Genomic DNA, 61,603 nt, shown 5'->3' with positions numbered 1-61,603 from the left:
TATAGCAGTGTGTACTTACAATTGCTCATTTTGCCTTCCAACCTAGATAATTATTCTCTTTTCTCAGCTCCATGTAGAAAGAAAAAGTCTCTTGCCCCTGCATTTATCATTCTCCTCTCTAACTCTTGACCCAGCCGCTCCCTCCTCACCCATGTTGGGAACTTTTGCAGTGACTCATGACTCATGCAGGGAAAATTAACCTCCTGTCTTTACATAGAGCTTAGAAGGATTCAGCTTGTGAGTTTTTAATCATGTGATATCATAGACCTAAGGGAAAAGAGACAAATTAGCTGGGTAGGAAGGCAAAATGAGCAATTGTAAGTAGACAGTGCTATATAATATGATGACTGCCATGTATTAAGAGGATACAAACTTTGATGGGAGGAGGAGAAGGAAGAGGAAGAGGAGGAGGAAGATGAGGAAGAGGAGGAGGAGGAGGAAGAGGAGGAGTAGTGCTTATTTAATGTCTGCATCCTTGCCTGTATTCCGTGAAGTGCAGGCATTATAGGACCTGGCTTACTGCTTATGCAAGTGAGTGTTAATTATTTATTAACTGCTGGATTCTGAATGCAGCTCTGGAATATAATGCAATTTACAACCCAGGATCAGTATCAGATAAGTAATCTTATGCATTTATGAAATTACCAATTGACCCAGATTCCTCTTTGTATATTGTAAACTGTGGATTATTTCTGCTAAATATACTTCTCATTAGATCATGCTTTATATAATTTGCATTTAATGTACAGAAAAATAACAAAAAATTACTGAAATCATCTGGAAAATGGGACATGTGGATGACAAAATATAAGCCTTAGGAATTCTGCCCCTGATTTTTTTTTAAGACCCTGTGGGGTCCCGTATGTGAGACCCCATCTATCAGGTGAACGGGAGTCCCCTCCTTTTTGCCAATGTAAAGTGCATGCCAGTGATTGGTCCTTTCTGTAACTTCCATAGACTAAGATGCAAAGCAGATGAGGTTGACAACTTTGTTGAATTGTCAGAAAGTGGTCGAACTTGTGAAACATAGGGATCTCATTTCACCACTGAGCTGAAAAGCAGAAATCGATTCCTTGGGGATCTATTCCTTTTGATGCATAGAGGTTTAAATGGGGTGTCCATTTTCAGGAACTGTGTAAAGTACCTAAAATAGCAAACTCAGTAGGTGATCACCGTCCCTAGGTCCAGTCAAGCCGCTCACCACTGCTTTGATACTGGTGTTTTGGCTGCAGAGCTGACATCGTGTCCACAGAGTGTGTCACCGATCTAGAAAGTCTGTGAGCTTAACAGCTCATGCACTGAGCTCAGAGATGTGCACCCTCAACACCTGCTAAGCGGTGGTGCATGTTGTTGACGTGACGCCAGTGATGTAGCCAAAACCTTGGGAACAGAGTGGCGGTGGGCAGCCATCGTTGGACTTAAAGAGGGTAATTACCTGCTGAATTTGTCATTTTAGCACAAATACCAAAATACCAAAAAACGATGGCTCTACCACCACACCCTATCAAAAAGAAAGATGGGATCAAACAAAAAATATCTGGGTTATAATCGCCATATCTTGTGGTGCTCAGCTTTATATATGTATTAAATCATGAGTTTCAGAAGAAAGCAGAGAAGCGGCACTCACCACCAACAATTTCAGTAAAGGATCCCTTTGCTCAGCTTGATACAAGTATTAAATCATGAGTTTCAGAAGAAAGAAAAAGAAGCGACACTTACCTCCAACAATTTCAGTAAAGGAACCTTTTGCTTATCTTGATAGATGTATTAAATCATGGGTTTCAGAAAAAAGCCAGAGAAGCATCACTCACACCAACAATTTCAGTAAAGGACCCCTTTGCTCAGCTTGATACATATACAGTATACATTAAATCATGAGTTTCAGAAGAAAGAAAAAAAAGCGACACCTCCAACAATTTCAGTAAAGTACCCTTTTGCTTAGCTTGATAGATGTATTAAATCATAGGTTTCAGAAGAAAGCAAGAGAAGCGGCACTTACCTCCAACAATTTCAGTAAAGGACCACTTAGCTCTCCTTGATACATATATTAAATCATGAGTTCCAGTAGAAAGCAAGAAAAGTGGCACTCACCACCAACAATTTCAGTGAAGGACCCCTTTGCTCAGCATGATTCATGTATTAAATCATGGGTTTCAGAAGAAAGCAAGAGAAGTGGCACTCACCACCAACAATTTCAGTAAACCTTCACTGAAATTTCTGGTGGTGAGTGCCGCTTCTCATGCTTTCTTCTGAAAATCATGGTTTGTTATTTTAGGTATTTTACACAGTTTGTAGCTCACTTTCCAGACAGTGGATCACCTCATTTTTATTACGTAGTATAACTCATGTAAGATGTTTAGGTTCTCATGGTATAGAGTAATACTCTTGTAATAATTAAATTTTATGCTCTTGTGAAGCCCTAGAAAACAGCTGATGTCCTACAAGTTGTCACCCAATAGCATTTCATGCATACTCAGTTCTAATTTTTAGGTAAGGATTAGTGATGAGCGAATATGCTCGTTACTCGAGTTTTCCGAGAATGATCGGGTGGTCTCCGAGTATTTTGGGCGTGCTCGTAGATTAATGTTTGTGTCCCCACAGCTGCATGATGTGCGGCTGTTAGACAACCTGAAACCTGAACACATGCAGGGAGTGCCTGTTTTTTTAGGGAATCCCCACATATATTCAGGCTGTCTAGCAGCCGCACATCATGCAGCTGTAGGGACTCAAACATAATATACGAGCACGCCCAAAATACTCAGAGATCACCCGAGCATGCTCGGAAAACTCGAGTAACGAGCACACTCGCTCATCACTACTAAGGATACCATCCTGTTCATGGCACTAGATATACACCTGAATGTTGAATATTCCCTGTCCACCCCAGGTAGAAGCCCTGTTACCTGAAGAGCATATTTAGAGCCCAGTCTGATATAATACAAGCTTCATAGAAATAGAACGAATAGCGTAGTCACTTTGCTTGTTGGCCGCTTTGTTGTTGTGAACGTCCCCATTAATCTTAACCTGTGGTTTTGGCTTTTGTGCCGAGTGTAAAACCTCAGACAAGACTCAGCTATCCTTCTCAGGTGAGACGTAATGCTCATACTTATGCTTCTTTGTTATGTGATATCCTGTTGTAGCCACTGCACTCGCTATAATAAGTATGTCATGCCGCATACAGTACACGGACACTGAGGAGCAGGTACTTGGCTGAGCCAGAAAACGTGTGAACTAATTGCCTCCGGATTGAATGTCTATTTAATACACTGATTATTACTTACATTTTTAATAACTCGAGAGCTGAACCATCAACAGCTACTTCAATCCCGAGGGGCCCAATAGAAAATCTGGAAGGAAACTCCCAACTACCATAATTTACATATAGAACGAACTTCATCTAGGACAGAGGGGTCTTTGGGGCCTCCATAGGCTCTAGGGCTCCAATGTGACTGCGCCTTCTTCAACTCCTGTAATTATATCTCTGTATTTGCCTGAAGAACTAAATTTTTCCAAACCTATTCAATGATGAGATATTTAGAACAGTGCCTAATCTTTATAATGTTTTGTGTATACATCTCATATGGAGAACTATGTATCTCCATGGTAACAGACTACAACACTCCCCTGTGTAGTCTAATCCATTAAACTCCCTCTACGCTTCACTTACTAATCTACCAAATGCCATGTGTACTAATTTATTTTTATGTTCTAGATGAAAATCGAGTTTACAATTCACAAGTAGTTAAAAAATGTTTTTTTAGGCATGAGTGAGTTAAAAATAACAAACGGAGGCTTGGTCACTTTTTGTTAACCCCGTGGATCAGGGCTGCCACCAGGAACTTCAGGGCCCCAAACAGGCAAAATTTTCAGGCCCCCTTGAGACTCCGCCCAGGCTCCACCTCCACCCCTCGAACCTTCTGTAGTCCCACCGCCCACTCTTGGAAAAACTCCACTTCTGCACCATACCCTCACCAATCACACATTAATAGTTCCCATCGAATATCATATCACATACATTGCCATCATCAGCTTTTGTTTTGGCCAAAATATTTTTTTAAGCTGCCACCATGACAAGATAGACTTTTTGAGCCAGGCCGCACTATACTCTAAGGCTACTTTCACATTAGCGTCATGCACTGCACGTCGCAATGCGACGTTGCGGCTCTCCGAACCATACTGTGGAAGTGCCGCACAACGGGGGCAGCTGATGCTGTTTTTCAACGCATCCGCTGCCCCATTGTGAGGTGTAGGGAGGCGGGAGCGGAGTTCCGGCCGTGCATGCGTGGTCGGAAATGCTGCAGACGACGCACCAAAAAACGTTATATGTAACGTTTTTTGGTGGTGACGGTCCGACGTAACATGACGCAACCGTTGCATGACGGTTGCAACGTGTGGCAATGCGTCGCACTGCGTCGCTAATAAAAGTCTATGGAGAAAAAACGAATCCTGCAAGCACTTTTGCAGGATGCGTTTTTTCTCCAAAACGACGCATAGCGACGTGCAGTGCACGACGCTAGTGTGAAAGTAGCCTAACCTATTAAACATTTCTTAAAATATCCAATACTCTTTTTAGGTACATTTTTATTTATTTTTCCTTAAGGGAATGTGTCACATACATTTTTTTTTTTTAAATGGCCAATACTACCACATACAAGGAACAAATACCGCCACACCATGATCATACCACATATTACTACCACATAGTGACCAAATACCACATACAAGGAGCAAATACCGTCACACCATAACCAGACCACATATTACCACCACATAGTGACCAAATAATACCACATACTAGGAACAAATACCGTCACACTATGGAGAGACTGCATATTACCACCACACAGTGACTGAATACTACAATACTGATTAGTAATAGAAAAAACACACAATACTAATATTACCATAAGTGCCATTATACACAGAAGCTCTGTGCATAGTATACAGTGTATAGTGTCAGTGTACAGGTAATACAGTGATCACCAGTGACATGATGCACAGGAGCTCTGTATATAGTGTACAGGTAATACAGGGATCACCAGTGACATTATGTATAGGAGCTCTGTATATAGTGTTAGTGTACAGGTAATACAGCGATCACCTGTTAGGGCTGACAGAATGCACCGAGTAAATATAGAGATGTTATTTGGCGCGTTCGCAGCCCGGGGTCTACCGTGCAGGAAAAGAACCTGCTTCTGGCAAATGGCGGCACTATATGGCGGTAGAAGTGAACTCTGTTGCTTCACAGATTCGCTATAAAGAAAGGTCTGTGTCCTGAGAAACTTCACAGGAATACACAGTAACTGCTGAGCAGATAGCAGCTTGTGGTCATGGGGTCAAGGAGGCAATCATACAATCTCCTCACTCGAGGAGCTGGTATTCTAAGTGGCTTATTTCAGGCAGGGCCCAGAAACCATACACACAATCTACTCACCGGACGTGCCGGTATTCTAAGTGGCTTATTTCAGCCGGGTCCTTGAATACACACAAGAGTGACCACATTGGCGCAAAACTCATGACATGAATTGATACTAGCGCATGGCCATGCGGCCATGTGAACCTTTTATAGCTGTGGCAAGTGCAGGGCCTTCCAGTCCAGGACCAATGAGAGGCTGCCACAGAGCCTGAGGAACTTCAGGACCTTCCTGGAGAACCAATGGGTTTTGCTGCAGTATCTAAGCATGTGACCCTCAATCTCCAATGAGAGATCTTACCCTGGGCATGCTCAGAAGGGAAAAAGCAGGACTTAGTCCCAAAAGCGTCTGCTTGCCACTGCCCAGCAATGGCAGAAGCTGGAAAAGCAGCAGTAACCCTTTGCACAGAGTCAGATTCAGCGAGACGCTAGGACCGACGTCTCCGCTGAGCAGGCTCCACTGCGGCAGGAGAAGAATGGGAGACCGCAGCGGAGATGGCCCGAGATTCCCCCTGTGCAGAGTGCAGAGGTGGGAACTCGACCCCTAACAATCACCAGCAACATTATACACAGGAGCTCTGTATATAGTGTCAGTGTACAGATAATACAGTGATCACCAGTGATATACCCAGGAGCTCTGCATATAGTGTCAGTGTACAGGTAATACAGTGATCACCAGTGACATTATACCCAGGAGCTATATATATAGTATCAGTGTACAGGTAATACAGTGATCACCAGTGACATTACACACAAGAGCTCTGTATATAGTATATAATGTACAGGTAATACAGTGATCACCAGTGACACTATACACAGGAGCTCTGCATATAGTGTATAGTATGCAGGAAATACAGGGATTACCAGTGACATTATACATGGGAGCTCTGTATATAGTGTCATTTACAGGTATTACAGTGATCACCAGTGACATTATATACAGGAGCTCTGTATATGGTGTCAGTGTACAGATAATACAAGGATCACCAGCAACATTATACACAGGAGCTCTGTATATAGTGTCAATGTACAGGTAATACAATGATCACCAGTGACATTATATATACGAGCTCTGTATATAGTGTCAGTGTAGAGGTAATACAGTGATCACCAGTGATATTATACACAGGAGCTCTGTATATAGTGTCAGTGTACAGGTAATACAGTGATCACCAGTGACATTATATATACGAGCTCTGTATATAGTGTAGAGGTAATACAGTGATCACCAGTGACATTTTACACAGGAGCTCTGTATATAGTGTACAGGTAATATAGTGATCACCAGTGATATTATACACAGGAGCTCTGTATATAGTGTCAGTGTACAAGTAATATAGTGATCACCAGTGACATTATACACAGGAGCTCTGTATATAGTGTCAGTGTACAGGTAATACAGGGATCACCAGCAACATTATACACAGGAGCTCTGTATATAGTGTCAGTCTACAGGTAATACAGAGATTACCATTGATCAGCTCATGTTGTAGCATTATTGAGTAGGGGTCTCAGGAGCTTAAAGTTGAAAAAGGTTAAAGTTGTACATTCTCCTCATGTTTGGTGTATTTCCAATAAAAAAAAAGTCTTTCTATAAAGAATTTGTACCTACCTGTGTTTATGTGTTTGAGATATTTGGACATGGACTAATTGTGGTGCCGAAGACCAGTCACTTCCATGAATGTCATTTTTACCTGGTGTAAATGAAGTGATGCACCTGAATCTGGCATCATTTTTCTTTTGTTCCTGTGCCTCTCCATTACTGATATAAGGTCCCTGTTCCCTCATTATAGATCTAAACCATCCTTTTTTCCAAGTGGGCATGGTCCTAAGAAGCCTGCAGAAAAGTATTGAGAACCATGCCTAATTGGCTAAAGAGACTACATTTACAGTATATACAGAAACAATGGAAATAAAATAAAAATGTATCTCAGCGTTTTTGTAGATTTTATGTATTACAATGTACCTACAGTAAAAGTGTTGTTTTTATAACTTTACATTGTAAAATATTCCCTCTCTTGATTAATTCTCAATATTTTACCCGCCTTGGAAAAAAATCAGATTTGTGGATTAAAGATGCCACCTAAACAGAATGTTCCATCAAATATCTTATATTGGTAAAAAAATGAAAACTGGATTTTATTTGCTGTCACTTAACCAGTTTTTTTTTTACCTGTGTGCATGTAGCGCCCCCTAGTCCCTGCGTCTGGAACTTCAGTACATCCTCATTTGTACTTGCCTTCCCGCAGAGAGTCAGTATGTTGGTGAGACACGACTTATCTTTCACGAATGCTGGTTGTCATTTACTATATTACTCTCTGCAATATATCTGTGCAGGTTAGCTCTGATAATGTCCTCAAAAACTTTGCACACTACTGATGTCAGACTTACCGGATGGTAGTTGTCTGGATATACACCTTCTTACTTTTCTTAAATATCGGTACCACGTGAGCCATCCTCCAATCCTGTGGCACCAGCCCTGTTGCTAGAGAGTCTAAGAATATGAGATACAGTGGTCTGTCAATTACTGAGCTCAACTCCCTCAATATCCATGGGTGAATGCCATCTGGTGTGTGGACTTTATCAATATCTAATTTGCTCAGGTGAGGCTCTATCTATGTGTTAATTTTGTAATATTGGGTGGTAAACTTTGATTTCTACCTTGCTGAATGCTACCTAGTGCAGGCAGAAGTGCATGTCTACCATCTCAGCCTTCTCTTTGTCCTCTAGAATTATATAACTAGGATCAGATTTTTCTTTCTTTCTCTGTGGCTATCATTTATTTTGTTTCTCTGTGGCTATCATTTATTTTGTTTCTCTGTGGCTACTCTTGCTAGTTTCAGACCTCAGCACCTATTAGCTGGATCACCTCTGTCGACTCAAGACGTGCTTTGGAGTTGGATCAGTTTGTAAGAAATTGTTTTCCTTAGTAAAAAACAATACTCATCCATTTTCTATACTTGCAACTAGGCATAGACATTAGCAGCAATAGATTGACAAAACCCTATTTAGTTACATAGAACATTAAACAGGGCATGCTCTAATATGGATAAAGGTCGTTGTACAGGAGAGGGAGGAGGTGAGCTGTGACATCACCTATTGTGAATGGTAGATCCTGTGTTATCTACTGTATATAGAGGTGTTATCAGTCATTGTACAGGAAGAGGAGGAGGTGAGCTGTGATATCACCTATTGTGAATGGTGGATCCTGTGTTATCTACTGTATATAGAGGTGTTATCAGTCATTGTACAGGAGGGGAGGAGGTGAGCTGTGACATCACCTATTGTGAATAATGGATCCTGTGTTATCTACTGTATATAGAGGTGTTATCAGTCATTGTATAGAAGGAGGAGGTGAGCTGTGACATGACCTATTGTGAATGGTGGATCCTGTGTAATCTACTGTATATAGAGGTGTTATCAGTCATTGTACAGGAGGAGGAGGTGAGCTGTGACATCACCTATTGTGAATGGTGGATCCTGTGTTATCTACTGTATATAGAGGTGTTATCAGTCATTGTACAGGAGGAGGAGGTGAGCTGTGATATCACCTATTGTGAATGGTGGATCCTGTGTTATCTACTGTATATAGAGGTGTTATCAGTCATTGTACAGGAGGAGGAGAAGGTGAGCTGTAACATCACCTATTGTGAATGGTGGATCATGTGTTATCTACTGTATATAGAGGTGTTATCAGTCATTGTACAGGAGGAGGTGAGCTGTGACATCGCCTATTGTGAATGGTGGATCCTGTTCTATCTACTGTATATAGAGATGTTATCAGTCATTGTAACCATGTCGATAATGATGATGAGACTTTTGAACATTTTTCTAACACAGCAGAAATTGTGAATCTATGGAATAATGAAAAACAAACTATCAAAAATTACAGTTCATGTAAAAAGAATTAAATAAACTATTTTAAGCAGTGACTAATTTTCTGATGACACATTTAATCCTTTGTTTAATGGCTCCTTTCTAACTTTTCTCCTCATATAGACCACTTGGATACAGAGCTGATGTTGGTTGACTTGCACTCACTCCAGTCTCGGCCATTAAGTTCTGTGTCGGCTGCGGACTTTTCCGGGTCGGCATTGCTGGATGCCGCTTCCATTCCTCACTATTGATCCAACTCCCAACACTTGGATATTACTTTGTAGACTTTTCCCACCTCTAAGCATCAGACATGGTCTGAGCATTATGCAAGCAGATGTAAAAAAACACAGACCGATCATGAAGTTGAAAGTTTTGCATGCCAAGAACAGTGGTGTGAGCAACTAGGTATCATTTGTAATCTGGGCGAATCTGGTGATTTATTTTTTGTCAGTGGGGAAACTTTTGCAATGTTTGGTATAGTTCTACCAACTTTATTAAATGCAAGAGGAAGCACAAGCAGAAAAAGATGTGTCCATTGGTCAGAAAGCTGAGACTACACTTTTTTTTTTACATCACAAGTCAGAAAAAAAGCATCCAGCTCTTAGATGAAAGTCACCGTGTGCTTGAACATTGAGCCAAGAGGCAAAATGAAAATTTCTTCTGGGCTTGGGTTCCTGCTCATCATACATCAAATGTTCTCAAGGACTGCAGGTAAGAGACTGAACATAGCCCGGTCCCATAGGTGACCTGGACAAATTACCAACAATCATTAATTATTGGAAATCCAGGGAGCGAATATATATGCAAACGTTGCGTTTTCCAAAAGTCCTTAGAGGTCATTCTCATGACGAGGTGATGCCGTTAAGATTCCTCAATAAAAAGAACAGATTCAATTATTTCGTGACTTGTTTTCTGTATTTCTTCCATTAAGATAAGTGACTGCCTCTATTTTGGATGTTCACTGATCCCACCGTTTATAATTAGTGTAGAATGAAGGGTCCATGTTCTGCATGGACTCTTATACGACATGTGTCACCTCACGATGTGAAGATCGCAGTCCCGTTTTGGGATGATTGAGGCACCGACTCGCATTGAGATCTAATGTGATGCGACCATCACAAAAAAAAATCCAGTCCTGTTAGATTTTTGGTCTCAAAGTTTTCACATAAAGGCTTCAATGTAAGTCAATTGCATCCCGAATGTGGCCGATCTGCGATCTGGCTGCTGTTTAATGCCAAATCTCAGCTCTAACAGGTGACCATTTGGATAATGAGTGAGGATATTTGGATAATCAGGTTACTATTTTGAAAGACCGCACAGGCACATGGCTAATGTCTAGGGATGAGTGGACCCATGGAAGTTGAGGTTCTGGTAATTACTCTACCCCAATTTTATTCCAAAATTTGCATTGGGTACCAGAACTGCATCCGAACCTGAACCAAAACCCAAATCTCATTGAAAACTATGGGGACCTGAACTTCTCACCTGGAAAATATTGTCTCTCTTTTCTCACTCTTCTCTCTTCTTTTTCTCTACTCTCTCTCACTTCTCTCTCCTCTCACTCTTCTCTCATTTTTCTCTCTCTACTCTCATTCCTCCTTTACTTTTCCCTCACTCTTCTCTTTCTATCTTCTCTAACTCTTCTCTCACTCTTCTCTTTCTCATATCTCCCTTTCTACTCTCTCTCACTTCTCTCCTCTCATTTTTCTCTCTCTCCTATCATTCCTCCTTTACTTTTCCCTCACTCTTCTCTTCTCTTCCCTTTCTATCTTCTCTAACTCTTCTCTCACTCTTCTCTCTCTTGTCTTTCTCTTCTCTTTCTCTCATTCTTCTCTCACTCTTCTCTCTCGTCTTTCTCTCTTCTCTTTCTCTCTTCTCTCACTCATCTCTCTTGTCTTTCTCTTCTCTTTCTCTCTTCTCTCTCGTGTCTTTCTCTCTTCTTTCACTCTTCTCTCTCTCTTGTCTTATTCTTCTCTTGTTTCTCTCTTCTCTCACTCTTCTCTCTATTGTCTTTCTCTTCTCTTTCTCACTTCTCTCTCTCCACTCACTCTTCTCTCATTTTTCTCTTACTTCTCTCTCTCATCTCACTCGTCCCTCACTCTTTTCTCTCTTCTCTTTCTCACTTCTCCCTCTCTTCGCTCACTCTTCTCTCACTCTTCTCTTACCCTTCTCACTCTTCTCTCACTCTTCTATCACTCTTCTCTTACTCTTCTCTGACTTTTCTCTCACTCTTCCTCATTCTTCTCTCACTCTTCTCTTACTCTCCTTTGACTTCTCTCACTCTTCTTTTTCTCTTCTCTCTTTTCTCTCTTCTCTTTCTCACTTCTCTCACTCTTCTCTCACTCTTCTCTTTCTCTTCTCTCTCACTTCTCCCTCTCTTCTCTTTCTCAGAACACCGAGCAATTCGCCAGACACTTCCAGGAGAAGTCCGTGTTCAGCGTTTAGCATCAGATACTAACTGTCCAATACAACCCCAGAAATTTTAAGTTTGGGTTCTCTCATCTCTACTAATGTCCCATTATTTATGTCTAGCCATCAGAACCAAAATCTCTTGTTAATTATGAATTTAAATAAAGGGACAAAAAGATGTAAGTATTCAGCAAAAAGAACACACAATAACCCGGGGAGGTTCCTGGAGGAAACCCACTCAAACACTGGAGAGCCTACAAATTCCTGGCAGATGTTGTTCTTGGTGGGATTTGAACCCAGGACCCTAGCGCAGCGGAATAAAAGTGCTAACCACTGAGCCAACTTTCTGCCTCATTTAGGGATTTGGTTATGGTTTTCTAGGAGTTTTTGGAGCGGAAACTAAGCAGAAACTCTCTGAATTCTAAAACTCAAAACTCCTCGAATTCTTTTTGCCCAATTCATCAACTGTGTTATTTTTTCAGACACTTCTTTTTTATGACTTGCAGTTTGGGCCGATGTCTTTGACACCAAATTCAACAAAATGGATGAATATTATGCAAAACCCAAACTTATGTTTTTTTTTCTGTCTCTAACTGGTTTTTCAACTTATTAGCGGGAAAAATAGCACATTTCACAAAATGTCTAAAAAAAAGAAATTGTGTTGAAATAAAAGGCATACCTAAAACCACTCCGGTGGGGGAGGGTGTGACTGGATTAGGGTTGCCCTGAATTTTGCAACTTTTGGGAAAAGTCACATTTCATTAAATCTGTCAAAAACATCTGGAAAAGCCACATTAATGTAAAAAATCTGAAAACTATCTAGACCCCCAAAAGTACAAACTTGTCTATGGCACTGATCCCATGTACTGTGCTTGGTGCAGAAAAAGCAAAATCGCTCCAATCAATGCATGTGTTCAGCGTTCTTTACGCATGTTTGTGCTTTTCTTTTTTTCCTCCCCTTCTAAGAGCCATACGTTTTTTTTTATTTCTCTGTCAACATAGCTATGCAAGGAATTGTTTTTGTTGTTGGATGAGTTGTAGTTTTGAATGGCACCATTTTTTTTAACATATAATGTACTGAAACTTGGGAAAAAAAATTCCAAGTGTGAGAAAATGGTGAAAAATAATGCAAATCCACCAAATAACCTGGAAACATAGTTATCCATTTCAGTCTGATTATGGTGATAACAAATGTGCTTTGATTTTTTTTTTCTGAAAAAAACCCAAAACAATAGAATATTGCCCCCCAATTTTTTTCTTGACTGTGTTGCCATTTTCTCAATTTTTTTTTGTTAATGGTGCTGAGTGAGGACTTGTTTTATACCCGGGGAGATGATAGTTTTATTATCATGTACATTTTATGCTTTGGTTTTGTAATATTACACTTTTTAGAGGGGTAAGGAGATGAAAAAAAAACAGAAGTCCGGCCTTTTAATTTTTACACATATATATATATATATTTTTTTTTAAATGTTTTTTTCTTATTTTTTTGTGTTATTTTTTTAGTGACTGAAGCATATTGTGCCAAGTCCTGCTCATTTAAGAGGGTGGTGGCCCACCGGAGGTTTCTCCTGTTCTCCTGTGGGCCAGTCCAAGCATAACTGTAAGACAAAGTAAAATCTTGGTCACACTAAATATTGATGGGATTTAGATTTCTCTTTTTCACTTCGATAAAAAAAAAACTATTAACACTTGTATTTTTTGACAGTTTCTTACTTTGCAGGATTTTTTTCAGTATGTACAAAGTTGGCCAATTCTGTACAATCTCGGAGATTTTGCTGTCTTTGTTGTGGGCATCAACACTTGGAAACTTCTCTATAAATTTCCTGCATTTGCCTTTGGTATTTGATCAGAGGAATACTTAACGGGGTTGTTAGGGACGTTAACATTGAGAGCTTATCAAAAAAGACAAAAGAAAAACAAATACATCAGCTCACTGGGTAGGAAAATATCTGAAAGTAGCAGTTACTGAATGTATAAAGCATGAAAAAGGAGAAAAAATGCCAGCAACCGTAAAAAATGAGTAAATTAAAATATCACATTTATTATAGTACGTAATAATCCAAAGGGGAGATTAAAAATGCATACAAAGGATGAGACACCGGGTCTGCGCGTGTCGAGATGACTATCTCTTAGTATTGACAAGGCGTAAGTGAGGACATGAATAAGATGCTGCCTTTGTCTGTACATATTGTGCCTAGTACTGCTCATATAAGAGGGTGGTGATCCATTCTTGCAAGGGGCCCACCGGAGGATTCCCCTGTTCTCCGGTTGGCCAGTCCGAGCCTGACCCTATCTAGGAAAGACTGAAAGTAACCAGGGAAATTAATTTGTTATTTTCATCTAAGGTATGTCGTATCGCAAATGTGAAAATCACACATATCATATAAAATTAGAAAATAAATAGTCCTGACATTTTACATAGCGTAATTGCACATAACAAAATATCTATAAAAAAATAGTAGTTTTGAAGCCAAAACGCTGATTTGGCTCCTTAATGTTATTCTTATGTTCATACTTATTATTATTTTGGCTTTCACGTATAGTATTTACTGGTTTGGCAATTAGCAGCCTCTTTGGACCAATTCTAAATCTCAATATTACAATGTTGAAGTGTTTGAAATATGTAATATCAAGACGAAGAGATAGTCACCTTGAAACGTGTAGATCCGGCGTGTCATGTATTTTTAATCTCCCCCTTTGGATTTTTACGTACTATAATAAATGTAATGTTTTCATTTACGCATTTTTTTTTGCGGTGGCTGGCATTTTTTTCTCCTTTTTCATGAATGATAGCCTGCCTTAACATAGGTCATGAATGTCAGATCGGTGGGGTTGCAGCAACCGACACCATCGCCATCAGTCTTTCCCAGTGTCGGTGGTGGCTGGAGCTGTTCAGTTGGGCAGCTGCATAGCACAGCTCCGGAATATTGGAATAATGGGCGCTGCCGGGCACTGTGCTTCCATCCCCTATTGATTCAATATACAGGGTGGGCCATTTATATGGATAGACCTGGGTGGGCCATTTATTTGGCTACACCTAAATAAAATGATAATGGTTGGTGATATCAACTTCCTGTTTGTGGCACATTAGTATATGGGAGGGGGAAAACTTTTCAAGATGGGTGGTGACCATGGCAGCCAATTTGAAGTCAGCCATTTTGGTTCCCAGGTGTATCCATATATATGGCCCAACCTGTACAGTATCCAGCTGTGGCCACAATAATACAGTTAATGGAGTTGTGCTGAGCCGCCACCAGCACTGGGAACAGTTGATCGGCGGAGGTGCCGGGGTTGAATCCCAACTGATTAGACATAAGGATAGACCATCAATGTTAAAATCTTGGACAACCCCTTTAAGCCACAGAGAACTCCTTTAAGTTAAACCAGTAGTATTTCTTCATTTAACTAATAATATTCTGTTTTATTCCTTTACATAAACCGTCCTACAAGGATTGCTGGTGAAACAACCAGAGAACATGACAGCAGAAGCTGGAGAGTCGGTGACCATCACTTGCTCATTTAAGTATGTGGTTAATTCCTTCTCTGTGACCTGGACTGTGTGCAATAATACCGGGAACCTTAAGGATAACCCGTGTTTGCAACGTAGATTAAACTTCTCCACCCAAGGTAATGAATCACAAGTAACTACCTACGAGAGGAAGAGTATGCTCACCATCGTCAACCTGACGGAGAACGACTCACTGAAGTTCTGCTGTCATATACTGACTAATACAAAATCAGGAACTGGAGCTGGAACCAGACTGGAGATCACTCCGAGATCATTCCCCACAGGTATTTTATGAGTGGGAGTTTATAGCAATGAAACAGATACAAAAATTGTAATTACATTAAATAGATAACATATTCCTGTTCCTGAAAATAAAAAAAAATCCAGAGTTCCAAATCCCCCGGATAACTGTAGAGATACATTTTGTCTTCCCACTGCCACCACTAGGGGGAGTGTTATGATCCCAGTGGCTGGGGATCACAGGAAATACTAGCTAAGTAACTAAACATAGACACGAGCTCTAGGGAGGTGGTAACTGGACTGACCGCAAAACCTGATCCTATCCAAACACACTAAAGGTAGCCGGTGAACGTGCCTAAAATCCTGGACGTCTCGACGCAGCCTGAGAAACTGACTACCCCTAAAGAGAAAGCAAGACCTCACTTGCCTCAAGAGAAATAACCCCAAAGATATAGGAAGCCCCCAACAAATAATAACAGTGAGGTAAGGAGAAAAGACACACGTAGGAATGAAAACAGATTCAGCAAATGAGGCCCGCTAATACTAGATAGCAGAAAACAGATAGCGAACTGTGCGGTCAGTAAAAAACCCTACCAAAATATCCACGCTGAAAATTCAAGAACCCCCACACCAACTAATGGTGTGGGGGGAGAAACTCAGCCCCCCAGAGCTACCAGCAAGCTGGGAAATCACATATTAGCAAGCTGGACAAGAAACATATACAACAAGATGATCAAAAACTGAACAAAACGGAAACTTAGCTTCTCTTGAAGAGACTGGGAGCAAGGTAGTCAGAAGGAATCAGAATAGCACTGAATACATTGACAGCAGGCATAGACTGAGAGTCCAAGTGAGCTTAAAGAGAAAACCAGCCCACAGATAACGAGACAGCTGATGCCAGTCACAAACCTGCAGAAAGACAGCACTCACACAGTACCACTTGTGACCACAAGAGGGAGCCCAGAAATAGAGTTCACAACAGTACCCCCCCCCCCTTGAGGAGGGGTCACCGAACCCTCATCAAGACCCCCAGGGCGATCAGGATGAGCCGCATGGAAGGCACGAACCAAATCGGCCGCATGGACATCAGAGGCGACAACCCAGGAATTATCCTCCTGACCATAGCCCTTCCACTTAACCAAATACTGAAGCCTCCATCTGGAAATACGAGAATCCAAGATCTTCTCCACCACGTACTCCAATTCGCCCTCAACCAGCACCGGAGCAGGAGGCTCAACAGAAGGAACCACAGGCACCACATACCTCCGCAACAAAGACCTATGTAACACATTATGAATGGCAAACGATGCTGGGAGGTCCAAACGAAAAGACACCGGGTTAAGGATTTCCAAAATCTTATAAGGACCGATGAAGCGAGGCTTGAATTTAGGAGAGGAAACCTTCATAGGAACATACCGAGAAGACAGCCATACCAAATCCCCAACACGAAGTCGGGGACCAACACCGCGACGGCGGTTGGCAAAGCGCTGAGCCTTCTCCTGTGACAACTTCAAATTGTCCACCACATGGTTCCAAATCTGCTGCAACCTATCCACCACAGAATCCACCCCCGGACAGTCAGAAGGCTCAACCTGACCCGAGGAAAAACGAGGATGAAAACCAGAATTGCAGAAAAAAGGCGAAACCAAAGTAGCAGAACTAGCCGATTATTAAGGGCAAACTCGGCCAATGGCAAAAAAGTCACCCAATCATCCTGATCAGCAGAAACAAAACATCTTAAATAAGTTTCCAACGTCTGATTAGTTCGCTCGGTTTGGCCATTCGTCTGAGGATGGAAGGCCGACGAAAAAGACAAATCAATGCCCATCTTAGCACAAAAAATCCGCCAAAATCTGGACACAAACTGGGATCCTCTGTCAGACACAATATTTTCAGGGATGCCGTGCAAGCGAACCACATTCTGAAAAAATAAAGGAACCAAATCGGAGGAGGAAGGCAACTTAGGCAAGGGCACCAAATGGACCATTTTGGAAAAACGATCACACACCACCCAGATGACAGACATTCTCTGAGATACTGGAAGATCTGAAATAAAATCCATGGAAATGTGCGTCCAAGGCCTCTTCGGGACAGGCAAAGGCAAAAGCAAACCGCTGGCACGAGAACAGCAAGGCTTAGCCCGAGCACAAATCCCACAGGACTGCACAAAGGAACGCACATCCCGCGACAAGGAAGGCCACCAGAAGGACCTAGCCACCAAATCTCTGGTACCAAAAATCCCAGGATCACCTGCCAACACCGAAGAATGAACCTCGGAAATAACTCTGCTGGTCCATCTATCTGGGACAAACAGTCTCTCTGGTGGGCAACGGTCAGGTCTATCAGCCTGAAATTTCTGCAGCACTCGTCGCAAATCTGGGGAAATGGCAGACAAAATCACTCCCTCTTTGAGGATACCAGCCGGCTCTGAAACTCCCGGAGAGTCAGGCACAAAACTCCTAGAAAGGGCATCAGCCTTCACGTTCTTCGAACCAGGCAGGTACGAGACCACAAAATCGAAACGGGAGAAAAACAACGACCAACGAGCCTGTCTAGGATTCAGGCGCTTGGCAGACTCGAGATAAATCAGATTTTTGTGATCAGTCAAGACCACCACACGATGCCTAGCTCCCTCGAGCCAATGTCGCCACTCCTCAAATGCCCACTTCATAGCCAACAACTCCCGATTACCAACATCATAATTCCGCTCGGCAGGCGAAAACTTTCTTGAAAAGAAGGCACAAGGCTTCATCACAGAGCCATCAGAGCTTCTCTGCGACAAAACAGCCCCTGCTCCAATCTCAGAAGCATCCACCTCGACCTGGAAAGGAAGAGAGACATCAGGCTGACATAAGACTGGAGCTGAAGAAAACCGGCGCTTCAGCTCCCGAAAGGCTTCCACTGCCGCAGGAGACCAATTAGTCACATCAGAACCTTTCTTGGTCAAATCTGTCAAGGGCTTAACCACGCCAGAAAAATTAGCGATGAAGCGAAGGTAAAAATTAGCAAAACCCAAAAACTTCTGAAGACTCTTAACAGATGTAGGCTGAGTCCAGTCATGAATAGCCTGGACCTTGACTGGGTCCATCTCAATAGTAGAAGGAGAAAAAATAAGACCCAAAAAGGAAACCTTTTGTACTCCGAAGAGACATTTTGAGCCCTTCACAAATAAAGCATTAGCACGCAGGACCTGAAACACCATCCTGACCTGCTTCACATGGGACTCCCAATCATTAGAAAAGACCAAAATGTCATCCAGATACACAATCATAAATTTATCCAGATATTCTCGGAAAATGTCATGCATAAAGGACTGAAACACAGAAGGAGCATTAGAGAGTCCAAAAGGCATCACCAAGTACTCAAAATGGCCTTCGGGCGTATTAAATGCTGTTTTCCATTCGTCCCCCTGCTTGATACGCACAAGGTTATACGCACCACGAAGATCTATCTTGGTGAATCAACTGGATCCCTTAATCCGAGCAAACAGATCAGACAATAATGGCAAAGGATACTGAAATTTGACCGTGATTTTATTTAGAAGACGATAATCTATACAAGGTCTCAGAGAACCATCCTTCTTGGCCACAAAAAAGAATCCTGCACCAAGAGGGGAGCAGGATGGGCGAATATGTCCCTTTGCCAAAGACTCCTTTATATAACTCCGCATCGCGGCATGTTCTGGTATAGACAAATTAAAAAGTCGTCCCTTAGGGAACTTACTGCCAGGAATCAAATTTATAGCACAATCACAATCCCTATGAGGAGGCAGGGCACCGGATCTGGGCTCATCAAATACATCCTGGTAGTCCGACAAAAACTCAGGGACCTCAGAAGGAGTGGAAGAAGCAATTGACACCAAAGGGACATCGCCATGAATCCCCTGACAACCCCAACTTGACACAGACATAGCTTTCCAATCCAGAACTGGATTATGGGCCTGCAGCCATGGCAGACCCAAAACTACAACATCATGCAAATTATGCAGCACAAGAAAGCGAATCACCTCCTGATGTACAGGAGTCATGCACATGGTCACTTGAGTCCAATACTGAGGCTTATTCTCAGCCAATGGCGTAGCATCTATTCCCCTCAGTGGAATAGGAAATTCCAAAGGCTCCAGAACAAAACCACAGCGCTTGGCAAACGACAAATCCATAAGATTCAGGGCAGCACCTGAATCCACAAAAGCCATAACCGAGTAGGATGACAAAGAACAGATTAAAGTAACAGACAAAATGAACTTAGGCTGTATAGTACCAATGGTGACAGGTTTAGCGATTTTTTTTAAGCGCTTAGAGCATGCTGAGATAACATGAGTAGAATCACCACAGTAAAAGCACAACCCATTTTGACGTCTATGACTTTGTCTCTCAATTCTAGTCAAAATTCTGTCACATTGCATTGACTCAGGTCTCTGTTCAGAGAACACCGCCAGAGGATGCGCAGATTTGCGCTCCCGCAAACGCCGATCAATCTGAATAGCCAAAGCCATTGAATCACTCAGACTTGCAGGCGTGGGGAACCCCACCATAACATTCTTAATGGCTTCAAAAAGACCCTCTCTGAAATTTGCAGCCAGGGCACACTCAGTCCATTGAGTAAGCACTGACCATTTCCGAAATTTTTGACAGTACACCTCAGCTTCATCCTGACCTTGAGAGATAGCCAGCAAAGCCTTTTCTGTCTGGTTCTCAAGATTAGGTTCCTCATAAAGCAGTCCAAGCGCCAGAAAAAACGCATCCACATTCAGCAATGCAGGATCTCCTGGCGCCAGAGAGAAAGCCCAATCTTGAGGGTCGCCGCGTAACAAGGAGATAACAATTTTAACTTGCTGAGCGGAATCACCAGAGGAACGAGGTCTCAAAGATAGAAACAATTTACAATTATTCCTAAAATTCAGAAACCTAGATCTATCTCCAGAAAACAACTCAGGAATAGGTATTCTAGGCTCTGACATAGGACTGTGGACAACAAAATCCTGGATACTTTGCACCTTTGCAGCAAGATGATCCACACTAGAAGTCAGACTCTGAATATCCATGTCTGCAGCTGAGCTCAAAACCACCCAGAGATTAAGGGGATGAGAGAAGCTAGACAGACTGCAGCAAAGGAGGAAAAAAATAAAATAAATTGTACTCAGGACTTCTTTTATCCCACTTCATGCGATGCATTAAACACTTTTTTGGCCTGCTGTACTGTTATGATCCCAGTGGCTGGGGATCACAGGAAATACTAGCTAAGTAACTAAACATAGACACGAGCTCTAGGGAGGTGGTAACTGGACTGACCGCAAAACCTGATCCTATCCAAACACACTAAAGGTAGCCGGTGAACGTGCCTAAAATCCTGGACGTCTCGACGCAGCCTGAGAAACTGACTACCCCTAAAGAGAAAGCAAGACCTCACTTGCCTCAAGAGAAATAACCCCAAAGATATAGGAAGCCCCCAACAAATAATAACAGTGAGGTAAGGAGAAAAGACACACGTAGGAATGAAAACAGATTCAGCAAATGAGGCCCGCTAATACTAGATAGCAGAAAACAGATAGCGAACTGTGCGGTCAGTAAAAAACCCTACCAAAATATCCACGCTGAGAATTCAAGAACCCACACACCAACTAACGGTGTGGGGGGAGAAACTCAGCCCCCCAGAGCTACCAGCAAGCTGGGAAATCACATATTAGCAAGCTGGACAAGAAACATATAGAACAAGATGATCAAAAAATGAACAAAACGGAAACTTAGCTTCTCTTGAAGAGACTGGGAGCAAGGTAGTCAGAAGGAATCAGAATAGCACTGAATACATTGACAGCAGGCATAGACTGAGAGTCCAAGTGAGCTTAAATAGAAAACCAGCCCACAGATAACGAGACAGCTGATGCCAGTCACAAACCTGCAGAAAGACAGCACTCACACAGTACCACTTGTGACCACAAGAGGGAGCCCAGAAATAGAGTTCACAACAGGGGAGCTCTCTGCATACAACTTATACATTGAATTCACTAATAACACAGTATGCACTGAGCTCCCTCTAGTGGTGGCTGGAAGCATACTGAAACGCAAAGTTCATGAAGGTCATTCGGTTGTCAGTATCAGAATAATCAACTCTGGCTGCCAAAAAAGTTGAGCTAAATGGTGGTTATTCAGTTTAAGCAACCAATCACTTACCTATAGTGTCTAATCTGATTGGTTGTTGAGAGCCCACCACTGCTTGTTTTTACATACATTTTTGTAAATGAGCTCTAATGTGACCCATGTCCAACCAGTACTTATTAATTTTGGCTGTGTCTTTATTTTCCAGTGTGTATCCACAAAGTGTTCCTTCTAGTGGAAATCCTACGCATCATCTGCCTCGTCATCCTCATCACTTTCCTGGGCTTTGCCATGAAGATGTCCTGCTAGGGTCATTTCTCTTGGCGTTGGTTCCTTTTCCACTTATGATGGATTTGCTTCTCGTTTTTTTTTCTATATTATAATTGTAATTGTAGGAACAAGCAACGTACCTGAAGTTACCTGTGCCGGCCACGTTACAGACCACACAACCTCTAGAGGCTTATCGCTAGAGTTGAGCAAGGAGCTTCACTGGACCTTGGTCCAAGGCCATGTTGGTTGTCCCTGTCCATCAGACCCCTTCGAACCTCCTGCGGCCTTCCGGCATCTCTTCTAATTAGAAGACTTAGCTTGACGTCATCGTTGCAGAGTGATGAGTGGATGATGTTGCGCCAGGGCCCAGGTGTACAAATCAGAAGGGACATCGGGAATCCCAGAAGGTTCATTGCGCTTTGGTCTGGTGGCTAAGGACTACCATGTGGCTACTAGACCTGGTTCCTGCAAGTCTATTGCTAATCTCTAACCCCAACTAAACAAACATTGATGGCCAAAACTAAAGACGTGTTTTATCCTGTAAACCCCTATTATCTACCGGGGAAATCAGCTGATCGCACTCGGATCTGTTACCAACAACCCTAGGAAAAACTGATTTTGCTTCAGTCAATGTAATATTATATGGAGCCCATTCAGATAAATGGCCGTCCATCCATTATACTTACGGCTAGGTCTGCAAGGACCGGAGAAGTCCTGTTGTATAGAGGACCCGCTGTCCTAGTAGGGCATGAGGACAGAGGCTCTCTTCATCAGGCAACCTCTTTAATATTTTATCCCTAAAATCCCTTCAAGGGCAGGAACAAATACCAGATCCCTGCATGAAAAAAGATGTTTAGAGAAGGTTTTGGGGAGCGGCTTACAAATGTTTCGTTATTACGGAGTCTAATGTGAAAAATTCAGGCATTTACTTGATGAAAAGCATTTTCTCTTTTCTACATTTGCTTCTATCCTCCATAATTTTTGGCAATAAAATAAAATACTGAGTGAGATATTGCTTCTCTGGTTTACAGTGAAACTTACATGTATTGATGGAGCAGAAGGTTGTACTTCAGAGCTGCTCTTCCTTATAGGTGAAATGGGATGTCGACCCTCGTAGAAATATATGAGACTTGATCAGGTGGTAAAATAAAGAGAATGTCCAGACCTGGCTGAATTTTTGGCAAGTATTGCAGTTTAGTGAATCCTCACACTTCTTGGATTCAGAACCGCTTGCTGGTCCCGGCAGTCGTCACGTCACCGCAAGTATGATTTGCATAGTTTCGGTCATATGCAGATTAGAAGCCCAGGAGACTCTTGTGAGCATGTGATCGGCACATTTTTGAGTAATATAGTAAGAGAGGGGCTTAGAAGCTGAGACCACTCCATACCTGGTGACTGCCGGCTGTACTATACAGCTGACTCCTACCTCCGAGTTACATACTATGCCATCTAAACTTTTATACAGGGACGTGGGCACCTCTATCATCACATTACCCTCCATTCCCTGTGCAACTTGATTCTCCTGTCATGCAGCCCTTTCCATGGATCAAAGAATGAGAGATATCATCCCTGCACATATATACGGTATCTCAAATGTAAAAAAAAGGGACAAAATTTAAAAACACCCCAAAAACAAAAAAAGCATAAAAAATCAAACATTTATATCACCTTCATTTTCATTTTTTGTTGTATGCAAAAATCTAAAAAAGTGTAAAAAATATTTTTGGTATCAACACATCTATAACAGTCCGAATCTGAACTATTCAAATATCTTGTTATGTGGAAGCCGTAAAAAGAAAAATGTGAGACTTGTTAAATCCCCTTATTGGAAAAAAAATGGAATAGAAAGTGCTGGAAAATATAAAAATGCCCCCCAAAAATGTAACAAAAATTACAGCTCTCCCCATAGGGTAAGTTCCGAGTTTTCTATACTGCCAACTCCTTCTTATAAAAGCATCGACCGGAGAGTCCATAAAAGTCCATAGTATGAAAATACAAAATGTATTAACCCAAAAGGTAAACTGTGTAAAGAAAAATATATCTAACAACCAGAATTGCTGTTTTTTTTTGTTTGTTTTTTTGTGAGTGTGAGAAAATGGTGACACTTTTTTTGTGAAATTTTTCTAGCCAATAAAATACTATATAAAAAATCTATACAACTTTGGTGTCGTTGTAATCACACTGATCGAGAGAATCATGTTACTTTATAAAAAAAAACACCAAATAAACAATGGCAGCATGAGAAATCAATTGAGCGGCTCCAGAATTCGAACCACACGTACACATAGAAGTCCACGGGTGCGTGTAAATCATCGGACTGCACTCAGATGGCATCCGAGTGCATTCAGACATCCGCGAACAGAGACAATGGAGAAGATGGTGAAATTAACTTGTGTTGCAATTCTTACATGCGAGAGAATCGGATCACAGTAAGATGACACTCAGATCAATCACAGACAGAGTTTGAGCGGAGCGTCATTATCATAATCGGCCCGATCCTCTCTCAGGAGAGAACATACGGCCGTCTGACCGCAGCCTAAAAGATGAACTCCTCCCAGCAGGATCCAGTCCATTACTGCAATGTCAACATACAAATAAAAATGTTGGAGGAGTTATCAAAAAATAAAAGCCAAAAATCTGAAAAATGGTTGCTGCAGGGATACCATGAGGCCCGACCAGATTATCATGTGATGTCTTTTCTACAAGGGAGAGTTCACACGTAGCTTCCACTCACCCATAACTGTGGCTTGTCCCTGATTTCCCAACCAAAATGGGATGCAGTCAGTTTCTATACACCTCACCCTAACGTAGGCTTCTGGGTGGATTGGGGGCATCACAGTCAGGGCAAAAACATTGACAACCATGTCGCCCTCATAGAGGTGAGGTTTTACTAGCGATTTTGAAGATGAATGTCAGGTTTCCTCACTAAATCTCAAGGCCAGTAACACATTAATTAAACACATTTACCCATCTTCAAGATCCGATCCGAATATGAAGTAGGTGTAATAATACTAATAATATTAGCAAATGCCTCCAATTAGAAATGTAGCATAGTTCTTCTGATTTGCTATGTCTCTTTCCTCATGTGCAAGCATTGCAGGACCTTAGGTATCCATGGTTACGACCACTAATAGCTGTCTAACTCTCACTATATCAGTGGGTGTAACCATCGATACCAAAGGTCCTGCAATGCCTGCACATGAAGTAAGTGACATAGCGAATTAGAAGAACTATACTACATTTTTAATTGGAGGCATTTACTAATATTATTAGTATTACACCTTCTACGTATTGGGATAGGATCTTGGTGATGGCAATACGTCGGTGCAGTTTTCAGGCAGCACTTTGACTGTTACATGTATGAACTCATCCTATAATAAGAGTGTCAGCTTGTAGGAATTTTCTGAGCAGGAGGAGACCATTGGGAGTTTTTTCTTTATTACACAATAGTCAGGGGATGTTTTATTCCCTCGCATGCAGGGAATGTGTATATGAGACTGCTGTAACATGCACTAAGCATAACTATATACCACATATGGTGTGTATATGAAAAACATGGCTATGTCACTGCCCTCAGGTCAAAAGTCACTCAAATCATAGTCAGGCAGAAAAACGAGAGTTCTTGTTTCCTCGGGGAGAAATTATTACACGGACCGGAAACTCGGCATTGACTCCTCCCAGTACACCCGGAAGTGAGCAGTGAAGCTTCCTGTGCCCTGTTCATTGTGCGGTGAACGTGGGTGTACCCAGCAGAGCAGCTATAGAAGTAAGTATGGGGGGAAATAACCTGTGCTCGGCCCTGTCCTGCACTGTACTCCTTCACTGCTAGGGCATGCTGGGGGTTGTAGTCCTACAAAAGCCTGCACATTTTCTGGCTGTTGTGTGCCATCACTAAGGTATTTAGTGAGACTGTTTGCACTTGTCTGTACATAATGCTCATTTTCTAGATCTGTGCTTGCTGCCAGAGAATGGAAAATCTATATGAGGCCGATATATCTCACAGCTGAGTGTTTGCTGCAGTTGAATCCAGTCCATCAGGCTGGAGGAGGCGACATGTTCACCTGCACTGATACATTGTAGCAAACCATCATAGATGTGTGTTTATTGTAGACTTGATACAATTGTAGCAAACTCTCAGCTGTGAGATGTATCGGCGCCAGTTTTCAGCCTGAAAAAAGGGAAGGAAAAGGTTTCCGTTCACTGACAGCAAGCAGGATATCGAAATTGGTGTGAAATCGATGGAAAGTGTCTTTAAAGGGATAAGAGTGTAGGATCCCTTTAAGAATGATTCCTCTGTCCCCTGCAGGGCTGATGTCTTTCCGTCGGGAGCAGCGGGCGCTGCGGTACGTGGAGCGCGGGGACGTCGTCCGGCTGAAGTCTTACATCAGGAAACATCGCCACCTGCAGCTGGATACGGTGTTACCGGGAGGAAGGAGCCTTCTCCATGCCGCCTGCTCGCTGCGTGACGATGCCTGCGCTCTGCTGCTGCTCCGGAAAGGAGCGGACCCCATGGTGTGTGACGGAGCCGGGAACAATGCTCTGCACCTGGCCGCTCGGGAAGTGGAGAAAGGGGGATGGGAAGGTGAGGAGGGGCGATAGTGATTCCGGGCGGAGTAGTAGTACATGTGTCCCCTCTATAAACACAGAGGTGGCCGATACCGTTATGTGTCCCCTGCAGCCGCCACCAGGGGGAGCTCAGAGCCCTCTGCTCATTCGCTGCTGTCTGCAGGGAGCTCCCCCTAGTGGTGACAGCAGGTGGTGATAGCGATATCATATTTACCCATATGTCTACATCTTTTCATCCTGTGAGTTTCTTTCCTGTTTCAGTCTACACAGACTTGGTTGTGCCAATCCTGAAGCGCAGCCCTCAGTGCATCGATGTGGCGAATCATCAGGGGACAACACCGCGGGACATCCTGAGACGAGCAGAAGACCTCATGGTATGTATGATCCAGAGCGTGCATGGTCAGGGAGTCTTAGAACAGGACGCCATAACTCAGATCATCTCCGAGGATGGATGAATGTGAGGTGCGGAGCTCTTCCTTCTGGTAGTGACGTCACTGCACAGGTGGAATCTGCTGCGCAGCTCTGCTGTTAGTCCTGGCAGGCAGCCATGGTGATTGGAAATCACTGCTAAATCTCAGTGTAGGCAGTGAGTATGACGGGCACGAAATACAGATTTATGGCGGGCACCCTTCTAGAACTATAGATGTATGGCGAGCACGCTTCTAGAAGTGCAGATGTATGGCGAGCACGAACTACAGATGTATGGTTGGCACACTTCTAGAAGTGCAGATGTATGGCGGGCATGCTTCTAGAAGTGCAGATGTATGGCGGGCATGCTTCTAGAAGTGCAGATGTATGGATGACACGCTTCTAGAAGTGCAGATGTATGGCGGGCATGCTTCTAGAAGTGCAGATGTATGGAGGACACGCTTCTAGAAGTGCAGATGTATGGCGGGCATGCTTCTAGAAGTGCAGATGTATGGCGGGCATGCTTCTAGAAGTGCAGATGTATGGATGACACGCTTCTAGAAGTGCAGATGTATGGCGGGCATGCTTCTAGAAGTGCAGATGTATGGAGGACACGCTTCTAGAAGTGCAGATGTATGGCGAGCACGAACTACAGATGTATGGCAAGCACACTTCTAGAAGTGCAGATGTATGGCGGGCATGCTTCTAGAAGTGCAGATGTATGGAGGACATGCTTCTAGAAGTGCAGATGTATGGAGGACACGCTTCTAGAAGTGCAGATGTATGGCGGGCACGCTTCTAGAAGTGCAGATGTATGGCGAGCACGAACTACAGATGTATGGTTGGCACACTTCTAGAAGTGCAGATGTATGGCGGGCATGCTTCTAGAAGTGCAGATGTATGGAGGGCACGCTCCTAGAAGTGCAGATGTATGGCAGGCACACTTCTAGAGGTGCAGATGTATGGCGGGCATGCTTCCAGAAGTGCAGATGTATGGCGGGCATGCTTCTAGAAGTGCAGATATATAGCCGCCACACTTCTAGAAGTGCAGATGTATGGAGGGCACGCTCCTAGAAGTGCAGGTGTATGGCATGCACCCTTCTAGAACTGCAGATGTATGGCGGGCACCCTTCTAGAACTGCAGATGTATGGCGGGCACCCTTCTAGAACTACAGATGTATGGCGGGCACGCTTCTAGAACTACAGATGTATGGAGGACACGCTTCTAGAACTACAGATGTATGGAGGACACGCTTCTAGAACTACAGATGCATGGCGGGCACGCTTCTAGAACTACAGATGCATGGCGGGCACGCTTCTAGAACTACAGATGCATCGCGGGCACGCTTCTAGAACTACAGATGTATGGAGGACACGCTTCTAGAACTACAGATGTATGGAGGACATGCTTCTAGAACTACAGATGTATGGAGGACACGCTTCTAGAACTACAGATGTATGGCGGGCACGCTTGTAGAGCTACAGATGTATGGCGGGCACGCTTCTAGAAGTATAGATGTAAGGAGGACACACTTCTAGAACTACAGTTGTTTGATCGCTGGGAACTTGTAGGCTAAAAACTCTTCAGTTATCCTGTGTCCTCTTCACATACTTGCTTCCCCTTGCTCCTCCAGGCCTCTTTCCTCCTGGGTAAGGAGGAGGTCTAGTCTGGGGTTATTATTTGGGGGTCGCTCTCAGGTTTCTGTTTGTGGTGGCGTCTGGTTAGTTTTTAGTTATGGGATCTGGTCTGGAGTCTGTGTTTAGAGGGGGGTGGTTTTTTATCTGTATTTAGATGGTCTGGGGGGTCTCTGCTTGTTTAGAGGAGCCTATTCTGGGGTCTGTATTAATTTAGGGTTGTTTTTTATTTAGGTCAGTGTTTCTCAACTCCTGTCCTCAAGGCCCACCAACAGGTCTTGTTTTCAGGATTTCCTTAGTATTGCGCAGGTGGTAATTCCACCACAGGTGCAATGTGAATGGAAATCCTGAAAACGTGACTGTTGGTGGGCCTTGAGGACAGGAGTTGAGAAACACTGATTTAGGGGGTCTGGTTTGAAGTTAGGATTTAGAGAGGGGTTCTGTATTGAAAGGGGACTTAGTCTAAGGTCTGTATTCAGGGTCTGTTCTAGGGTCTTTGTTGTTTAGGGGTTGGGATTAGGGATGAGCGGACCAATCAATGGGGACCCAAATGTTCGAGCTCCTTCACTCTCTTTCTCCCGAACTGTGAAACAGACTTCCATGAGATATTCATAGTTCAGCACTGGACACCGGGTCTCTACAGTTCGGGTTCGCTCATCTCTCGTTAGGATTTGTTCTTATTGACGGGTTTTGGTCTGGAGTCTGGATTTACTGGTTTTGGCTTAGGGTCTGTGCCTAGGGGAAATGATCTGTATTTGTCGGGGGCTTTAGAGTGGGGTCTGTATTCATATTTATTTATTGAAGCACAATTTGCAATCCGCATTATTCTTTGTCGCCGTCCTTCATACACGTATTCCTGCAGCGGCTGCTCGTAGAGATTGATGGGCGCAGACTAGTTGTCTCTGTATCACTGATTTTTTTACACTTCTGTCACCGCATTATAAACAAATAATGATCCCATGAAATACCTAGACTACGACGTCTCTGCATGTCTCTAGTCACTTTCTGCTGCTTATCAGGAGCTTGTAGGACCCAGTACAGACTGACAGGTAAACAACCTGTGTGTATGTTTCTGCTCATGGAAACGTTTTGCTTCTTTCTACAGGAGCGGACCCCCAGGCCAAAAGCTTATCCTGATTCCGCCTCGGACCCCTCATCATCACAGTCTTCAGAGTGGAGAGAGAAACTCTTAGCGGAGAGCATGGATGAATATCAGGAATTGTACGGACAGTATGAGGGTAAGGGCCGTACGTTTAAAGGGGGAGTTCAGCAAAAGGCCACCCTCCAATATTCGCACCCATGTGATGCTGCTTTCCGCCATTCTTAGATAAAAGCGTTTTGTATTCTGTTTTCAGAGGATTATCCGGAAGACGTCCCCGAGGTGGAGACATTCGAGTCCTGGGCTGATCGAATCTACAGAGAATACCAAGCAAGGAAGATCCAGTCCGAGCCTCCAGGAGCAGCAGGCAAAAGAGTCTCCGTGCAGATGTCGTCCAGCGCAGCGGAAGAGAAGACGTATGTACTGAGGAAGCTACAGAAGGAGAAGGAGCTGCGGGAGGTGCAGAGCGAGCGCTATCGGAGGAGGTGTCAGGACGTGTTTGGGGGAGCTGGCTCATCCGCCACGACGAGCGAGCAACGTGGGACGGTCACAGAAGACGGACCTGGTCCAACCAATACAAAGACTGGGCTTGGTACATTGGGGTACAGCGATATCCCCTGGCCCCTGCCCGGAGGCAGCGCAGAGCAGATGGCACAGATCATTGCTGCCGCTGGTGACTCGTCCGATGCCGGCTCATATAAGCGCTACCTGCGGGCGCAGAGGGTGACGTGGCATCCGGACCGCTTCATGCAGAGATGTGGCTCTCGTCTGCTTGCCAAGGACAGAGATCGGGTGCTGAAAACCGTAACTGCGTTATCCCAGGAGCTGAACAGACTGGCGGAGCTGACAAAGTGATCGTGAGGTGCTCCGTATACCGCCACCACAGTGCACCGATGTATATGTATTTTCAATGGCTAGGATTATTCAGCAAAACTTGTGAATTATATATTGGTCTCCCTTTTTTTTACCTTTTCGTTTGAGCTTAGCCTGCTACGTTTATGTGGGCGAGACCCCCCCCATACTACCAGCAGATTCACCAATGGAAGAGCGCCATCATGTGGATATGTGTAACTTACCAAATGTGAGGATCTCGGTAAGAATCATTGGCATTTTACAACTTTGACCATATCTGATGTATAATAAAAGGTCCAGGCTCGAACTTCCCCTAATAACTTGAGTTAAAAAAAAATAACTGGTTTGTATCACCAGTTTTTGTTAACTTTTTTATTGACGGAGTAGTATGAATATTTTTTTGTGTGTGGTGAGCTGTTGCTTTTACTGATAGCGTTTTGAGTTGGATTGATGTTTTGGTCGATTTTTTATTGCATTTTTTTCTAGGTAGAATGATTGAAATCCGGCCATTCTGACGTGTCTATTTCTTTCTTTACTCCTTTTACCATAATTATTTTCTGATTGGGAAAAAAGGAGGGTTATTTAAACTTTTTATGTTTTTAAAACATTTTTTAAATTATATTTTACATACCGTATATACTCGAGTATAAGCCGACCCGAGTATAAGCCGACCCCCCTAATTTTGCCACAAAAAACTGGGAAAACTTATTGACTCGAGTATAAGCCTAGGGTGGAAAATACAGCAGCTACCGTTGAATTTCAAAAATAAAAATAGATGCTCCATACCGTTCATTATTGCCCCAAAGGAGGTTCCATATAAAGCTGTGCCATATATAATGCTCCATACCGTTGATTATTGCCCCATAGATGCTCCATATATAGCTGTGCCATATAGAATGCTCTGCACCGTTCATTATGGCCCCATAGATGCTCCTTATAAAGCTGTGCCATATATAATGCTCTGCACCGTTCATTATGGCCCCATAGATGCTCCATATAAAGCAGTGCCATATATGCTCTGCACTGTTCATTATGGCCCCATAGATGTGCCATATAAATCTGTGCCATATATAATGCTCTGCACCGTTGCCCCATAGATGTGCCATATAAATCTGTGCCATATATAATGCTCTGCACCGTTGCCCCATAGATACTCCACATAAATCTGTGCCATATATAACGCTGCTGCTGCAATAAAAAAAAAAAAAACACATACTCACCTCTCTTGCTTGCAGCTCCTCAGCGCCCCGTCCCGGCGTCTCTCCGCACTGACTGATCAGGCAGAGGGCGGCGCGCACACTATATGCGTCATCGCGCCCTCTGACCTGAACAGTCAGAACAAGAGGACGTGAAGACAGAGCGGCGCCCGGCGGGTGGAACATGGACAGGTGAATATAAAATACTCACCTAGTCCCGGTGATCCTGACGCTCCCCCTGCCTGTCACACTGTCTTCGGGTGCCGCAGCTCTTCCTCTGTCAGCGGTCACCGGCACCGCTGATTAGAGAAATTAATTTGCGGCTCCACCCCTATGGGAGTGGAGTCCATAATCATTTCTCTAATGAGCGGTCCCACGTGACCGCTGAACAGGGGAAGAGCTGCGGCACCCAAAGACAGTGTGACAGGCAGGGGGAGCGCCAGGAGCGCCGGGACTAGGTGAGTATGCCTCAGCGCCCTCTCCCCCTCACCCGCCGACCCCACCGCCGACCGTGACTCGAGTATAAGCCGAGAGGGGCACTTTCAGCCCAAAAATTTGGGCTGAAAATCTCGGCTTATACTCGAGTATATACGGTATTTTTTTTTAGTACCTTTAGGAAATTTAAACCTGAAATCAAGCCTTGCAGTATATAGTAAAACTAACAATCTTTTATAAAGCCCATCCATAGACTGGATTTCACCAAGATGCTGGCAATGGAAACCTTAGTAATCCATCAGCATACTGTGATTGCGTTGAAAGGGGGAAGCGATGGGTGCCTGAACCACCCCTCCACCCAATGCTACTGTAAGTCTCTGACAATAGTATTTAAGTGGTTAAACCCCCAGCAATCGGATCTAGCTCTAATCGCTAATGTTAATGGCAAGTTCCAGCTGTATAACATATCTGGCACCCACACTGTATGGACCTGGCTCAGCTCTTGAGACTGTTCCATACAGCCATACACATCATGTACATCACATACTGGAATGGTGTTAAGTGCATTTTATGAATGATAATTTTACATTGATGCAATGTCCTTATCTGATTCCTACCGATAGGTACAATGAAGACGCAGCAGCTGCATCGGTTTCTGGCCGCTGTTCCTTTGTCCTTGGTAGATTCCAAGGAATATTTGACCAATCAAAATAAAAATAGAATATCAGTGAAAATCCCAGAAAATATAAACCTTGACCTCCTGACAAATTTTAGACCAGTAAGTTCTGATATTGTTTTTGCTGTTACACCATTTTGGGCTCCAGCGTTCCAGAATTTGGCAACCCCCTCCAATGTCCATATAGGAAACCTCTTTCTTCCTTACATACAGAGCGTCTCTTATTACTCAGTCTATGCCGGGGGATTTTGAAACAAGACTATGAGGGGTTATCAAAAACAATTTTGAGTTGGGCAGCGCCCATGAGAAATTGAGGCTAGGGGCTCCAAAGTCACCTCTCAATGGGATTGTCATCAGCTCCAGACTTAGGGGAGAGTTTGTACCTTTTTATGCTTTTATTTTTAGAATGTGACATCCCGTTCTTATTCCTGCGGTCGGTATCACAGTGTCATGTAACCTTCATGTGAAGAAAGGTGATAGCTCAAGACCTCAACAGAAAAAGGGAAAAAAAAATACATAAATCTATGAAGAATTGTTATGTATTTGTAGTCACTCGATTGTTTTTATCCCAGGAGTTAAAGCTCGGAGACTAAATAGTACATGATAAGAAAAAACATGAAATGCATAATTAAGCTGGGAGCTGCTCTTTGCTGTGTTTCTGAATGGAGGACTTTCGACTATTATGACAATTTTCCTTAAAGGGTTTATCTGGGGAATATTGTCCCCCCCCAGCCTAAAAATAGCAGCCCGCAGCCGCCCACAAAAGGCACATCTATTAGATGCACCAATTCTGGTGCTTTGCCCGGCACTTGCCCTGTAGCGGTGGCAAGTGGGGTTGATGCACACCTTTGTATTGTCATGTGACATCATGCCCATGGCTTAGGCTTCTTTCACACTTTCGTCGCTCGGGGTGCGTCATAATGCAGTGAAGTGACGTATCGACTGATGTTGTGAAAATAGTGTAAAACATGTGCAACGCATCCAGTGTTATGACGGATGCGTCAAAGGAGTTCCTGCCTGTATTTTCAGGTATAAAAAAATCCTTCCGGGCATGCTCATTATTCCTGTGGATTCCTGTGTTTGACGGTCAGCGACGGATCCTGCGTCCATAGGCTTCCATTATAGCCAACGACGGACAGCGCTGGACCCGTCGCTGAGCGTTTTTCCGACATGCAGAAAAAACGTTCCTCTGAATGTTTGCTCTGCACGACGGACTGCTATTTTCCGACGGATCCACTGCACGACAGATGAAACGGATGGCCATCCATCACAATCTGTCGCTAATACAAGTCTATGAGAAAAAACAGGATCCTGCAGAAAAATTTGCAGGATCCTGTTTTTTCAAAACTCGACGGATTTCGACGGGAGGAAAAAGACGGAAGTGTGAAAGAGGCCTTAGGCTACTTTCACACTTGCGTTTTTAGCAATCCGTCGCAAACCTTCGTTTTGGGCAAAAAACGGATCCTGCAAATGTGCCCGCAGGATGCGTTTTTTGCCCATAGACTTGTATTAGCGACGGATGTCCACACTTGGCGTCCATCGTGCGACGGATTTGTCGTGTTTTGGCAGGCCGTCGTCACAAAAAAACGTTCAATGTAACGTTTTTTTGTCCGTCGCGTCCGCCATTTTCTACCGCACATGCACGGCTGAAACTCCACCCCCTCCTCCCCGGACTTCAGAATGGGCAGCGGATGCATTGAAAAACTGCATCCGCTGCCCACGTCGTGCACAAATTTCACAACGTGCGTCGGTACATCGGCCCGACGCATAGCGACGGACCCGTACCGACGCAAGTGTGAAAGTAGCCTAAGTAATGGATAAGGCACCTATCCATTAATATTTTAGATAAACTTGGCACACACGTGATGAGATGCTTGTGAGAATTTTAATTTTAAGGAGAGTACATACACTGGACGTTTCGGTCATAGACCTTCATCAATGTACCTCTCTTAGAGATTTGCTTGTTTAATGGATTTTAGGAGATTTTAACCCCTTTTGAGTGTCAGGATCAGCTCAGAATGCGAGCCATATATGGCGCCAGAGGAGTATGATCCGGACGCGGCATCCACCGCTCGTCCTGAGTGACACTCAGGACGAGCGGTGGATGCCGCGTCCGGATCATACTCCTCTGGCGCCATATATGGCTCGCATTCTGAGCTGATCCTGACACTCAAAAGGGGTTAAAATCTCCTAAAATCCATTAAACAAGCAAATCTCTAAGAGAGGTACATTGATGAAGGTCTATGACCGAAACGTCCAGTGTATGTACTCTCCTTAAAATTAAAATTCTCACAAGCATCTCATCACGTGTGTGCCAAGTTTATCTAAAAACGTATACGGTTTGGGCACCTACTTGTGCACCACCATCAATAGTAGTGCCTACGGCTATCTTTCACCTATCCATTAATAATCCTATATTTGTATGGTAAATAAACACACAGCCAGAATAAAGTCCTTTATTAGAAATAAAACAAGACACAGTTTTCCATTTTTATTTAAAAATAACACAGTTATACTCACCTAATGCCTAATTGCACTGAATCCCTCGTCTCCTGTAAGAAAACAAAAATAAAAAAAACAACAATAGCCCACATCTGTACGACTTTCTGTCCCACGCTGTAATTCATGTGTGGGGATTAACAGTTTTCAACCTGGATGGTGCCAAGATGTGATAGTCCAGGCTGAGAAGCACTGATGAATGAGCTGCTGTGAGCGCAGCATCAGTGAGCAGCGGTGACCTCATCAAGGTTACTGCTGGTCACTGAGGCTGCGTTCCCAGCTGGGCTGAACGGCAGTGACTTCCCTCCGGTGAGATCACCACTAGCACTGTGTAGAGGTGAGTTCACTGCAGTGAAATTCTCTCGGTGAACTGTGGTGAACTCACCTCTGCACCTTGAGACTTTTTCTCAACGTGCTAGCGGTGATCTCACCGGAGGGAAGTCACCACAGTTCATTGGCCCGGCTGGGAACACCGCTTCAGTGACCGGTGGGTGACCTTGATGATCCAGAAATTCATCATGATTGAAATCTCAAACTAGAAATGATAATTTTGACTAAATATATTTCTTGGGGAACTTAGCTTTACATCCAAGGAATATAACAAAGTTCTAAATATTTCTGCTGGTTTCTGGAACCCCTTTGGAATTCTAGGATGCCCAATCTACTCTTGATAGGATAGAGTTGGGTAGATTTTGAACAATTATGCGATCATTGACACTAGAAGGCTTTCTTACGGGCCAGATCTTGACCTTAAGTGCTCATTCCCACTTGCAATAAAATCAGACAAATGCAATCCGAAAAAGTCGTAAGTATGGTTAAATTAAGACTTATTAAAGGAGTCTTTGTCATTCTTTCAATTAACCCCTTCACCCCCAAGGGTGGTTTGCACGTTATGGACCGGGCCAATTTTTACAATTCTGACCACTGTCCCTTTATGAGGTTATAACTCTGGAACGCTTCAACGGATCCTGGTGATTCTGACATTGTTTTCTCGTGACATATTGTACTTCATGATAGTGGTAAAATTTCTTTGATATTACCTGCGTTTATTTGTGAAAAAAATGGAAATTTGGTGAAAATTTTGAAAATTTCGCAATTTTCCAAATTTGAATTTTTATGCAATTAAATCACAGTGATATGTCACACAAAATACTTAATAAGTAACATTTCCCACATGTCTACTTTACATCAGCACCATTTTGGAACCAAAATTTTTTTTTGTTAGGGAGTTATAAGGGTTAAAAGTTGACCAGCAATTTCTAATTTTTACAACACCATTTTTTTTTAGGGACCACATCTCATTTGAAGTCATTTTGAGGGGTCTATATGATAGAAAATACCCAAGTGTGACACCATTCTAAAAACTGCACCCCTCAAGGTGCTCAAAACCACATTCAAAAAGTTTATTAACCCTTCAGGTGTTTCACAGGAATTTTTGGAATGTTTAAATAAAAATGAACATTTAACTTTTTTTCACACAAAATTTACTTCAGCTCCAATTTGTTTTATTTTACCAAGGGTAACAGGAGAAAATGGACCCCAAAAGATGTTCTACAATTTGTCCTGAGTACGCCGATACCCCATATGTAGGGGTAAACCACTGTTTGGGCGCATGACAGAGCTCGAAAGCGAAGGAGCGCCGTTTGACTTTTCACTGCAAAATTGACAGGAATTGACATGGGACGCCATGTTGCGTTTGGAGAGCCCCTGATGTGCCTAAACATTGAAACCCCCCACAAGTGACACCATTTTGGAAAGTAGACCCCCTAAGGAACTTATCTAGATGTGTGGTGAGCACTTTGACCCACCAAGTGCTTCACAGAAGTTTATAATGCAGAACCGTAAAAATAAAAAATCATATTTTTTCACAAAAATGAACTTTTCGCCCCCAATTTTTTATTTTCCAAAGGGTAAGAGAAGAAATTGGACCCCAAAAGTTGTTGTACAATTTGTCCTGAGTACACTGATACCCCATATGTGGGGGTAAACCACTGTTTGGGCGCATGGGAGAGTTCGGAAGGGAAGGAGCGCCGTTTGACTTTTCACTGCAAAATTGACAGGAATTGAGATGGGACGCCATGTTGCGTTTGGAGAGCCACTGATGTGCCTAAACATTGAAACCCCCCCACAAGTGACACCATTTTGGAAAGTAGACCCCCTAAGGAACTTATCTAGAGGTGTGGTGAGCACTTTGACCCACCAAGTGCTTCACAGAAGTTTATAATGCAGAGCCGTAAAAATAAAACAAAAATTTTTTCCCACAAAAATTATTTTTTAGCCCCCAGTTTTGTATTTTCCCGAGGGTAACAGGAGAAATTGGACCCCAAAAGTTGTTGTCCAATTTGTCCTGAGTACGCTGATACCCCATATGTGGGGGGGAACCACCGTTTGGGTGCATGGGAGGGCTCGGAAGGGATGGAGCGCCATTTGGAATGCAGACTTAGATGGAATGGTCTGCAGGCGTCACATTGCGTTTGCAGAGCCCCTAATGTACCTAAACAGTAAAACCCCCCCACAAGTGACACCATTTTGGAAAGTAGACCCCCTAAGGAACTCATCTAGATGTGTTGTGAGAGCTTTGAACCCCCAAGTGTTTCACTACAGTTTATAACGGAGAGCCGTGCAAATAAAAAATATTTTTTTTCCACAAAAATTATTTTTTAGCCCCCAGTTTTGTATTTTTCCAAGGTTAACAGGAGAAATTGGACCCTATATATTGTTGTCCAATTTGTCCTGAGTACGATGATACCTGATATCTGGGGGGAACCACCGTTTGAGCGCATGGCAGAGCTCGGAAGGGAAGGATCATCATTTGCAATGCAGACTTAGATGGATTGGTCTGCAGGCGTCACATTGCATTTGCAGAGCCCCTAATGTACCTAAACAGTAGAAACCCCCCACAAGTGACCCAATATTGGAAACTAGACCCCCCAAGGAACTTATCTAGTTGTGTTGTGAGAACTTTGAACCCCCAAGTGTTTCACTACAGTTTATAAGGCAGAGCCGTGAAGATAAAAAAAATAAAAATTTTCCCCAAAAAATTATTTTTTAGCCCCCAGTTTTGTATTTTCCCAATGGTAACAGGAGAAATTGGACCCCAAACGTTGTTGTCCAATTTCTCTTGAGTACACTGATACCCCATATGTGGGGGGAACCACCATTTGGGCGCATGGGAGGGCTCGGAAGGGAAGGAGCGCCATTTGGAATGCAGACTTAGATGGAATGGTCTGCAGGCGTCCCATTGCGTTTGCAGAGGCCCTAATGTACCTAAACAGTAACACCCCCCCACAAGTGACACCATTTTGGAAAGTAGACCCCCTAAGGAACTCATCTAGATGTGTTGTGAGAGCTTTGAACCCCCAAGTGTTTCACTACAGTTTATAACGCAGAGCCATGCAAATAAAAAAAAAAAATTTTTCCACACAAATTATTTTTTATCCCCCAGTTTTGTATTTTCCCAAGGGTAACAGGAGAAATTGGACCCCAAAAGTTGTTCTCCAATGTGTTCCGAGTACGCTGATACCCCATATGTTGGGGTAAACCCCTGTTTGGGCGCACGGGAGAGCTTGGAAGGGAAGAAGCACTGATTTACTTTTTCAACGCAGAATTGGCTGGAATTGAAATCGGACGCCATGTCACATTTGGAGAGCCCCTGATGTGCCTAAACAGTGGAAACCCCCAATTATAACTGAAACCCTAATCCAAACACACCCCTTACCCTAACCCCAACGGTAACCCTAACCACACCCCTAACCCAGACACACCCCTAACACTAATCCCAACCCTATTCCCAACCGTAAATGTAAATCAAACCCTAACCCTAACTTTAGCCCCAACCCTAGCCCTAACCCTAATGGGAAAATGGAAATAAATACATTTTTTAAATTTTTTTAATTTTTCCCTAACTAAGGGGGTGATGAAGGGGGGTTTGATTTACTTTTATAGCGGGTTATTTAGCGGATTTTTATGATTGGCAGCCGTCACACACTGAAAGACGCTTTTTATTGCAAAAAATATTTTTTGCGTTACCACATTTTGAGAGCTATAATTTTTCCATATTTGAGTCCACAGAGTCATGTGAGGTCTTGTTTTTTGTGGGACGATTTGACTTTTTTATTGGTAACATGTTCGGGCACGGGAGATTTTTTTGATCGCTTTTTATTCCGATTTTTGTGAGGCAGAATGACCAAAAACCAGCTATTCATGAATTTCTTTTGGGGGAGGCGTTTATACCGTTCCGCGTTTGGTAAAATTGATAAAGCAGTTTTTTTCTTCGGGTCAGTACGATTACAGCGATACCTCATTTATATAATTTTTTTTATGTTTTGGCGCTTTTATACGATAAAAGCTAATTTATAGAAAAAATAATTATTTTGGCATCGCTTTATTCTGAGGACTATAACTTTTTTATTTTTTTGCTGATGATGCTATATGGTGGCTCTTTTTTTGCGGGACAAGATGACGTTTTCAGCGGTACCATGGTTATTTATATCCGTCTTTTTGATCGCGTGTTATTCCACTTTTTGTTTGGCGGTATGAGAATAAAGCGTTGTTTTTTGCCTCGTTTTTTTTTTTTTTTTTTTACGGTGTTCACTGAAGGGGTTAACTAGTGATATAGTTTTATAGGTGGGATCGTTACGGACGCGGCGATACTAAATATGTGTACTTTTATTGTTTGATTTTTTTTTATTTAGATAAAGAAATGTATTTATGGGAATAATTTTTTTATTTTATTTATTTATTTAGGAATTTTTTTTTTATTTTTTTTTTACACATGTGGACATTTTTTTTTTTACTTTGTCCCAGGGGGGGACATTACAGATCGGTGATCTGACAGTGTGCACAGCACTCTGTCAGATCGGCGATCTCACTTAGAGTGCAGCAAGCTTACCAGCGCCTGCTCTGAGCAGGCACTCGGTAAGCCACCTCCCTCCCTGCAGGACCCGGATGCCGCGGCCATCTTGGATCCGGGACCTGCGGCGAGGAGGGAGGTAGGAGACCCTCGGAGCAACGCAATCACATCTCCCTGCGCGATGCTTCCCTATACCGCCGGTACACCGCGATCATGTTTGATCGCGGTGTGCCGGGGGTTAATGTGCCGGGGGCGGTCCGTGACCGCTCCTGGCACATAGTGCTGGATGTCAGCTGCGATATGCAGCTGACACCCGGCCGCGATCGGCCGCGCTCCCCCCGTGAGCGCGGCCGATCGCGTATGATGTACCATTCAGTCCTTGGGAAGTAGGGCCCACCCCACATGGACGGAATAGTACGTCTAATGACAGAAAGGGGTTAAAGTACTTTATTTAGGGTGGTTTTTTTTATACAATATGACTATGGGGTCAGTAATGGAGGTGTCTTATAGACGCCTCTCCATTGCTAACCTCTGGGCTTGATGTCACCTGACAATACAAAGGTGACATCACTACTCCCCCAACTATCACCCCACTTGACACTGCTACAATGCAAGTGGGAACAAGTGGGAAGAGCGAAGCTAAGTTCCAGAGTTGGCACACCTTAGTGATACGCCTTTTCTGGGGCGGCTGAGAGCTGATGGTTTTTAGCCATGGGGGGGGGGCAGTATCCATGGCCCCTTCTCACCCCACAGCTGTCTGCATAGCCTTTGCTGGTTATTAATTATAGGGTGACCCTACATAATATTTTTTTGGGGTCCCCTATTTTAATTGCCAGTAAAGGCTAAGTATACAGCTGTGAGCTGATATTAATAGCCTGGGAAGCTCCATGGGTATTACCCCTTCCCAGGCTATAAACATCTGCCCCCGGCCATCTGCTTTCCCTCTGCTGGCTAAGAAAATTACTCAGGAGCCCAGAAAGATAATCTTTTAATAATTAAATACATGTTCAATAAGCTGCACACACTGTACTAATTGTATTTGTCACTGACATCTATATATCCTATGTGTCTCTACTGTATGTAATCCATCTCTTCTTTCCTGTCGGCTCCTGCTGTGATTTTACAGAACACGGCAGATGAGTTGCCGACTTTTCTTCTATCTATCTATCTATCTATCTATCTATCTATCTATCTATTTATCTATCTATCAAAAATGGAACAGCACAACACTATAATTGTGGGTGCACAAGCCCTCTCTGCAGTTCATCCAATACTTTCCCAACTTTGTAACAAGAAAAAGGAAGGCAGCACATTTACTTAAGGTGAATAAGTAGCTTTATTCAGACCCACATGGCATGGCGACATTTCGGCTCACACTGAGCCTTTCTTAAGCAGTGAATTAATGATACAGGTGAGTATATATAGGTACAATTCACAATCTTCAATTAATAACAATCTCTATAAATATTACACAAAATTACATAACCGTACATAATTCAATCCATAGTGCAATAATGCTGTCTCTCATATATCTTTTAAAAGTGCAAGTGCTTTAAGGTGCTATGTATATACAGTGGGTACGGAAAGTATTCAGACACCTTTAGATTTTTCACTCTTTGTTTCATTGCAGATGTGCTAAAATCAAAAAAGTTCATTTTGTTCTCATTAATGTACACTCTGCAACCCATCTTGACTGAAAAAAAACAAATGTAGAAATTTTTGCAAATTTATTAAAAAAGAAAAACTGAAATATCACATGGTCATAAGTGAACGTTGGTGGACAGCCATTTTCAAGTCTCCAGAGATGCTCAATTGGGTTTAGGTCAGGGCTGTGGCAGGGCCAGTGAAAAATGGTCATAGAGTTGTTCTGAAGCCACTCCTTTGTTATTTTAGTTGTGTGCTTAGGGTCATTGTCTTGTTGGAAGGAGAACCTTCAGCTAAGTCTGAGGTCCAGAGCACTCTGGAAGAGGTTTTCATCCAGGATCTCTCTGTACTTGGCCGCATTCATGTTTCCTTCAATGACATCCAGTCGTCCTGTCCCTGCAGCTGAAAATCACCCCCAAAGCATGATGCTGCCACCATGTTTCACTGTTGGGATTATATTGGGCAGGTGATGAGCAGTGCCTGGTTTTCTCCACACATACCGCTTAGAATTATCATAAACAAAGCTTATCTTTGTCTTATCAGACCAGATAATCTTATTTATCATAGTCTGGGAGTCCTTCATATGTTTTTCAGCAAACTCTCTGCGGGCTTTCATATGTCTTGCACTGAGGAGAGGCTTCCGTTGGGCCACTCTGCCATAAAAGCCCGACTGGTGGAGGGCTGCAGTGATAGTTGACTTTGTGGAACTTTCTCCCATCTCCCTACTGCATCTCTGGAGCTCAGCCTCGGTGATCTTGGGGTTCTTCTTTACCTCTCTCATCAAGGCTCTTCTCCCATGATTGCTCAGTTTGGCTGGATGGCCAGGTCTAGGAAGACTTCTGGTGGTCCCAAACTTCTTCCATTCAAGGATTATGGAGGCCACTGTGCTCTTAGGAACCTTGAGTACTGCAGAAATTCTGTTGTAACCTTGGCCAGATTTTTGCCTTGCCACAATTCTGTCTCTGAGCTCCTTGGCCAGTTCCTTTGACCTCATGATTCTCATTTGGTCTGACATGCACTGTGAGCTGTGAGGTCTTATATAGACAGGTGTGCGCCTTTCCAAATCAAGTTCTATCAGTTTAATTAAACACAGCTGGACTCCAATGAAGGAGTAGAACCATCTCAAGGAGGATCACAAGGAAATGGACAGCATGTGACTTAAATATGAGTGTCTGAGCAAAGGGTCTGAATACTTATGACCATGCAATATTTCAGTTTTTCTTTTTTATTCAATTTGCAAAACTTTCTACTTTTCGTTTTTTTTCCAGTCAAGATGGGGTGCAGAATGTACATTAATGTGAAAAAAATGAACTTATTTGAATTTGCCAAATGGCTGCAATGAAACAGAGTGAAAAATTTAAAAGGGTCTGAATACTTTCCGTACCCACTGCATGGAGGTGAAACCTGAATACGGTTTATTTGTCAATCCGTTTCAAGGTTTTCAAACTGCTTCATCAGGACCAAACCACACCTTCAAAAAGTAGATATTTCACCTAAATGTCCAAACTCACACAGATGAAATCTCAAAATCAGGATTATTTCAGGGAAATTGTCAGTCATCTGTCTCGTCATCCTGACTGAGTTCGGAAATTTAGCTTCTAAGGAAACTGACATGATGTAGTTTCTACAGGACTATATGGCATGATAGATTAGTTCCTCTCCAGCAAATGACGGTATATTTGTATTTTACAGCAAGCAATCAGGCAACCACTACAAATGGAGCAATTAATAGGCCATGCACTCCTTTAACCATAACCTCGTTTCTCTTGATGCGCCGCTGTTTCTATCACGCTACTTTTGTCTCTGAAGCATCCTGTTTTAAATCTTAATTTTTTTTGGATGGTTATCATTTTTTTAACTTCTTTTTCAGTTTTACTATATTTAATCTGCTAGGTCAGTGTCCACCACTAACCACCAACTCATTTCCATTGTAACTCTGTATACCTGTTTATGCTAAATAAAGATTGACTGCAAAGTGAATAATTCTAAAAATCTAAAAAGGTGAATTATCTGATGATGGAGAAAATTAGAAAAAAAAATCAATTTTCTGGAGAATACGGATTTTTGAAAAAATTCAAGTAGAACTGAATTCCACTCTAATAAATTTGTCCATCTCTAAGGGTCATCCCATTACTTCCAGGACTGTTTATTGTTGGATCTTCTTCAAAACAGCTTGAAACCCCAGACTGCTTAGAAATTTTTGTTTGGGAGACGTCCCGCTGATGCAGTATGACTACCTTATTGTTGTGCTCAGACTTGCGATCGTGTGTGAACTGTGGTATGAAGCTATCCTCCACAACCTAACATTTGCAGAAAGAAATTGTCTCTTTCTCACTCACTTTTTGCTTCTGTTTCAATTAATGATTGTGTTTCAAACTACAAATGAAAATTTACGATCATTATCACCTATTTAGTGGAGATGAGTGAGAACTAAAATGCTCAGGTTCTCGTTGCTCGAACCAAACAATTCCTAATACTAGCATGCTTGTTTCGAGTAACGAGTATAATGGGAGTCAAGGGTAAAGCTTAGCTTTTTCGCGACAGACTCTACAAAGAGGTGAAAATGTTGAAATTGATGGTAAAAGTGCTGAATGTAAGGAGAACAGCATGAGGAAGAGCCTGGGAAGCATCTCTAACTCCCAGATCTGCTGAGAACAATGGGGTCACACTTTTACTCCACTTTAAGGACTAACAATGAAAAATTCCAATTTGATGAGAAATTGGATTATACAGAAAAAAAACAATTAAGAAACATTTTTTCCTGTATAATGACTTGTATATAAGGCAAAATGTAAGCATTTTTTAAATATTTCTTTTAAACTTAAATTGATTTTTTTAAAGGAAATTTACCCTTAATTAATGACGGAATCAAGAACTTCCAAAAATAAGGAACTTAGAGGGACTCAGATACAAGCTGTGTTAGACATAAATGAGGGTCTCATACACATTCTTTTCAAATTGTGATGTATTGGTCTCCTAGACTCATAAAGGCTATGTACTCTTGAGGGTTATATGCCAAGGAAATGTCCTCCAGACCACAGAACAGTCTATGTGTGAGAAATCTAATACCAATAAGGGTATGTGCACAAGTGGAGGACAATTTCGGCACCATTTCTGTATCTCTTAGCAGGAAAAACAGCTTCAAAAGCGCATGTTTTCGGTACGTTTTTGCACCATTTTTGCTGCTTTTTTACCCTGCATTTTTGGTTGATTTGAGCGAAGTCAATGGTGAGTAACGCAAGGCAACAACGCACAGAGAATTGACATGCAGTATATTATTTTCTGACCCAAATCTGCAAGTCAAAAATACTTCACGTGTTCATGACACTTCTCGTTTCTCATTCACTTTGCTGACTTCAGGTTTTGTCTCAAATCTGCGACGCAAAAAACACGCCAAAAACATGTATAACGAGTGCACACAACCTAAAATTTTGAACAAGTTTTTTCAGGCTTATACAGCAACAAAATCTGCTCAAGAATATGTAAAACTTTATGGATGAGCAATATAATACTGATACATTTTTTAACAAGTTTTTTGAGACATATATAGCAACAAAATGTTTTCCAGACCACAGAATAGTCTATGGGTGAGTAATATACTGATGAGTGTATGTGCACACGTGGAGTAAAATTTCGGCACCATTTATGTATCTCTTAGCAGGAAAGACGCAGCTGCAAAAACATGTGTTTTTGATTGATTTGAATTAAGTTAATAGTAAAAAACACAGGGCAAAAACGCACAGATAATTGACATGCCGCAGATTATTTTCAGCACCAAATCTGCAAGTCAAAAATGCTTAACGTGTGCATGACACTTTAGGTTTCTCACTCACTTTGATGGCATCAGGTTTTGTGACAAATCTGAGCTGCAAAATTGTGACAAAAATACATCCAAATCTGCAACATGCGCACACAGCCTAAAATTTTGAACAAATGCTTATATAGTAACAAAATCTACCCAAAATTATGTAAAAGTCTATGGATGAGCAATATAATACCAATAACTTTTTGAACAAGCTTTTTCAGGCTGATATAGTAATGAAATCTACCTAAAATTATGTAAAAGTCTATGGATGAGCAATATAATACCAATATTTTTTTTAACAAGTTTTTTGAGGCTTAGATAGTAATGAATTCTACCCAAAATTATGCATAAGCCTATGGATGAGCAATATAATACCATATATTTTTTAACAGGTTTCTTGAAAGTTATACAGCAACGAAATGTACACCAGATTATGGAATAGTCTATAGGTGAGCAATATAATACCATACATGTTTGAACAAGTTATTTGAGGCTTTTACAACAACGAAATCTACTCAACAATATATAAAAGTCTATGGATGAGCAATATAATACCAATACAATTTGAACAAGTTATTTGAGGTTTATATAGCAATGAACTGTACCCAAGAACATGTAATACCCTATGGATGAGCAATATCATACCAACAAAATTTTAAACAAATTTCTTGAGGGTTATATATCAATGAAATGTACTCCAGACCACAGAAAAGTCTAGCCCTGGAATGCACACTAGAGGGGAAGTTGTAGCAGATTTAGCCTAAGATAGCTCCTGACAACTTTAAATATATATTTTTTTACTAAAAAAAGTCAACTTCTCTGCCCTCAAAACCATAGGCTGCCTAGACTCTAACTCACCACATCATTTGCTCACTGACTGACAAGATGAAAGCCCTGTGCTCGTCGTCCAGCACGATAACACTAGAGTTCATTCATCATGATTTCTCTGGTATCACTCAATCTTCTCTACAAAGCATGACCCTATGTATGAAGAAATACACGACCTTCGCAGGACGGACTGGTAGACATTTATGTTATGCACCTCTTACACATGTCCTCGCTGAGGTTGGTCCCCGCAGGAGCCAGTGATTTCTTTCTGGCCACAATGGTGTTTGAAGGGCAGATCTAGGAAGCATCAGGCAGCTGGAACTGAGCAGCAACGGAAGGAAGCTTTGGTTGATCGCTGAGGGTAACTATTGCTACATTATTTTTTTTCCTTAGTAAGTTATTTGCACTTTCATTTTTTCCTTCCCCAAAACTTCTAAAAAACATAACTTTTTTTTATAATTAATTAACAAAACAAATTCTAAAATTTGTGAGAAAGAAAAATGTAATGTGTGTGGCCGTTTTGTCAGTGCCATACATGGACTTGTTTTCTGCGTGACGAGCTGTGGTTTTTATTGGTACATTTTGAGGTACACAAGATGTTTTGCTTTTACAGCACTTTTCGGGGGAGGTTCAATAATGAAAAAATGAAAATTCTGAGATTTCAATCTATTTTTTCTTTTTGGCATCTAAATTATGAGTTAAATATTTTTACATCGATCAGATTTTTAAGAATGCAATAATACAGATAATTTTTTTTTTTTTTAATGGGAAAAGCAGTTTATTTTAGCGTCAAGTTTCACCACCAGTTGCTACATGAAACCAGCTTAAAAAATGATTTTAACCCCTTACTGACATCGGGCATAATAGTACGCCAATGTCGGGGTTCCTCCCTTTGATGTGGGCTCCGGCGGTGAGCCCACATCTTTCCGGGGACATGTCAGCTGTTTTGAACAACTGACATGTGCCCGCAATAGCCGTGGGTGGAATTGCAATCCACCCGCGGCTATTAACCAGTTAAATGCCGCTGTCAAACTCTGACAGCGGCATTTAAATTGCGCTTCCGGGCATCGGGCCGTAAATACGCATACTGGTGACCCACGTCATGTGATCGTGGGTCACCGGTGTGTTGGCATGACAACCTGAGGTCTCCTGGAGACCTCTATGGTTGTCAGTGCTGGCTTGCTGTGATCGCCACCCAGTGGTCGGTGCTCATAGCAAGTCAGTAAATCTGCTATATAGAGGCGATCTGAACATCGCCTCTAGCAGAGCTGATCGGCTATGGCAGCTCCTAGTCTCCTAGACTAGACTTTTTGCCAAAAGTAAAAGTAAAAAGAGTTTTTAAAAATATAAAAAAATTAAAAAATTATAAAAGTTCAAATCACCCCCCTTTCGCCCCATTCAAAATAAAACAATAAAAATAAAATCAAACCTACACATATTTGGTATCACCGCGTTCAGAATCGCCCGATCTATCAACTAAAGAAAGGATTAACCTGGTCGCTAAACAGCGTAGCAAAAAAAAGTCAAAATTAGTGTTGAGCATTCCGATACCGCAAGTATCGGGTATTGGCCGATACTTGCGGTATCGGAATTCCGATACCGAGTTCCGATATTTTTGTGGTATCGGAAATCGGAATCGGAAGTGTATGGTTCCCAGGGTCTGGAGGAGAGGAGACTCTCCTTCAGGCCCTGGGATCCATATTCATGTAATCAATAAAGAATTAAAATCAAAAATATGGATATACTCACCCGTCTGGCGGCCCCTGGACCTTACCGATTGTAACCGGCAGCCTCCGTTCCTAAGAATGAGGAGTTTAGGACCCTCGATGACGTCGCGGCTTGTGATTGGTCGCGTGCCGCTCATGTGGCCGCTCACGCGACCAATCACAAGCCGCGACGTCATCGCTGGTCCTAAACTCCCCAATGAGGATTGGTATCGGCGATATCCGATATTTTTCGGGTATCGGCCGATACTATCCGATACCGATACTTTCAAGTATCGGAAGGTATCGCTCAACACTAGTCAAAATGCCAAAATTAAGTTTTTTGGGTCACCGCAACATTGCATTAAAATGCAATAACGGGCGATCAAACTATCACATCTGCACCAAGATGGTATCATTAAAAACATCAGCTCGGCACATAAAAAATAAGCCCTCACCCAACTCTTAGATCACAAAAAATGGAGACGTTATGGGTATCATAAAATTGCACAATTTTTTTTTTTGTTTAACAAAGTTTGGAATTTTTGTTTTCACCACTTAGATAAAAAAAAGTCTAGACATGTTTGGTGTCTATAAACTCGCAATGACCTGGAGAATCATAATTGCAGGTCAGTTTTAGCATTTAGTGAACCTAGTAAAAAGTCAAACAAAAAACAAGTGTGGGATTGCACTTTTTTTGCAATTTCGCCGCACTTGGAATTTTTTCCCTTTTTCTAGTACATGACACGGTAAAACTAATGGTGTTGTTCCAAAGTACAGCTCGTACCACAAAAAACAAGCCTTCACATGGTCATATTGATGGAAAAATAAAAAAGTTATGGATCTGGGGAGAAGGGGAGCAAAAAACGAAAATGCAAAACCATAAAAAGGGGATTAATGGGTTAAAAAAATCCGAAATGTTGGCCTACTGAAATGTATGTTCAGTAAATGCACTCAATACTTGGTCGGGGCTTCTTTTGCATCAATTACTGCATCAATGCAGCGTGGCATGGAGGCGATCAGCCTGTGGCACTGCTGAGGTGTTATGGAAGCCCAGGTTGCTTTGATAGCAGCCTTCATCTTGTCTGTATTAAACTGTATGGATCACTCTGAGGCCCATTATACTATGTGAAGCACTATGTGGGGCCATAATACTGTTTGGAATACAATACAGGGCCCATTACACTGTATGAAGGACTATGTGGGGCCATTATACTGCATGGAAGACAATGCATGGCCCCTCATACTGTGTGGAGGACTATGTGGGGCCATTATACTGTATGGATGACTGTGGGGTTCATTATACTGTTCATTACACAGTTTGAAGTGTGGGGTGTGTACAGTAGGGTCATCATGCCCTGCGTGTGGAAGGTATTGTGGAGGAATTCACTGTGAGAGTATCATACTGTGTGTAAGGAGGAAGGCCGGGCTGCGGGTACCTGTGCTGCGTTGGGTCCAGAACTGTCGAGGCTGTGTCCCTTGTTTCCCGAGGGAAGGCAAAAAGGACCGGACCGGGGCTCTGACCCGGAAGCTGGGGGCATGGTTAAAAGGGAAAGCGTGCGCAGCGTCGAGGAGTTTCCCGCCGCACTGACAGGCAAGGAGTGTGCACTTTAGGCTCTGAGGGGTGAGCAGCCAGGCCGCAACGACATGCAGCCGATCCGATGCCGGGACATTGCCGGAGACCAGGACAGTAATAAGGAAAGAGCTGGGAGCCCTGTTCAGTTAAGCGTCGCACGCAAGCCTAAGAGCTAGGGCAGTGTTCAGGACTGTTCGCTGCTGCCCTCGATGTCGGACTGTGGTCTGCAGGACCCTGCCAGAGAAGCAGCACGCCAGTGGTTGTCGGCAATTCTGGAGCCCTGGGCATCAAGTAAAAGGGGATGAGTGGAAGGGAAGAATGTCTATAAAGGATAATTCGTGATGCCACCCGGCCAGGGATGGCTGATGCTGCTTAAAGGGGTCCACTGGGGCTGATGGAGTTGCAGCAGAGTTGGTATTGCTCCCCACAGGTAGAGCTTAGTCAACATTGCTATCGGTACAGTTGGTAAGAGGGATGATTGACGGTGGGGTGAAGGACTGAGGGAGCAGGAAATAATTGGAGGACACAGGGATTGCAGTTTCCTTTACCTTTCACTGATGAAATGCAGGTACAGTCCAGGGTACAGGTAGCAGTTGGTGATGGGGTTCGGTCAGCCTGGACACAGCTTGGGATCCCCCTAACCTGGTGGGTTCGGAGACCTTCCTTCTGCGCTTTGTACTCTGACCCTTGCTGCCTGGAACTCTGCACAAGTCCTCTCAGTCTTTGTACTTCCAGCCCGTATGGCTGACAGCCTGAGCCTGTCTTGGGCACTGCCTTCTCACTGGCAGCCCCAGGCTCCTGACCTGCTGTGTTGCCTCTGGATGTCAGTTGGGGCCAGGAGACTTGGAATCTCCTGCCCTCCGGATTCGGTGGCTGAGTATGCAATCCTCTCACCACCACGGACTCCGGTGTCCGGTCTCTTTGCTCTTTATCTTGGGCTGAGCCCAATCGCAGCTCCAGACCCCAGACTCCTCTCTTGCTTCCCTTCCCTTCAGTGTCTCACACTCAACTCACTAACCCCGGCTCCAGACCAGAACTTATAGGGAAGCTACCCTGAAACCGGGCTTAGAGCTCCCCCTTCTGGCCTGGAGTTAGGAAGGTGTTGTATGTTTGCATTACCTGATTAGGGAATCTCTCCTTGCGTCCACGAATGACATCACCCCCCCCCATGAGGAAGGCAATGCCATTGTGGCAGCTGGACTCCTGGGGTTCCACACTTCAGTCTTGGTGGGAACAGGCAGCACGCAGCATAGAGAGAAAAGTGTAGCATGCCCCATAGCTGATAGAGATTGTGGTGCCGTGTGCTTTGTGACCGTGACTACAGCACATGTGCCGCAAAGAGAGAATTGAGTACTGGACAGACTTTTGTAACCCACCTTACCAGCATATACCTTCCCGCCCACGGGAGACCCTGATTGTGCTGCGGCCTTGTTTGCTCCAGGCGACTATGTTCATGGACTAGGGGCTCAGTGGAAGGTACCAGACACTGACCACTGCTGCCAGAAGACGGACCACAGTTACCAGCTGAACGTTCTTGTACCAGCACCGTGCCAGCCGTTGTTGGCGCTATTGACTCCCCCGCAGCATTCTCAAGAACTGCCGTTATCTCAGTCAGTGTTCCTTAACTCTGCATATCCTTCCAATTGGACTGTTATTCTCCCCATTTAACCATGTACCTCGCTGCGAGGAGGTAACCCCCTGCTAATTAAAGCTGTTATATTTGTTAACCCTTGCTCTGCCTTCTGTCTGTCACTGCATCCCTAAACCTGCTTACATTTGTGTAACTGTGAATTGTAGCCATTGGGCTGTTGTCACAGTATATCACTTTTACACGATATACAGAATGGCCACAATGACACATTAACCACATTTTCCATTTAAGGGGAGTGAGATGTGTAAGTGATATAAAGCAGAGGAGACGAACTGCTTCATATTTTCTTTTTTTTTTTCTACACTCTGATCACAAAATGGAGCTTTCTGTGACTCTCTCCATATTTTCTCTTCTGGGTCTTGTTCCACAGATCGGTAAGAAAACGTATATCATGGCATCTGCCAGTTTATTCTTATTTTTAAAAGAAAACAAAAGAAGGTCTGATAGGTTATTTGTGAAGAATAAAGCAAAACAAAATGTGTTTGATTTAGAACCATATAATGTTCCTTTAGAAAGAAAAATAGAAAATGCTCAAAATGTTTTATTTAATATAGGTTATCATAGATATATAAATAAATATAATAAAACAATGTCTACTTTCCATTAAATGCATAGTTTCAGCAAAAGACATAAATAGGAATGCAAGAACAAAAGTATCTATCTATCCATCTATTATCTATCTGTCTATTATCTATCTATCTATCTATCTATCTATCTATCTATCTATCTATCTACAGTATCTATCTATCTATCTATATCTATCTATCTATCTATCTATCTATCTATCTATCTATCTATCCATTATCTATCTATCTATCTATTATCTATCTATCTATCCATCTAATATCTATTTATATATTATCTATCTGTCATCTGTAACAACTCTGCTGGCATCATGGTATGGCCTCTCATCTCTCACACTATCATACCCACTGCTTCAGGTCATGTTGCGGTTTCTGTTTCTCGCCAGCTCCATATTCTGTTCCTCTGCTCTCTGCATACTTCCTGGCTGTGTACATAGGGGGCCGGCGCCTGAACTCTCTGGTTCTTAAAGAAATCAGGTGCACCTGTCTAATCTGTTCCTGACCAATTATCAAGAGGCCTCCAGTATTTAGTGCAGCTCCACCCAGTGGAAAGGGCCTGTGCAACGTGTTAGCTCAGTTTGTGTTTAGCTTCTGAGTTTGCCAGGCCTTGCTCTGTGTTACTCCCTCTCTAGAGACTTTTTTCCTTGCCTTGCCTTGATCTTGTTTTTCGCCCTCCAGGAGGCAGAATATCCTGGTCCCTGTGTCTTTCTTCTTGTTTCTTGTCTTGTTCCATTCCCTTGTCTGAACCTAGTCTTATCTCGGTCTCCTTGTCTGTGGCTTCCTTCCCTGTTGTGTCTTTCCTTGTGTTCTCAGTCTGCTTATGCTCCGCACTCTTGCGGATCTGCCTGGTCTGTACCTTTGTAGCTTTGCCTCTGCTCCACACTATTGCGGTTCTGCTCCGTTCTACTCTGCTTAGCTTCTGCTGCTGCAGTAATCTCTTGCTGCAGTTCCTCTCCGCATTCCTTGTGGTTCTGCTCTGCTTTGCTGCTGCAGAAACCTCTTGCTGCAGCTCCTCTCCACATTTCCTTGTGGCTCCGCTCTGCTTAGCTTCTGCTGCTGCAGTAATCTTTGCTGCAGCTCCTCTCCACATTCCTTGTGGCTCCACTCTGCTTAGTTTCTGCAGAAATCTCTTGCTGTAGCTCCTCTCCGCATTCCTTGCGGTTCTGCTCTGCTTAGCTTTTGTTGCTACGCTATCTCTTGCTGCTCTTCCGCTCCTATCTGCAGCCTTGCACTTCTCCTCCTGTGTGAACAGGTCCCAACCTGTTCCTTCATACCCAATTCCTTCTGACTTGTTTCCATACCTGCACCTCCAGTGTGAACAGGTCCCGACCTGTTCCTTCATACTTCATTCCTTACTGCTTGTTTCCTTTCCTGCACCTCCTGTGTGAACAGGTCCCTACCTGTTCCTTCTTACACCACAACAACCAGCCCTGTGTTCTCTGCCGTGCCTGCCAACCCTGTGTTCTCTGCCGTGCCTGCCCTGTGTTCTCTGCCGTGCCTGCCAGCCCTGTGTTCTCTGCCGTGTCTCTGCCAGCCCTGTGTCTCAGCCGTGTCAGCCTACTTGTCTGAGTTTCAGCCGTGTTCTTCTGCCAGTCCTGCCTGATGCCTGCACCAATCCTGGTGTTCCTGTCTCCCAAGTGGGATCAGCAGCCACAGCCAGACACCACCCTTGAGTAGCACCTGGCAGCTGCCTACTACACAAGCCTGACCTCACCATCAGAGGCTCCAGTGAAAACCCAGGCAGCTGTCATAGTCATGCCCCTTCCAGGGTAGTCTGGTTTGTGGCACAGTGGGGCCACAAACCCCCCGAGCTCACGCCCACCAGTCAGGGCGTGAGTGTGACAGTTTGCACAGGCCATGGCCTTTGCTGTATCCCATGTCCTACCGCTCGCAGAGCATGATGAACTTTCTCTCTACCCGTATGAGCAACCTGGAGAATTTGTTCCGCCCTGTGTCGTTCCATTTGAGGAGACCTCGGGCCCAATCATAATTTCAAACGCTCTCTACAATCAACTTCTGGCCTATGAGGAAGAGCACAACCCAGCAGACCCGCCTAGGTTTTATGGGAATCCAGAAGAATGCCAAAGCTTCCTGGAACAGTGCTTGCGCTACATCCTGCAGAATGCAGCTTGTTTTCCCTCTGACCGGATTAAGGTGGGCTACATCATGTCCTACCTAGCAGGAGAGGCTTTATTATGGATTTGTCCCCTCTGGGAAGCAGGGGATCCTATCGTCATGAACCTTGGGGCCTTCCTGGTGGCCTTCCGTAGAGTCTTTGACAAGCCTTGTCCTGCTGCTCCTGTGAAGTCTTCCCCATCTAGATCTGAGAGGCGCTCCAGACGGCGAAACCCATGAAGAAACCCCCACATCAAGCCATGACCGTCTGTGACCCTCCAGTTCCTCTACCCATTAAAGCAGCTACTCAAATAGAACCCAAAAAGACTGTCAAGAGTGGACTGGCAAAGCACCAGCCTAAGACCAGTCGTAAGAAGGGCTTACTATATTGCTGCGGTTGTGAGGAACACCCGGATGGCCTCTGTCCAAAAGATCTAAAGCTTCAAAACCTTGGGCCAGTAGGAGAGACTGCCCTCGGTGAGAATAACTCCCTTCCGTTAAAGTCTGTGTCTGTTCTGATGCCTTGTGGGAGCTTCAGCCCTGCAGATGTATTCAAGCTGCTAACCAGACAGAGTTTAAGTATGGTTCCTGTTCCATTGCTCCAGAATCCTGTGAAGGTGTTTGGTGATTGCCGAGCCCTACTTATGAACAGTTCAGTGTCGAAGGGACAACTACAGCTCCAAATTGGAGCATTATATTGGAAGAAATTTCTTTTCCACTTGTTGACCGGCCCGCCTGTCGGTCGTTCTGAGCCAGATACTCTGCTGCCCGTTCGGGTCCGAAGACCCAGCGTGGTTCTGCGTTTGGAACAATTAAGTCTCCAGAAGTTTCTTGTCCCTAAACTGCAAGGTCAATCTACAGTGTTGATATCTTCTCCACCTAATCAGCTGGCTGTTGAGTCACGGTGTGCTGACCTCACTGAAGTAAAGGAAGCAGTGGCGTCCTCTCCACACACTTCCAGTGACAATACCTGTGACCAGTTCCCAGGAACATCCCTGTCACTTAAAAGTTTTTCTCTGAACTATGGGCAGAAGATGCTTCCTGTAAAGATGCCTTCAGACTCCATGTGGCAGGTGGATGAAGAAGTTGAAACCGAAGCTCTTGTATCTCTGTTCTGCACCAATCCAGAGGAAGAGATGGTCCATTTTTGGCAGACTAACAGCCTGATGGGGCTTCCTGAATGTATGCCATCTGCTTCTAAGTGGCTGCTTGATACTAAGACAGAGACTTACTCATCCTCTAATCTAGAAGAGGAGGTCCAGTTTTTTCAGGGTACCAGGCTGAAGATGTTTCCTGTATATATGCCTCCAGTTTCCATTTGGCTATTGGGTGAAGATCCCAAGACAGAAGTGTGCTCATCTCTGCTTTCCACCAGTCTAAAGGAGGAGGTTCAATTTTCTTGTGATGATGGGCTTAACTTGGATCCAGTGAAGGTGTCTTCAGTTTCCAAAGAATTGGATTATGTTGAGGTCAAATCAAAAGCTTCCAAGTCCCTGCTCTCAGTCAACCAGGTGAAAGAAGTCCTGGCCCTTGTATCTTCAGTGTGGGAAGCTGATCTTGCTGGACTCAAAGAGACTGGGCATCCTGAGATCTCTAATGTCTCATCTACCTCATTCTACCAGAGGAATGTTGTGATGGCTCTGACTGTGTGTGCTCCTATCCTTCTTCTACAAGTTATTCTGGCGGGCTTGAAGAAGAGGGGCCGTAAAGGGGTGGTACTGTAACAACTCTGCTGGCATCACGGCATGGCCTCTCATCTCTCACACTATCTTACCCACTGCTCCAGGTCATGTTGCGGTTTCTGTTTCTCGCCAGCTCCATATTCTGTTCCTCTGCTCTCTGCATGCTTCCTGGCTGTGTGCATAGGGGGGCGGCTGTTATGATCCGGTGACCTTGGAGCCGCATGAGACTTTCTCAGGAGTAGGTGGAACCTGTACTGACCGCAAACCCTAAACTGTCACCGCAACTAGAAGTAGCCGTGGGGTGTACCTAACACATCCTAGACACCTCGACACAGCCGGAGGAATAAATACCCCTATAGATGGAAATGGGAATTCTATCTTGCCTCAGAGCAGAACCCCAAAGGATAGGCAGCCCCCCACAAATATTGACTGTGAGTATTAGAGGAAAGACACACTCAGGCAGAAATCAGGATTTAGCAAAAGAGGCCACACTAGCTAAATAGGAAAGGATAGGACAGAATACTAAGCGGTCAGTATTAAAACCCTAAAAATATCCACAGCAGATAATACAAAAATTCCACCATCTAACTAAAGACATGGAATGTATATCTGCATCTCCTGAGAATCCAACTTGACTGAAATATCCAAACACAGTCTAAGCTGGACAAGAAAAAACATTGAATAGTACTGAATTGTAAAGCACACAGCATGTGTGCTGCAGAAACAAAACCAGACACTTATCTTGGCTGATTTGGCAGCAGGGCAGGAGGAACCAGACAGAGATGCAAAACCTCCAAGAACAATGGACAACTGGCAAGGGCTAATGAATCCTGCACACCTAAATATCCCAGTCAGAGCTGCAATCAGCAGGGACACCTGCCCAGGATTGCAACCCAGGGACAACTGCATTACTACCAACAACCACCGGAGGGAACCCAAGAGCAGAATTCACAACAGGCGGCGCCTGAACGCTCTGGTTCTTATAGGAATCAGGTGCATCTGTGTAATCTATTCCTGACCAAATACCAAGAGGCCTCCAGTATTTAGTGCAGCTCCACCCAGTGGACTGGGCCTGTGCAATGTGTTAGCTCAGTTTGTGTTTAGCTTCTGAGTTTGCCAGGCCTTGCTCTGTGTTACTCCCTCTCTAGGGACTTTTTTCTTTGCCTTGCCTTGATCTTGTTTTCCGCCCTCCAGGAGGCAGAATATCCTGGTCCCTGTGTCTTTGTTCTTGTTTCTTGTCTTGTTCCATTCCCTTGTCTGAACCTAGTCTTATCTCGGTCTCCTTGTCTGTGGCTTCCTTCCCTGTTGTGTCTTTCCTTGTGTTCTCAGTCTGCTTATGCTCCGCACTCTTGCGGCTCTGCCTGCTCTGTACCTTTGTAGCTTTACCTCTGCTCTGCACTCCTGCGGTTCTGCTCCGTTCTACTCTGCTTAGCTTCTGCTGCTGCAGTAATCTCTTGCTGCAGTTCCTCTCCGCATTCCTTGCGGTTCTGCTCTGCTTTGCTGCTGCAGAAACCTCTTGCTGCAGCTCCTCTCCACATTCATTGTAGCTCCGCTCTGCTTAGCTTCTGCTGCTGCAGTAATCTCTTGCTGCAGCTCCTCTCCACATTCCTTGTGGCTCCGCTCTGCTTAGTTTCTGCAGAAATCGCTTGCTGCAGCTCCTCTTCCCATTCCTTGCGGTTCTGCTCTGCTTAGCTTTTGTTGCTACGCTATCTCTTGCTGCTCTTCTGCTCCTATCTGCAGCCTTGCACTTCTCCTCCTGTGTGAACAGGTCCCAACCTGTTCCTTCATACTCCATTCCTTCTGACTTGTTTCCTTACCTGCACCTCCAGTGTGAACAGGTCCCTACCTGTTCCTTCATACTTCATTCCTTTCTGCTTGTTTTCTTTCCTGCACCTCCTGTGTGAACAGGTCCCTACCTGTTCCTCCATACTACATATACATACCTGCACCTCCAGTGTGAACAGGTGCATACCTGTTCCTTCATACACCACATCAACCAGCCCTGTGTTCTCTGCCGTGCCTGCCAGCCCTGTGTTCTCTGCCATGTCTCTGCCAGCCCTGTGTCTCAGCCGTGCCAGCCTACTCGACTGGGTTTCAGGCGTGTTCTTCTGCCAGTCCTGCCTGATGCCCGTACCAATCCTGGTGTTCCTGTCTCCCAAGTGGGATCAGCAGCCACAGCCAGACACCACCCTGGAGTAGCACCTGGCAGCTGCCTGATGCACAAGCCTGATCTCACCATCAGAGGCTCCACTGAAAACCCAGGCAGCTGTCATAGTCACGCCACTTCCAGGGTAGTCTGGTTTGTGGCACAGTGGGGCCACAAAACCCCCGAGCTCACGCCCACCAGTCAGGGCGTGAGCATGACATCATCATCTATTATTTATCTATCTGTCTACTATCTACAGTATGTATTATCTATCTATCTATCTATCTATCTATCTATCTATCTATCTATTATCTAAGTGATTGCACAGAAGAGAATTATAAATCAAATCAGTATTTGGTGAAATACAGGCAGATACTTACCATTATGTAATACCATCAGGGATTGGCTCCAAATTTATTCTGCAGCAGGATAATGACCCCAAAAGTCCAACCAATGTCATTAAGAATAAAGAGTCCTGGAAGTGATCATCTGGCCCCCACAGAGCCTTGATCTCACAGCTTCGAGTCTGTCTGGGATCACATGAAGAGAAATAAGGATTTGCACATGTTTCATACACAGAAAATATGTAGTTAGTTCTCCAAGATGTTTGGAACAACCTCCCTGCAGAGTTCTCTCATAAACTGTCTACAAATGTACTGAGAAGAATCGATGAAGACAAAATGTGGTCAACGAATATTGATCTGACTTAGATTTCTCTTTCGTTCATTCTTTTTGCATTTTGTTAATTGATCAAATAAACTATTAAGACTTTTTGAAAACATTCTTGCTTTGAAGCTTTTTTCAAACCTGCCTAAATCATTTGCAAGAAAGCATTTTTTTTTTAGACTAAATCTATTTTAACCCCTCTCTGACCTTAGACGTACTATCCCGTCGAGGTGACCTGGACCTATCTGACCCTCGATGGGATCGTACATCATATGCGATCAGCCACGCTCACGGGGGGAGCGTGGCCGATTGCAGTCGTGTGTCAGCTGATTATCACAGCTGACATCCAGCACTATGTGCAGGAGCAGTCACGGACTGCTCCCGGAACTTTAACCCCGGAAAACTGCGATCAAACAAGATCGCAGTGTTCCGGTGGCATAGTGAAGCATCGCGCAGGGCCTAGGGGGTTCCCTGCGTGCTTCCCTGAAAACCTCAGAACAACACGATGTGATCGCGTTGTTCCGAGGGCCTCCTCCATGCAGTCCCCCAGATACAAGATAGCTTCAGGGTCCTTCCGAGTCCTGCAGGGAGGTGGCTTGTCAGTGCCTGCTGAGAGCAGGCGCCGGGAAGCCTCCTGCACTGCCTGTCAGATCGCTGATCTGACACAGTGCTGTCCAAAGTATCAGATCAGAAATCTGACTATACATAGTGATGTCCCACCCTGGGACAAAGTAAAAAAGTGAAAAATTAAAGTGTAAAAATATATTTTTTTTAATTCCTAAATGAAGAAAAAAAATAAAAAATATTGTTCCAATAAAGACATTTCTTTATGTAAATAAAAAAAACCAATAAAAGTACACATATGTGGTATCCCAGCATCTGTAATGACCTGACCTATAAAACTGTCCCACTAGTTAACCCCTTCAGTGAACACTGTAAAAAAATAAATAGAAAATGAAGCAAAAAATAATGCTTTATCATCATACCACCGAGCAAAAAGTTGAATAACACACGATCAAAAAGACAGATATAAATAAACATGGTACCGCTGAAAACGTCATCTTGTCCCGCAAAAAATGAGCTGCCATACAGCGCCATCAGTGAAAAATAAAAAAGTTATAGCTCTCAGAATAAAGTGATGCAAAAACAATTATTTTTTATATAAAATAGTTTTTATTGTATAAAAACATAAAAAAATGATATCAATGAGGTATCGCTGTAATCGTACTAACCCGAAGAATAAAACTGCCTTATCAAATTCACCACACGCGGAACGGTATAAACGCTCCCCCCCAAAAGACATTCATGAATTGCTGGTTTTTGTTCATTCTGCCTCACAAAAATCGTAATAAAATGCGATCGAAAAATGTCATGTGTCTGAAAATGGAACCAATAAAAACATCAACTCGTCCCACAAAAAACAAGACCTCACATGACTCTGTGGGCCAAAGTATGGAAAAATTATAGCTCTCAAAATGTGGTGATGCAAAAACAATTTTTTGCAATAAAAAGCATCTTTTGTGAAAAAAAGTTAAATAACTTTTTTTCACAAAAAATTGACTTCAGATCCAATGTTTTTATTTTACCAAGGGTAACAGGAGAAATTGGACTGCAAACGTCATTGTCCAATTTGTCCTGAGTATGCTGATACCCCATATGTGGGGGTAAACCACTGTTTGGGCGCACAGCAAACCTCAGAAGGAAAGGAGCACCGTTTTACTTTTTCAACGCAGAATTGGCTGGATTTGAGATTGGACGCCATGTCGCATTTGGAGAGCCCCTGATGTGTCTAAACAGTGGAAACCTGTTATGAACTGGTGGCCTAGGAGCAGCATGGATGAGCTCTGGAGTAGGTGGCCTCTATACTGACCGCAGACCCTGAACCTAACACATCAACTAGAAGTAGCCGTGGGATGTTCCTGTCACTCCCTAGACACCTCATCACGGCCGGAGGACTAATTACCCCTAAAGAAAGAAACAGGAATACTATCTTGCCTCAGAGAAAATTCCCAAAGGAAAGGCAGCCCCCACAAATATTGACTGTGAGAGGAGAGGGAAATTACAAACGCAGACTGAAAACAGAATTTAGCAAAGGAGGCCACGCTACCTAGAAAGAAAAGACAGGAAAGAGTACTTTGCGGTCAGTATAAAAAATACTACAAAATCCACCACAGAGAATACAAAAATCTTCACACGTAACTAAAGGCATGGAGGGTAACTCTGTGACTCCAGAGCTTCCAACTTGGCTGAATAAAACTTTACACAGACAAAGCTGGACAAGAAAAAACATAGCAATTCACAGAACTATTAAGTCCACCGCATGTGGACTGCAAAAGCAGAGCCAGGACTTATCTTTGATGATTTGGACAATCCAGGAGGAGAAACCAAGCAGAGATGTGGATCCCTAGAAAACAATGGTCAACTGGCACTCACTAAAGGAAGGAGCCAGACTAAATAGCCCCGTCCAAAGTGGAAGCAGCTGATGACTGTTGTGAAGGACAAACAGCAGCACTACCACTTATAACCACCGGAGGGAGCCCAAGAGCAGAACCCACAACAGAATTCACAACAGTACCCCCCCCTTGAGGAGGGGTCACTGAACCCTCACCAGAGCCCCCAGGCCGATCCGGACGAGCCAAATGGAAGGCCCGAACCAAATCGTCAGCATGAACATTGGAGGCAACAACCCAAGAATTATCCTCCTGGCCATAACCCTTCCACTTGACAAGATACTGAAGCCTCCGTCTAGAAAAACGAGAATCCAAGATCTTCTCCACAACATACTCCAACTCCCCATCAATCAACACCGGGGCAGGAGGATCAACAGAGGGAACCACGGGCACCACATATTTCCGCAACAAAGATCTATGAAAAACATTATGGATGGAAAAAGAGGCTGGAAGGGCCAAACGAAAAGACACTGGATTGATAATCTCAGAAATCCTATAAGGACCAATAAACCGAGGCTTGAACTTCGGGGAAGAAACCTTCATAGGAACATGACGAGAAGACAACCAGACCAAATCCCCAACCCGAAGCCGGGAACCCACACGCCGACGACGGTTGGCAAAATGCTGAGCCTCCTCCTGAGACAACACCAAATTGTCCACAACATGAGCCCAAATCTGCTGCAACCTGTCAACCACAGAGTCCACCCCAGGACAATCAGAA

General features: G+C 43.5%; 2 protein-coding genes across 3 annotated transcripts; both read left to right on the top strand.

The window, feature by feature from the left end:
• The first annotated feature begins 9,388 nt into the window (after positions 1–9,388).
• LOC143803784 (uncharacterized) lies at positions 9,389–24,080 on the top strand. The gene is made up of 3 exons (XM_077281552.1): positions 9,389–10,000; positions 15,152–15,493; positions 21,753–24,080. The coding sequence occupies exons 1-3, from the start codon at positions 9,895–9,897 to the stop codon at positions 21,851–21,853; spliced, it is 549 nt and encodes a 182-aa protein (XP_077137667.1). The 5' UTR covers positions 9,389–9,894; the 3' UTR covers positions 21,854–24,080.
• A 1,352-nt stretch (positions 24,081–25,432) lies between these two features.
• LOC143806018 (NF-kappa-B inhibitor-like protein 1) lies at positions 25,433–31,566 on the top strand. 2 transcript variants are annotated; one of them, XM_077285906.1, is made up of 5 exons: positions 25,433–25,580; positions 26,121–26,396; positions 26,642–26,754; positions 29,529–29,661; positions 29,779–31,566. In XM_077285906.1, exons 2-5 carry the CDS (start codon positions 26,126–26,128, stop codon positions 30,375–30,377), a joined length of 1,116 nt encoding a protein of 371 aa, XP_077142021.1. In that variant the 5' UTR covers positions 25,433–25,580; positions 26,121–26,125; the 3' UTR covers positions 30,378–31,566. The 2 variants fall into 2 exon arrangements, with proteins under 2 accessions (XP_077142021.1, XP_077142022.1); XM_077285907.1 differs by having other exon boundaries at positions 25,571–25,710; positions 29,779–30,879.
• Positions 31,567–61,603: the final 30,037 nt, after the last annotated feature.

This window comes from Ranitomeya variabilis, chromosome 2, assembly GCF_051348905.1.
Source record: "Ranitomeya variabilis isolate aRanVar5 chromosome 2, aRanVar5.hap1, whole genome shotgun sequence".
Taxonomy (NCBI): Eukaryota; Metazoa; Chordata; class Amphibia; order Anura; family Dendrobatidae; genus Ranitomeya; species Ranitomeya variabilis.
This window is presented reverse-complemented; position numbering and strand designations above follow the sequence as displayed.

What these genes read in the sequence shown, in the direction of transcription:
- LOC143803784 (XM_077281552.1), top strand. Translation starts at nt 9,895, where the DNA reads ATGAAAGTCACCGTGTGCTTGAACATTGAGCCAAGAGGCAAAATGAAA. An exon ending in AATGTTCTCAAGGACTGCAG is followed by an intron (nt 10,001 to 15,151) that starts GTAAGAGACTGA and finishes CCGTCCTACAAG; the next exon opens with GATTGCTGGTGAAACAACCA. An exon ending in TCCGAGATCATTCCCCACAG is followed by an intron (nt 15,494 to 21,752) that starts GTATTTTATGAG and finishes TTTATTTTCCAG; the next exon opens with TGTGTATCCACAAAGTGTTC.
- LOC143806018 (XM_077285906.1), top strand. Translation starts at nt 26,126, where the DNA reads ATGTCTTTCCGTCGGGAGCAGCGGGCGCTGCGGTACGTGGAGCGCGGG. An exon ending in GACGAGCAGAAGACCTCATG is followed by an intron (nt 26,755 to 29,528) that starts GTATGTATGATC and finishes TTCTTTCTACAG; the next exon opens with GAGCGGACCCCCAGGCCAAA. An exon ending in ATTGTACGGACAGTATGAGG is followed by an intron (nt 29,662 to 29,778) that starts GTAAGGGCCGTA and finishes TTCTGTTTTCAG; the next exon opens with AGGATTATCCGGAAGACGTC.